The sequence below is a fragment of the Cynocephalus volans genome, chromosome 1, assembly GCF_027409185.1.
Source record: "Cynocephalus volans isolate mCynVol1 chromosome 1, mCynVol1.pri, whole genome shotgun sequence".
In the NCBI taxonomy this organism is placed as follows: domain Eukaryota; kingdom Metazoa; phylum Chordata; class Mammalia; order Dermoptera; family Cynocephalidae; genus Cynocephalus; species Cynocephalus volans.
The window spans coordinates 60,565,127-60,636,764 of record NC_084460.1 but is presented as its reverse complement, the minus strand read 5'-3'; the positions used below and the strand labels follow the sequence as shown (position 1 = coordinate 60,636,764).

Sequence of the window (71,638 nt, the reverse complement as noted above, 5' to 3'; positions counted from 1 at the left end):
CTTGGTCTTGGACTTCTAGCCTCCAGAACTGTGAGAAAATGAATTACTGGGTTTTTTTTCTCCCTTAGGCTGATGGCCAGTATGACGACCCGAACCCTTAGACCTTAGTGTTACAAGGCTATGCTCTAACCTGCTGAGTTAACTAGTCAGCTTGAATTTCTGTTGAGTCACTGACTCTGGTGTTTGTTATGGCAGCTCTAGCAGACTAACACACTAAGAGATGAACTTTAACGTCACCTGTGATAAATCATGTTCATGTGCCATGATGAGATAGGTACTTCATCCCTGTCGTCTTCTTCTCCCAAACTTACCAACCCAGTCTAATCATGAGAAATACATTAGATGAACCCACGTTGAGGAACTCTCTACAAAATACCTGGCTAGTACTCCTCAAAACTGTCAAGATCAGGGCTGGTCAGTTAGTTCAGTTGGTTAGAGCATGGTGCTGATAACATCAAGGTCCCAGGTTTAATCCCTGTGCCTGCCAGCTGCCAAAAATAATAGTTAAAAAATAAAAACCCGTCAAGGTTTTGGATCTCTCTACCAGCCAGCCGCCAAAACAAAAACAAAACAAAACATAAAAATAAAAAGTTGTCATGATCATGATCATGAAAAACAAGTTTGAGAAACTGTCACAGACCAGAGGATATTAAAGAGACATGATGCTTAGATGCAATGTGGTATCCTGAATGGGATCCTGGGACAGAAAAAAGACATTAGTAGAAAAATGGCTAAAACCTAAATAAAGCCTAGAAGGGTTGGCTAGTTAGCTCAGTTGGTTGGCGTGCAGACTTATAACACCAAGGTCACAGGTTTGGATCCCCATAATGGCCAGCCTCCAATAAATAAATAAAGCCTAGAGTTTTGTTGGCTTGATAGTTTTGACAAATGTAATGTAACAATAAATGGTTATGTAAGAAGTTAATATTAGGAAAACTGAATGGGGCACATGTGGAAACTCTCTGTACTTAGAAATTTCTGTAAATCTGTTTCAAAATAAAAAGTGTATTAAAAAACAAAGACTCTATTGGAGCCCCTATTTCCAATTCTTTCAGGTCTATACCTAGGAGAATTGCTGGTTCACGTGGTAATTTCATGTTTAATTTTCTGAGGGACTGCCAAACTATTGTTCTCAGTGGCCATAGCATCATTTTACATTTGTATCAGCAAATGTACAAAGATCTGGTTGCTCCATATCCTCACCAATACTTGTTATTTTCTGTTATTTTTATGATGGCCATTCCAGTTGGTTTAAAGTGGTATCCCATTGGGGTTCTGATCTGCATTTTCCTAGTGACTAATGACACCAAGGAGGAACTTCTAATGTTCTAAATTGGCCATTTGTTTATCTTCTTTGAGAAATGTCTATTCAAGTCTTTGTCCATTTTTTTTTCTACTTTTTTGTCTCCTTTGCCCATTTTTGAATTGGGTCATCTTATTGTTACTGAGTTTTAGGAGTTCTTCATATATTCTAAATATCAAGCCCTTATCAGATATATGATTTGCATAGATGTTCTTCCGTTCTAGTGTTATGGAATGGACTTGACAAAGAAGTGGTTGGCACTCAGAGGGTTGGAGGGTCAGGTATTTTATTATGCCAGAGGGCCCAGATGAGCTAGCACTCCAAGCTCTGAGTCCCAAGTTTAGGTCATACAGGGTTTATTTAGGCAAATTCTTCTGGGTTTTAGGTTTCGCTTTCTCAGCATTCATGTAGACAGTGCAGTAGCTATTGTGATAAGCAAGCACAGTTTACAGAAGTGGGAGTGCAGAGCAGTTGATTATAAGTAAAGCTGATACAATAAGCAGGTTTTATTTTAAAGGCAAAACAAGCTACTGAAAGAATTAATTTTGATTTTTCCTAACACAAGGAGTTGTCTTTTCTCTCTCTTGATAGTGATCTCTTTATTTTGGCAGCTGAGTGGCATGAGTATGGGGATCCATGATAGTGATCCTTTAATGCACACAAGTTTTTTATTTTAATGAAGTCAAATTTATTTGTTTTTTCTTTCATTGCCTATGTTTTTGGTGTCATATTTAAGAAACCATCATAAAATCCAAGGTCATGCAGCTTTGCTCTTGTTTTCTTGTTAGAGTTTTATAGTTTAGCTCTTCAGTTTATGGTATTTGGTAAGGGTTCAACTTCATTCTTTACCATCTGGATATTCAGTTTTCTCAGCACCATTGTTGAAGAGACTATTCTTTCCCACATTTAATGGTCTTGGCACCTTTGTCAAAAATCAGTTGATCATACACGTAAAGGTTTATTTCAGGGCTCTCAATTTTATTCCAACAGCCTATCTGTCTGTTCTTATGCCAATGCCACACTTTTTGATTACTGTAGCTATGTAGTAAATTTTGAAATCAGGAAGTGTGAGTCCTCTCACTTTTTTCTTATTCAAGATTGTTTTGGCTATTCGGGAGCTCCTAGAAATAACATATAAATTCAAGGATAAGTTTTTCCAGTTCTGCAAAAAAAAAAAAAAAAAAAAAGTCATTGGGATTTTGATAGGGATCGCAGGAAATCTGTCGATCACTTTGGGCAATATTGGATAAATATTGGATAAATGGATCACTTCTAATCCATTTATACAGGGTTTCTTTCTATTTATTTATATCTTCTTTCATTTCTTTTAGCAATGTTTTGTCATTTTCAGTGCACAAGTCTTGCACCTCCTTAGTTAAATTTCCGAAGTATTGTATTCTTTTTGATGTTATTGTAAACATAGTTGCTTTTTTCTTTGCTTTCCAGATTGTTCATTACTAGTGTATAGAAATACAACTGATTTTTTTGTGTGTTGATTTTGTATTCTGCAACTCTTGTTCATAGGACCATTACTTATGGTAGGCAAAATGTACAAACTATCCAAATGTCCACTGAGAGATGAATGGATAAACAAAATATGGTATGTGCATACAATGGAATACTATTTAGCCACAGAAAAAGAACGGAGCCTTAATACATGCTATAACATGGAAGAACCTTGAGCATATGCTAAGCGAAATAAGCCAGTCACAATAGGACAAATACTATATGATTCTACTCATATGGAATTCATACTTACAGGAAAATTCATTGAGAAAGAAAGTAGATTAGAGGTTACCAGGGGCTATGAAGATGTAGAAAATCTGAACAGACCAATAACAATAAAGGAGATAGAAGCTGTTATCAGAAAGCTCCCAACAAAGAAAAGCCCAGGACCAGATGGATTCACAGCAGAATTTTACCAAACATTCGAAGAGGAATTGATACCAATTCTTTACAAACTATTCCAAAAGATTGAAACAGACGCAAATCTCCCAAACTCATTCTATGAAGCAAACATCATCCTGATACCAAAACCAGGTAAAGATATAACCAAAAAAGAAAACTATAGGCCGATATCCTTGATGAATATAGATGCAAAAATTCTCACTAAAATACTAGCAAACAGAATACAGCAACACATACGTAAAATTATTCACCACGATCAGGTGGGATTCATCCCAGGGATGCAAGGTTGGTTCAACATATGCAAATCAATAAATGTGATACACCATATTAATAAATTCAAGCACAAGGACCATATGATCATCTCTATAGATGCTGAAAAAGCATTTGATAAAATTCAACACTCATTCATGACAAAGACCCTCTATAAGTTAGTTATAGACGGAAAGTATCTCAACATTATCAAAGCCATATACGATAAACCCACTGCCAATATCATCCTGAATGGGGAAAAGCTGAAAGCTTTTCCTTTAAGAACAGGAACTAGACAAGGATGCCCACTCTCACCACTCCTATTCAACATAGTGTTGGAAGTACTAGCCAAAGCAATCAGAGAAGAGAAGGAAATAAAGGGCATCCAGATTGGAAAAGATGAAGTCAAACTGTCCCTGTTTGCAGATGACATGGTCCTATATATCGAACAGCCTAAAGCGTCTACAAAAAAACTCTTGGAGGTGATAAATGATTTCAGCACAGTAGCAGGATACAAAATCAACACACAAAAATCAGTAGCATTTCTATTGTCCAATAGTGAACATGCAGAAGGAGAAATCAAGAAAGCCTGCCCATTTACAATAGCTACCAAAAAAATAAAATACTTAGGAATTGAGTTAAAAAATCTCTGTAATGAGTATTACAAACCACTGCTGAGAGAAATTAGAGAGGATACAAGAAGATGGAAAGATATCCCATGCTCTTGGATTGGAAGAATCAACATAGTGAAAATGTCCATACTACCCAAAGTGATATACAAATTCAATGCAATCCCCATCAAAATTCCAATGACATTTTTCTCAGAAATGGAAAGAACTATCCAGACATTTATATAGAATAATAAAAGACCATGCATAGCCAAAGCAAAGCTGAGCAAAAAAAAAAAATAAAGCTGGAGGCATAACACTACCTGACTTTAAACTATACTACAAAGCTATAATAACCAAAACAATATGGTACTGGCATAAAAACAAACACACTGATCAATGGAATAGAATAGAGAATCCAGAAATCAACCCACACACCTACAGCCATCTGGTCTTTGACAAAGGCACCAAGCCTATACACTGGGGAGGAGACTGCCTCTTTAGCAAATGGTGCTAGGAGAACTGGATATCCATATGCAGGAGAATGAAACTAGACCCATACCTTTCACCGTACACTAAAGTCAACTCAAAATGGATTAAAGAATTAAATATACACCCTGAAACAATAAAACTTCTTAAAGAAAACATAGGAGAAACACTTCAGGAAATAGGACTGGACACAGACTTCATGAATATGACCCCAAAAGCACGGGCAACCAAAGGAAAAATAAACAAATGGGATTATATCAAACTAAAGAGCTTCTGCACAGCCAAAGAAACAATTAACAGAGTTAAAAGACTACCAACAGAGTGGGAGAAAATATTTGCAAAATATACATCTGACAAAGGATTAATATCCAGAATATACAAGGAACTCAAACAACTTTACAAGAAAAAAACAAGCAACCCAATTAAAAAATGGGCAAAAGAGCTAAGTAGGCATTTCTCTAAGGAAGATATACAAATGGCCAACAGACATATGAAAAAATGCTCAACATCACTCAGCATCCGGGAAATGCAAATCAAAACTACACTGAGATACCATCTCACCCCAGTTAGGATGGCTAAAATCCAAAAGACTCTGAACGATAAATGCTGGCGAGGTTGCGGAGAAAAAGGAACTCTCATACATTGTTGGTGGGACTGCAAAATGGTGCAGCTTCTATGGAAAATGGTATGGAGGTTCCTCAGACAATTGCAGATAGATCTGCCATATGACCCAGCTATCCCACTGTTGGGAATATACCCAGAGGAATGGAAATCATCAAGTCGAAGGTATACCTTTTCCTCAATGTTCATCGCAGCACTCTTTACAATAGCCAAGAGTTGGAACCAGCCCAAATGTCCATCATCGGATGAGTGGATACGGAAAATGTGGTGCATCTACACAATGGAATACTACTCAGCTATAAAAATGAATGAAATACTGCCATTTGCAACAACATGGATGGACCTTGAGAGAATTATATTAAGTGAAACAAGTCAGGCACAGAAAGAGAAATACCACATGTTCTCACTTATTGGTGGGAGCTAAAAATAAATAAATAAATTCACACACACACACACACACAAAAAAAAAGACGGCGGCGGGGGGGAGAAGACACAACAACTACAATTGTTTGAAGTTGATACGACAAGCAAACAGAAAGGACATTGTTGGGTGGGAGGGGATAGAGGGAGGAGGGAGGGTGGTTTCAGTAATGGGCCACAATAATCAACCACATTGTATATTGACAAAATAAAATTAAGGAAAAAAAAAAAAGAGGTTACCAGGGGCTATGGGAAAGGGGAAATGGACAGTTATTACTTAAAGGGTATAGAGTTTCTGTTTATGGTAACAGAAAATTTTGAAAATAGAAAGTGATGATGGTTGCATAACATCGTGGATGTCATTAATACCACTTAATTGAACACTTCAAAATGGTTAAAATGGCACATTGTGTGTTATATGTTTTACTGCAATAAAATAATAGTAGGAAAAAAGGCATGGAGGTCACATGGTTTAACCATGGTTCCAAAGCTGAATCTCTGTATGACGTATATGCAGTCCCTGCTCACACACCTCCAGTGACGTGGAGCTCTCCACAAAACAAAAACTAAACTAAAACAAAACAAAAACAAAAAGAATCCTTTTGTGACTTGAATATAAAATCACCTAGCCACACGTACACAAGTAGGCATAGAAGTGGAGCTTTTAGGGCTGGCCTGTGGCTCACTTGGGAGAGTGTGGTGCTGATAACACGAAGGCCACGGGTTCGGATCCTATATAGGGATGGCCAGTTCGCTCACTGGGTGAGCGTGGTGCTGACAACACCAAGTCAAGGGTTAAGATCCCCTTACTGGTCATCTTTAAAAAAAAAAAAAAAAAAAAGAAGTGGGGCTTTTCTCAGGGGAGGCACACATATCCACAGTTGCTATATAAAGCCCGACCAGAGAAAATAAGACATTGCTGCTTAGATTGTTGGGGCCTGGAGATGTGGCCCCATTGTGGCCAATTGGCCCACATAGCTTTATAACATGAGCAAGTGAAGACTGGCACTTCTGAAGTTTTTAGACTATGGGCTCTAACCTATTATTGGGCTGTGAAGTTAATTTGGTATGACATCACAAAATTAAATAGAATTGACTAGAAGATATTATGTGGGCTTTTTTTTTTTTTCTTTTTTTGTCCGACATCTTAGGTAGGCTGCAGTCGTCACAGGTGCTCTCGGAGCTTCGCGATGACGCCCAAGGACGACAAGAAGAAGAAAGATGCCGGAAAGTCAGCCAAGAAAGACAAAGATCCAGTGAACAAATCTGGGGGCAAGGCCAAAAAGAAGAAGTGGTCCTAAGGCAAAGTTCGGGATAAGCTCAATAACCTAGTCTTGTTTGACAAAGCTACGTATGACAAACTCTGTAAGGAAGTTCCCAACTATAAACTTATAACCCCAGCTGTGGTCTCTGAGAGACTGAAGATTCGTGGTTCCCTGGCCAGGGCAGCCCTTCAGGAGCTCCTTAGTAAAGGACTTATCAAACTGGTTTCAAAGCACAGAGCTCAAGTAATTTACACCAGGAATACCAAGGGTGGAGATGCCCCAGCTGCTGGTGAAGATGCATGAACAGGTCCAACCAACTGTATGTTTGGAAAAATAAAACTTTATTAAGTCAAAAAAAAAAAAAAAAGAAAAAAAGAAAATATTATGTGGGCAAAAGTAAGTAGCACATGTTTTAAAAAAACGTAAAGGCTTCTTCCCACTCTCTTCCCCCGTTCTCCCTTCCCCCAACAGACAATCAGTGTAGTGCTTTATTTCTTATATAGTCTTCAGATTTAAAAGATACAGTCACAAGCAACAACAAATGTATATTATCTCCTATAACTATAATACTGTTCTGTGTTTCACATTTTTTCACTGAATTCGGATTAGAAATCCTTCCATATTCATATATGAGACAGCTTCCTCATTTTTTGTTATAGCTACGTAACATTCCGTTGTATGACTGTGTCACAATTTTGTGATCATTCCTGTTTGGACATTTAGGTTATTTCCAATCCTTTGCTACTATGAATAGTGCCGCAATTAACAATCTTATAGATACATCATTTTGCATGTTTTCAAGTATATTTGTAGGACATATTTTCAGAAATAAAATTGCTGGGCAAAAGGTCATATGCATTTATAATTTTTATAAATATTTCCAAATTGCTTTCTGTAAAGGTCTGTACTAATATATCCCCACGAGCACCTTGTGTGAGGGCCTCGTTCTTCACAGCCTCACCAGTGGAATGCTATCTGATGTCTGCAGTCTGAGAAGTGATGAGTAGTATCTTGATGTGATTTTAATTTGCTTTGCTCTTATTTTAGGTTGAATATCTTTTATGTATTTTAGAGCCATTAATATTTTCTCTTCTGTGAACTGTCATATCTTTTGCCCATTTTTCTGTTGGGTTATTTGTGTTCTTATTGATTTCTGGGGTCTGTACTCATTACTGAGACAAGCCATCAGTATGTAACATGAGTTACGATTTGTTTTTTTAGATTTCCTAATTGTTTATTTTTGACTTTGCTAATGTTGTATTGTTTTTCTATGCATTGGTTTTATTTAAAAATGTTTTTTCTTTTTACATTTTTCAATCGTTTGTTTTATGGCTTTTGGCTTTTGAATCATTGTTGGAAAGTCCTTTCTTCTCCATGTTTATTAAGAGATTCTTGGGTTGCATTTTTGTTTGTTATTTTGGTTGTTCACATAAACAAAATCATACTATTTATAGTGGTCTATGACCCTGGTTTTTTTTTTTTTTTTTTTTTTTTACTTATCAATATATGTATTTTGGACATCCTTCCATGTCAGCAGCTAAAGATCTGCTTCTGTTGTGTTAATGGCTGCAAATTGTGCTATGGTACTGATATTTAGTAATTCACTAGTCACTATCAGTGGGCTTTCAAGTGGGTCACAGTTTTCTGGATTACAAACAATCTTGATAGGACAAACCTTCCGTGTGTTCTCCTGAGCTGTGAGGCTAGGACTTGTGAGAACATGCACACAGCCAGGACAGCAGTCTTAGTATGCACTCGTTTCTTTTGTTTCTTTCCTGGCAGGGCCCCCTAGCGGTTCAAGCACAAGAAGCAGGGTCACAGGTGGCTTCTCTGACAGAATAATGAAGCTGAGGGGACTTGAAATCTTCTGTCTCAACCCCCTCATTTGACCCATGGGGAAACTGAGACTCATAGAAGGCTGGGAGCTTGTCCCAGCTCACCAAGCACAATAAGCCCAGAGCTAGGCTTGAACCTAGTCTGCAGCTCTGTCAGTGCCAGGCTATTTCTTACATTGCGTGGCCTTTCCCTGATATGTTCTTCAGGTCACAGTGTCTCAAGAGGCTGGCCAAATAAACCTGATATTCATTTAGGGAACTCAGTGTCTCTGGGTTATCAGTTAAGAGAGAAAGAGTTCTAGACTGCTGTGAGCTTGCCTCTCCATTCTTCTCTGTCCCTAATATCCTTAGTGGGGAAAACAGCCTCTTTTTCAGGTACCTCGCTAACGCTACCATGGGCCAAGAGTGCTGGGGTGAAGTGGTGGGGTGTGAGGTGGGGAGACAACAGTCCTCAAAATGCAAGACAGCTAAGACTCAGAAAGGCACATCTATGCTGCTCTAGAATTTCTCTACCAGGGGCCCCGAGGGACAGCCAAGAGATAGAAAGGAGCTCTGGGGAACGCTCCTGAAGTGTGTTTACATTGACAACCACACTGGTTTAACTAAGCTCTATGTTTATTTGAAAGCTGTTTCCTGTCTCTAACTAAATTGTTGGCTTCCTACGTGTAAAAACTAAGATCTGATGCTTCTTTGCAGCCTTCTAGAGCTAAACACATAATTGTGTGTGCAGTCTGCTTCTATCTCTCCATTATCCAAAACACCAGGACAGTTAGTTTTTATGTTAAAATTCACTAATTATCCTCATGCAATTGCATTGTTTATAATACAGTCACTTTCACGGCCGTTGCTCGTATATCTCTGGTGAAACTAAAACGTCTTAACAGGTGGTTTTTGTGCTGGATTTCTTTCCATTGAACGTCTTCCTAGACTTCTGCCCTTTTCATCCTGCCATATTTACAGAGGTACAATCTCACCCACTCTTTCAGAGCTTAGATCCTGGGTCTCTTCTATCAAATGAAGTAAACAAATATCTTATTTTTGTACCTTTGGTTACAGGCACTGTTAAGTCTTTGCTCTTTTGATTTTCATGACAGCCTGAGAAGATGTCACTCCCACAGCTGAAGGGGCAGAACTTGGATTTCAAAGCTCCACTACACTGGGGAATTAATAACTACGAACTCTCTTGTAAGAAAACAGAAAATTCAATTTCCAGAGAGAAACCACTCCTCCCTCTTTCTTCCCTTCCCCTGTCTTTTTCAGAAGCCTAGTACTGAGGTCTGTCAACATATACTGACTGGCTAACAAAAGGGTCACTTATGTGTAGTAGTAACAATAGGCCCTATTTCTACAAGTCTGTACCTCCTGGGGTATTTTTGCTTACATCTCCACTTGCCCTACTCCAATCAGAAGGCAATGATGTTCTCCTCCTCTTCTAAGACAAAAACAAATAAGTAAGAAAATGGGTTTTATTCAGGCTATTGCAATAGGGAGAGCACCCCAGATATGATCAGTGTCTTGGCAAGATGGCTATGCTTTAGACCTTTGTAAGGGTGGAAGGTGGGATAATTGATAGTTGGGATTGTTCTGCAACCAGTAGAAGTTTCAGCTGGTCAGGCGAACAGAAAATGTTTATCCCTGTGTCTAGCTAGTTTCAGGGGGGGAAGGAGTTCTAATCTCAAATAATCACTCTTGAGCCCATGAATGGGAATTTGGAGGGTCTGTGTTCTGCCTTACTAACAGGTTCAGATGGAAGGATAAAAGTCTTTGTCTGGCTTTGTCACAGGTAAACAAGACGATCTTCTGCACACGTTTTACCTAAGCCATATGGAAAAAGGTGGTTCTCTACAGTGAGCACTTCCAAGAACCCAAGTGGATGAGGAGGTTTCTTAACCACTGCTGTTTTCCTGGGACACAAGGCTCAGGTGAAGTTCAACATCATCCTCTGCAAGGTTTCATCAGGGAAGCTTTCTGGGAGCAAAGATCTGTACTTCTTATTGTTTACCAAATGTCTTCTTAAGATGGAAATTAAGACTTACTTTAAAAAGAAAGGAAAAAAGTAAAATGCCTTGAAAGGAGGTGCTTTCGATCACTCCAGTTAGTGACCCTACATAGTTCCCTAGGCTTGCAACTACAAGTCCCAAAGAGCAACGCGCCACTTCCTCCACGTACTGAGGGCGGGAACCGAGCGCAGCGCTGCATGACGGGAACGGTGGTTATTTGGCGGAAAGATGGAAAATGTAATTTTAGCGGGAAGAGTAACTCAAAAACTCCTCAAACAAAGCGCACACACAGAACCAATTTAACATCATCACTTCCATGGAGCTGTGATAATGCGAGCCTCCCGAAGAAAGCATTTAATTGAAGCCGGAGCTCCCGCTTTCCCAGTAGTCTCCTTTCCGGCCATGCCTTGCGTCATTACCGTTGCGCCTTTTCATTGGCCAGTTGACGGTCGAAGGCGCCTGCGCGCTGCATTCCTTTGAGGGTCGTGGGCAGACGCCATTTTGGCCCCCGAGATGCTTCTAGGAAGTAGAACGGTGGCTCGCACTCCTGTATGACTGCTGCACTGTTGGGTGCAACGTTTTCTGTCCTGATTTCCAGGTCCGAGTGTTGGCCTCTGCGCTGCTGCTTTTTTAATCTCCGGCGGGAACCTCTGAGCACCGGGCTGCGCCGTCGGGGGTCACACCGCTAAGAAGGAGGTGACGGGGGCAGCGCGGGGCGCGGACCCTCCCCGCTGAGAGTCCGCCTGCCATGGACTCGGAATATTACAGCGGCGACCAGTCAGGTGGGGCAGGGGCCTGGGGGTCCGGGCTTGGGGGCGGAGTGGTTACTGGTGGGGCTTGGCCTCGCACCCTCCTCGGGGCAGGGAGGGAGGCCCCGGAGACGTTCTCTCCTCTCACCGGGCCAGACTCGGACAGCGAGGCAGAGCTGGAAGAGCCCGCCTGCTAGCTGCGGGCTCTGAAGTTCGAACCTTGGAGAGGGGATTCTCGAGGAAGAGCCTTCTTCTGAATCGGCGGAGAATTTTACTGAAATTGGGAAGCCACTTCTATAAATTAAGACCCTTACTGTGTCCGAAGTGCCAGGGAGGGAGAGGTCTCCCCTGTTAAGTGATTTTTCAGGATTTGAGAGTCCAAGGGAGAGTTCTGTGAGGGTGGAGGATTCTTCCTAGACTTTTCACTTCTGCAACACAGGACATGAGACAATGCAGGACCCTTGTTTGAGTTGCATGTGTATTTGAGAGTGAGGGTGCGTCTTTGGCACTAGTGATTTTTGTGCCATTACTTCACGTTGAGATCTTTTTCTCCTCACCGAAGTTTGATCTCCCGTCTTTCCTGTTTATTCAATAAACACTTATACTGGGTTCACTCTGCCAGCACTGTGCTAGGCACCCGAGATACAAAGATTTACATAAGGCAGAACCTAGTGGGGGAAAACACGTTGCGTTTGTTATCCCTTTGTGTTCTACTTCCATTCAGGCATCTTGTATCAAAAGTGCTTAAATACTTGTGTAAACGTTTAGTTGTTCCCTGTTTTGAGTTCACTTTGATTCCTTGTATATGAGAGCGAATAGTAGTGATCCAACCAGGCTCTGCTGTTTTGCTTAAAACGTTTTCCTCATGTTTTCAAAAGTTTTTTTTCATTTTATTTGTGTTTTTAAGTTACTTTCTTAAGAAGCAATTATACTTGTACATAGGTTAAATGCTAAGAGTTTTTTTTTTAATGGTAGTGCCCTGATTTACCCCCTCCACTGACTTTCCATTCTTTTAGCTGTTTTTTGGTATTTACCGCTGTGTTCCTAATTTGTGCTGTCTCTGGTTGCATAATTTTTAGACATTCTGTAATGATTTCTTATTATGCTAGGACAGTGTTTTAGCTTCTTATGTGCCCTGTTCTCCCCTGTCCTCCCACTGTTGTAGCATAATTGTTTGTTAAACTTCAAAACTACAATTTTTATTGTGACTATGTAAATATTCTTGACTCTTTAGCTGAGTAGAATAGCTCATTAGTATGACAGTGATTGCATTCTTATTCAACTTTTTGGTTTTCCTGTAGTTGACTGCTTCGTTTTTTAAAGTTTATTTTTATTTTACTTCTACTATGTCTTCCACTATTCATAAACAGCCCTAAATTCCTTTCAATACAATTTTACTTTATGTTTTTAAAATATTGGTTAAAGTTAGGTAGCAATTCATATTTACCAATCATTTTGTAATATATAGTATGTGTTTTACTTTAATGACTTTTCATTTTTTCTGGACTGGAGTTCCTTGTGCTCTTCATTCATAAATACTTACTGTACTTTATGTGCTGGGCAGTGTTCTGGGCTCCAGGGATTTAGCAGTGAACCAAAGTCCCTTCTCTTGTGGCATTTTCATTCAAGAGAATGTGGGAGAAAGACCCACATTAAACAAAATAACTTCGTAAATCATGTGATACGTTAGAAGGTGGTAATAATGTGGAGAGAAAGACTCAATATTTAATATAAGGTTGAAATGGTTAAACAGCACATTGCAGGTTGAGCATCCCTAATCCAAAAATTTGAAATGCTTCAAAATCCAAAATTTTTGAGCGCCAACTTGACGCTCAAAGGAAATGCTCATTGGAGCATTTTTATATAAGAGACGCTCAGTCAGTTTGTAACTTGCAAATAATCCAAAATCTGAAAAAAATTCAGAATCTGAAACAAGCATTTTGGATAAGGGGTACTCAACCTATATTTAGAAGTTGTTGCTTGGTCATTAATGATGTTTCTTAAGCTTCACAGTCCTTTTATGATGTATTTTTGCTGCCATATATGTCACAGTACATGTCATGATTGTTGGTATTTGTATGAGTATTATTGTTTTGTTCCAAATATTAGCATCATTAGTCATGCTTCCTCAGTGGTAATTTTTGGTCTTTTGTGTTCATTTCAGCAGTAGATGTCATCCATCTTACACCATAAGTGGGTGTTTTGTTTTATTTTTAAGCAGATGATGGTGGCGCTACCCCAGTACAGGATGAACGGGATTCAGGGTCAGACGGTGAGGATGATGTAAATGAGCAGCACTCTGGATCAGACACTGGAAGTGTAGAACGTCATTCAGAGGTATCGGCTAAACATCTGTGGGGAGGCTTTTCCCTCGTGTTCTATAAGACCTGTTTTATTTAAGAGTTGTAGAGAACTTGTCACAGGTTTTAGGCTTTAATCTCTGAGAATAAAGGAGTATAAATTAATAGGATATTGCTTTAAAATAAATAAATAGGGATGGTCTGGTTACAGATGAAATCATAGGAAAATAAGTTCTGATTGGGTCACATTTCAGATTGTAGGCAGTTTTCAACTGCGCATGTCGATTCAGAAAATGGGCCAAGCCTTTGATATCTGACATGGCTTCCCCATTTCCCAGATAGTGTTTTATGGGTTGATGAACATTTTCAGTGTGAAGAAATACCAGTTGAAATAGAAAGTTTTGGGGGTTATCATCTATAAAAATTTACGTCAGGATTTGTCCTCATTTTGAACTGTTAAGATGTATATAATCTGTGTAATAACAATGCAAATGTAATTTTAAAAGCTGTTTTTCTTTAATAATACAGAATAGTATTAGTTGTTGTGTACGTTTTAACATATTTGGCCTAATACATGAATATTTTATCTTTTTTTTTTTTTCTTTATTAGCCAGACCTTTGGCTGAAAGATATATGAATATTTTAAAAACTACTTAATTTGCCTCCCTGGTTATACTATACAATGTTAACAGCATAAAATTGGGACATTTTTCAGTAAGTCAGCATAGTCTTTGGTAGACACAAACAGGAAATGTAAAGATAGATTTTCTTTTAAGAACTTCATATGCCATATATTTTACTTTATTACCCATGCAGAGAAAATTGTCAAATTATAAGGAGTAGATATAATTCTTAGAAATTGTATTATTGACTGTCCTTTGACATGTCATTAGTATATTCATACATTCAACAAATATTTATTTATTTACTTATTTATTTAAGATGATAGGTAAGGGGATCGGGGATCTTAACCCTCAACTTGGTCAGCACCATGCTCTCCCAAGTGAGCTAACTAGCCATACCTATTTAGGGATCTGAACCCTTGGCCTTCAGGCTGGCCCTAACAAATATTTATTGAGCATCTATTTGTCAGGCTCTTTTTTAGGTACTTTGGACATATCAGTGACTAAAAGTCAAAGTTCTTCTCTTCTGAAATTTCCAGAGGGAAAATATAACACTACACATATTTTTTAAATTGTATAGTTTGTTGGAAGGTGCCAACTGCTGTGGAGAAAGAAGAAAATTAGAACAGAGTGAAGGGTGCCAGGATGAAGGGTGGGTTCAGTGATAAATAGGGAGGTCCACGTAGGTCTTATTAAGAAAGTGATATTTGAGCCAAGGTGTGAAGGGAGGCAAGAGAATAACTATGTGGATATGTTTATGTAAAAGATCATTCCTTGCAAAAACTCCAAGGTGGGAATGTATTTGATGTCTTCAAGGAGCAACAAGAGCCAGTGTGGCTGAAGTGGAGTCAACAAGGGGAAGGGGAGGTCAGAGAGCTACATGCAGGTGCAGGGAGAGCTCATCTTTTAGTTATTTTGATGTCACTCAGTTTTTTTGTATGCTCTTAAAGATTTAGACTGAATTCTAATATATTAATTATAGGTGGGAATTTCTTGATAATGTAAACATTGTTATAGTACATTTAATGTGTAACATTTTAAGTTTCCACTTGGAAAAAGCATTAGGAGATTGACCAGTGTCGGCCTAGAACCCATTAGTGTGGTCATCTCATGGCCTTGTGCTTCAGTTATAAATGTAATATAGGCTCACTGTTAAGCATCTTCAACAACTTTTTTAATGATATGGCTTATAAATAAATAAATGCGTGTTGTTGAAAATTTGGAAGTTATTTAAAGGTTCTCAAGAAAGTCAAAGTCAGCATAATCCTATCACAGAAATGTTATGTATGTTACTTGAGATTTTAATATATATAGTATCTGTGTTACTTGAGATTTTATTATATATTTTGTATGTATATATTATTATCTCTTCACTTAAGATTATACTATATTTTTTCATGTCATTAAAGATCCTCACTAAGCATAATTTTTAATGGTTTTATAATGTGGATGCAACATTACTTATTCAACAGTTCCCTAATTATTCACATTTAGACTGTTTAGCTGTTTTAAATGAAGCTGCCCTGAACATTTTTGTACATAAACATTTCTCATCATTTTTTATTATTTCCTTTGAAATCTACCAGGGGAATTAACCAGATTAAAGAGACTAAAGCAGTTTAAGGCTTTTCATAGGTATTCCCCTCCAGCAAGGTGATCCTAATTTGCTAAACCATTAGTAGTTTGAGAGTACCAAATGTACCCTTGGTTTTTGAGTGTATCTGTTCTTTTGCCTGTTTAAAATGGTTTCTAAGAAGAAATTTCAGATTATTTTTCTGTCGAAAATTTTTTTTAGAAGTTAATGGGATGTTAAAAGAGTACAGCTGTATTAAATGGAACAGCACACACTGTAAATTACATAATGATATACTGGTAAATTAAAAACAATACAGCAAGATCTGTCTAGCTTATTAAAGATGAAATTGAATAGTAAATATATATATATATATATATATATAAGATATAAGATATATATGGAGCAGTGGTGGAAATTACAGGCCCAAAGCAGAGCCTAAAAGATATTTATTAGTTCCTATTGCTGCTGTAACAACTTGACACAAACTTAGTGGCTTAAAACAACATTAATTTATTATCTTAAAATTCTGAAGGTCAAATCCAAAATGAGTCTCACTGGGCTGAAATCAAGGTGTCACCAGGGCTCTTCTTTCTCTGGGGGAGAGTCCATTTCCTTGCCTGCATTCTAGATGTCACCTGCATTCCTTGGCTAAGGCCTCTTCCTATACTTCAAAGCCAGCAACATAATATCTTCAAAACTCTCTGTTTGACTTCTTGTTTCAGTCATCACATCTGTAATTATATTGGGCCTACCTGGATAATCCAGGATAATTTCCCTATCTCAAAATTCTTACCTTAATTACATCTGCACAGTCGCTTTTGCATGTAAAGTAACATATTCACAGGTTCTGGGGGTTAGGACATGGACGTCTTTTGCGGGGCTGTTATTCTACCTAACAGAAGATGGTGCACACAATGTGATTTTCCAAGTAATGACACTTTGAAAAGTTTTTCTGATTTGCATTTTAGAATTTAGGCTAGTATTTTTTTGATTCATTTTATCTACAGTATTCATTCTCTATACATTTCTTTAGGTCTCTAAGGAATATACACACAATGTGCATGCATGCAATCTTTAAGATAGTGGTCAGTATAGGGAATGTTGATAATGTTTTGAAGACCGGTAATTTTTGCACATTTCTTAACCTCTACCTCTATCTGTCTGTCTGTCTGTCTGTCTGTCTGTCTTGGCAGTTGGCCAGTATAGGGATTTAAACCATTGACCTTGCTGTTACCAACACCACACTCTAACCAAGTGAGCTAACTGGCCAGCCCTAACCATTTTATTAAAAGGCTACTTTATCAGTTGGTTAGAGCTGATAACACCAAGTTCCAGGGTTCGATCCCTGTACTCACCAACCACCAAAAAAAAAAAGGGCTACTTTAGTTATTAAAAAATAACTATTAACTTCTCTTTTTTTCTTAAAATAATTATACATGTCTATAAGTAATTTCTGACATGTGACAGAGCAAGCCTTATGTCAGACACCTTAAAGTCAGGATCAGTAACAGTGTTGTGCTGGTCTATATTGGAACCTTGGGCAAAAGGAAAAACCAGTGTTTACATTTTTACATTTTTAATATTTTCTGTTTATCTTTTTAATATTTTGTTCATCATGGACTCTTTGCATCAACCTTGATCTTTAAAAATACCGTGTCTTTTTAAAAAAACAACTTTATTGAGATCAGCTTACATACCATATAATTTACTCACTTAAAGTATGCAATTTGGTGGTCTGTCACCACTGAATTACGATGTAAATACGAATAGTATCTTCACATTAACCCAGCTGTTGTCACAGTCAATTTTAAAATGTTTTTGTCACCTAAGAAAGAAACCCTTTAGCTGTTAACCTTTCTTTTTTTTTTTTTCTTAGTTGTTAATCTTTCTACCCTCCCCTTTCCCTCTGCCTACTCCTCTCTTCTCCATCCCCAAGTCCTAAGCAACCATTAATTTACTTTCTGTCTCTATAGATTCCCTGTTCTGGACATTTCATGGAATTGTATAATGTGGTTGTTTACTGGCTTATACTTAGCATAATATTTTTAAGGTGTGTGCATGTTGTAGCATGTATCAGTACTTCATTCCTTTTTGTGGCTAATAATATTCCATTATATTGATATATTATATTTTGTTTATCCATTTGTCAGTTGATGGACAATTTGGGTTGTTTTCTACCTTTAGGCTCTTATGAATAATGCTGCTTTAAACATTTGTGTACAAGTTTTTCACGGACATATTTTTTTCATTGGTATTGTTGTGTATGTTTTGAGGAGTGGAATTGCTGGGTCGTAGGGTAACTCCGTGTAATTGAGGAACTGCCAGACTCTTTTTCCACAGTGGTTGTACTAATTTACATTCCCACCAGCTGTGTATACGGGTTCTGATTTCTCTATATTCTTGCCAGCATTTGTTATTACCTGACTTTTTGATTGTAGACATTTTAGAGGGTGTGAAGTGGTATCTCATTGTGGTTTTGGTTTGCATTTCCCTGATGAGTAATGATGTTGAGTATCTTTTTATGAGCTTATTGGCCATTTGTATATCTTCCTTGGAGAAATGTCCATTCAGAACCTTTGACCATTTTTAAATTGGGCCCTTTGTCTTTTTTATTATTGAGTTGTAAGAGTTCTTTAAATAGTCTGGATACGGGTTCCTTATTAGATAACTGATTTGTAAATATTTTCTCCCATTCTGTGATTTGTCTTTTCACTTCTTATGGTGTCCTTTGAAGCATACAAAATTTTTCACTTCTTATGGTGTCCTTTGAAGCATAAATTTTTTTTCATGAACTTTTAAAATTATTGTTAGCATATTCATTATTACAAATCATGGTTTTTCTTTATGCCCTTTACCTGACCTATCCCTCCCCAAACCCCCTGCCTCCCTCCCCGCCATCTCTAGTAACCTTAGGTTTATTCTCTCCTTCTGAGAAAGTTCAATGAATTGTTGTAGTGTTTTCTCTCTCTCTCTCTCTCTCTCTCTCTCTCTCTCTCTCTCTCTTTCTCTTTCATTCCTTCCTCCATCCCTTTCTCCCTCTCTCCCTCCCTCCCAGTTATAAGTGAGAACATGTGGTATTTCTCTTTCCTTGTCTGGCTTATTTCACTTAACATGATTTTCTCCAGACTCACCCATTTTGCTCCAAATGACAGGATTTCATTCTTTTTTATGGCTGAATATTATTCCACTGTGAAAAGTGTTTATTTTTATGTATTTTTTTTGTCAGCTGGCCAGTACTGGGATCCAGCGCTGGACCTTGGTGTCATCTGCACCATGCTCTAACCAACTGAGCTAGGTGGCCAGCCAAGAAGTTTTTTTGTTTTGTTTTGTTTCACCACCCACCCCCTGGCCCTGCGCCCTGGCCCCTTGTGGGGTAGGTGCTCACAGGCCAGCAGTGAGTGGAGTCCAAAAATTTTTAATTTTGATGCAATGTAATTTATCTACTTTTTTCCCCCTTGTTTCTGATGCTTTTAGTGTCATATCTAAGAATTTTTTGCCAAATCCAAGGTCATGAAGATTTAACCTTGTGTTTTACTCTAAGAGTTTGATAGTTTTAGCTCTTACATTTAGGTCTTTGATCCATTTTGAGTTAATTGTTGTATATGGTGTGAGATAAGGGCCCAGTTGCATTCTTTTGCATTAGCTGTTTAGTTGTCACAGTGCCATTTGTTGAAATGACTGTTATTTCTTTATTGGATGGTCTTGATACCCTTGCTGAAAATCAGTTGACCATAGAATGTGTAGGTTTATTTCTGGACTCTTAATTCTAATCCATTCTATCCTTGTGCCAATACTACCATTGTATCTTAATTTTTGTTGGTTTTTAGTAAGATTTTATTTTTTGGCAGCTAGCCTCTATGGGTGTAGTAAGTTTTGATATGGGGAATTGTGAGTCCTACTCTCTTTTTTAGATTGTTTTGGTTCTCTGGGTCCCTTGCATTTACCCATGTATTTTAGAACCGGCTTGTCACTTTCTGCAAAGAAATTAGTTGGGTTTGCACTGAATGTGTAGTTCTGTTTCAGCAGTGTTGCCATCTTAATAGTATTATGAACATGAACATTAGATTATTTATTTACTTAAATCTTTAATTTCTTTCAGTAGTGATTTGTAGTTTTTGGTGTACAAATATTGCATTTCTTTGTTAAATTTATTACCAAGTGCTGTGGTTTGAATGCTCCCCCTGAAACTCATGCCAGAGCTCAGTCCCTACTCTACCAGTGTTACGAGAGTGGGAAACCTGACTATGGTATTTGAAAGGTGGGGTTGTTGGGAAGTGATTGGGTCATGAAGGCTTAGCCCTCATGAATGGATTAATCCATTTGTGGATTAATGGATGAGTGGGTTATCACAGGAATGGTACTGGTGGCTACATAAGGACAGCAAGTGAGCATGTTAAGACAGTCAGCCCTCTTGCCATGGGATACCATGCATTGCCTTGGGAATCTGCAGAGAGTGTCCACCAAGAAGATCCTCACCAAATGTGCCGCCTCAACCTTGGACTTCCCAGTCTCCAGAACTGGAAGAATAAATTTCTGAAAAATAATTTTTTTTCCCTGAGCATGGCCCATCAGCAATAAATTCCTTTTCTTTATAAATTACCCAGTTTCAGGTATTCTGTTATAAGCAACAGAAAACCTACTAAGGGAGCTGACCAGCTTGCTCAGTTGGTTAGAGTATGGTGTTATAACACTAAGGTCAAGGGTTTGGATCCCTGTACTGGCCAGCCACAAAAAGAAAAAAAAGAAAACTGACTAAGAAACCAAATATGTTACTCTCTTTGATGCGTAGTAAATGGAATTGTTTTATTAATTTCATATTCAGAATGTCCCCAAACATTTTTCATGCTGTTAATTTCTAAATATATTTCATTGTGGTCTGAGAACAAACTTTGTATTATTGCTATTCTTTTTAATTTCTTGAGGTTTTTTTAAATGACCAGGGACATGGTTCGTCTTGGAGAATGTTCCATGTGCACCTGAGAAGAATGTATATTTTGCTGTTGAGTAGTGTTCTTTAGATATCTAAAGATTTAAAGTATTGTTCAAGTCTTCTGTTTCTTTATTAAGCTTATGTCTAGTAGTTCTTTCAAGCTGTTTTGCCATTATCAAAAGTGGGTATTGAAGCCTCCAACTATTACTATTGGTTCTCCGTTTATCCTTTTATTTCTCTCTGTTTTTGCTTTGTGTATTTTGGTGGTCTGTTATTAGTTGCATATATATTTATACCTGTTACATCTTCCTGATGGATTGACTCTTATTGTTATAAAATTTCCTCCTTTATCTCTAGTGACTTTTTTTCGCAAATAAAATCAATTTATTTTAAAGTTGTTAAGCAGTGCATATAGATGTAGAACTCAGTGTTTGAGGACAAATGATATGAAGGCAATTCCTAAACAATGTTATAATTAGCCCCGTAATGGCCTCTACTTGACCAGCTCTGTAAACCTCTAGGCAGAATCTGAGATTAGAAGATGCCAGGGTATTCCATCCAAACATACTTTCTGAGCACATTCTGCAAACCGGCTAGTCTCACTACTTAATCTCAGTTGTGGCACATGTAATGCTGTCTTAAATTGATCTCTTTCTTGTGGGGGTATGTGTGACCTCTTCTTTCCCCCTTAATAGTTGTGTGATCTTTCTGAGCATCATTTGTCTCAACAGTTTTGGGGGCTGGGAAGTCCAAAGTCCAGCGAACACATCTTGTGAAGGCCTTGGTGGTGGTGACAGTGATGCAGGGGTCTTCACATGGCAGAATGGCAGAGCAGAGAGAGAGTGAGCACACAGTTTTTGTTTTAAAGTCTATTTTGTCTGATATCACTATAGCCACTCCAGCTTTCCTGTGGTTGCTGTTTGCATGGTACATCTTTTTCCATCCTTTTGCTTTCAGTCTGTTTGTGTCTTTGAATCTAAAGTGCGTCCACCGTTGTCAGTACATAGTTGGATCATGTTTCCTTAATCCAGTCTGCCTTTTGATTGGATTACCTAATCTATTCACATCTAATATTGTTAAGGGTTGGAGTCTGCTGTTTTATTTTGTGTTTTTTGTGCTTCATGTCTTTTTGTTAATATATTTTCCTGTATTGCTTCTGTTTCTTTGCATGCCATTTAAGTTTTATGTTGAAAACTGGGAATTTTAGAGAACATATCCTAGCCACTCTAGATATTGGTTCCTGCTCTGGGGGGAGGAGGAGGTTGTTTTCTTATTTGTTTAGTGACTAGCTGGGTTATTTTAGTGAAGTCTATTTACTTACAGAGGTAGGAGAGGTAGTCCTGTGTTTTTGGCTGCAGCAGTCCGAAGTGATGGAGTCTCTGCTTTTCTAAGCTTTGAGTTTAGAAGGAGGGAGTGATCTTGTTTCAAATACTGGAGACTCTAGCCACTCTTGCCAAATTTTTATAGATGTTTCTTCATTTGTTGTTTGCTCTTAAAACAATTTCCATAGGCTTTAAATGTTTGTCTTTAAATACTTTCACCAGTTTCACTGGGGAGCGGGTCAGCAGAATTTATCATGTTGTGATGCCATAGTTGTAGCATTTTTGTCTGTTTTGCTGATTAATCAAACCTTTGCACATTCCCCAGGTCAAATCCCACAAGGACCCATTATGCTTGGTATTTTGTTACCAGTCCCTTTAGGGCCTTTTGAGCTCTTTTCATTGGGTCACCTGTCTGTGAGTGGATTGATCAGGTCTCCAGGTCCTGTCTGTGGCCACCCCTTCACAGAGAGCAGCCTTGTGTTGCTTTCCTGAACAGGAGATTCTGGGCAAGCCAGCTGTGGGCATTTGGCTGCATGCTTCTGTGTTAAGGACATTTAATGTCTTGGTCCCTGGGCATTAAATGAAACGTTAGTAACACATCCTTCCCAGTCATTGACAACCAAAAATGGCCCCTCACATTCCCAAATGCTCCCTTGGGTGAGGAACGAGAACCACCCTTGGGTTGAGAACACTGAAGCAGACAAATGAGGCATGGTAAACATGAGAAAGGAAACAGTAAATATTCAACAACATAGAAAATGAGTGATTAAAATATAAATAAAACATTTGTAAGAATGACAATGCAGCCATCAAAACTGCTTTCAAAAAATACTTAATGACATGGGAGAATTCAACATGTTACTTGAAAGATACAGGCTATTAAATTGTTGTGATTCTAGATTGTAGTTTAATTTTTTAAGGTAAATTCACACAGAGAAGAGATTGAAAGGAGATTCTTTGTACCAAAATGTAAATGATGGTGATCTTTGGATAGTGTGAGTAGCATTTGTCTTATTTCTGCAGTGCACATGAATCTTTAAAATCAAAGGGAAAATAATTAAGTAGAATAACTGTGCCATCATTTTACATGGTAATCCATTTTTATGAGCATGCATTAAATAATTAAACATGTACTGAACAATTCAAAATAAAGAACCTTGTGTAGAATCTTTTTGTGTAAAGATAAACCTTTTTTTCTCTACTAGCTGTTTTTTTATATTTTTAATTTGTCTTTAGTATATATCACTTACTAAAAAATTATAACTTTTAGGCATCAAATCTTGTTTTCTTAATAGATTAGATGGGAGGACATATTGGAAAGATAGTTTCTTAAATTGAGAGGATGGGCATTAAAGTTTAGACTTTAGTATTTTCTTTGAAGACTTTGTATTCCCAACTGCCCCTGTACCTCCTGTGCAAAAGGAAATAGTTGACATTTATTTCTCTGTCCCCAAATTTTTCATATGGTTTTCAAATTTCTTTTTTTTTAATTGAATCATAATTGATTATATATATTTTTGGGATTCAGTGTTGACATATGTTGATCAAATCAATTTATTAGTATGTATATTGTTACAAATTGTACTTATTCTTTATGCCCCTTGTCCAATCTCTCCCCATCCCGCTCTCACTCCCCTCTCCCACAGTGATAACCCTAGATTTCTTCTCTCCTTCTGAAAGAGTAATGTTTACTCTGTTGATTTGTTGGCTAGATAATCATTAGATTAGAATGCATTTCCCTAAATTTTGGCACTATTACTTAAGTTTATACAGTGTGTGGTAATTTGTTATCCATGTCTTTTTTCTTTCCTTTCCCTGCCCCTGGCGCGCCAGGCTCAGTGAGGCAGAAGTGGTGGTCAGCCCCCTATCCACGTCTTTCAATAGACATATCCTGAATGTTTACTGTTTACTAGGTGTATCAGTCCATTTCTATTGCTTATAACAAAATACCTGAAACTGGGTGATTTACAAAGAAAACAAAATTTATTGCTTACAGTTTCTGAGGCTGGGAAGTCCAGAGTTCATCTGGTGGTGGCAACTGTGACCCAGGGGTCTCACATTGCAAGATAGTGGAAGCAGAGAGAGCAGATAGAGACAAAGACAGAATCTCCTCTTCTTTTAAAGCCCTCAGAACCATGTCTCTGACCTCCATTTTTAATCCATTCACTACAGCATGGTCCTACAACCCAATCACCTCAAGGCTCCACCTTTCAATTACCGTAATAGGATTCCCCACCCTGTTAATAGTCACAGTGGTGGCTGTTTTTAATATATAATACTTGGGGGACACAATTCAAGCTTCATTGAGTTTTGTGGGGGACATAATTCAATCCACTACACTAGGTATAGCCATGCATACCTAAAACTTTAAGGTCTTTATAGCCCAGATGGGTGTGGCAGACTGGCAAACAGGTGACTACTGTACAGTGCATCATTACATATAGGACATATATAGTACTGTGGGAGGAAGGGAGGGTGGGCTTAGTAGATTTGATATTTCAGCTGACTGAGTGAATGCGATGTTGCCAGTTGGAGAAACAGTTTAGGGGTGGTGGTGGTAATTTTAGCTAGAGATGCAGCAGGTACAAGGCCTAGAATTGGGAAGGACTTGGTGTATTTCAAGAGTGATTGTTGTGTCTGGAAAAGGGAATAGCTTAATGGAAAGTGATGCTAAAAAAATTAAGTTTGGGCTAGATGGTGTAATAGCAAATCTCTGTTGAGCAATGATACTATTTTGTATTTGTGTAACTTTTAAATGAAAGGAAATAATGGCATGATGGCCAGAGTTTAGTTTCAAATCCTAGCTTTGCCACTTAAAACTACTCTCCCTGGAAAAATTATTTCATCTTTCTGAGCCTCAGCTTCACCATCTTGACAGTGGACCAAAAAGATTATTATAAGGGTGAAATAAAAATGTAACAGCCTTGAGAACTATAATGCCCTTTATATTACCTTACAGTTATCCTGTATGGGTAACCAGGGCAGATATTACTTCTTAGGGAAGTAGGTCATAATTAATATTTATTAGGTCGAGACCACACTACTTTAAAAGCAAAAAAGACTTGCCATATGAAATAAAATTTAAAAGTAATGTTCTTGAGGTGGCTTGCTTTGGTTTTAAAAAAAATCTGTATATAAATAGTTGCAGTAGTAATAGGCTGATTATATATTTTGTTTTTAGGTTACTAACGTCTTTTTTCCCTTGGTAATAAAAGATGTAAACAACAGTGGGATTTTCAAGTATATTTGTTCACTATAGAGCACTTTGAGAACTCAGAATCTTCATACTTTTTGTGGTAGGGAAGATGGGGAAAGACTTTGTAAAAAATCTTTTTGAGTAGTTAGTCATCACTGGAAATGCAACTTTTTAAGTGCAAGGATGGCCTAGCTAGTTGCCAGTTCTAATTTTTGTTGTTTTGCTCTTGTATTCTCTTGGACAGCATAAAATTAGCTGTGTAGTTTTTGGTCAGCTGGTTTCCGTTTCATGGAAAACATATTAGAGGAAATGCATATTTTAAAATCTAGAAGCCTGTAGACTTTATGTACATGGAAAAGTAGAGTGTTCTCTTCCTCAGGGTCCCACAGGAAAAAAAAACAGAGTGTGGGACTATTGAGGAAGAGGTGTTTGGAAATGGAACCTAGCTTCTTATAGTTGTAACTGTGGGCAAAGCACAGTGGACCTAACCATCCATCTACTGATAAAGTTGGTGACAGCCCCCTATAGGTCCAGCCTAACTTTGAATTGAGTAAATGGCAGCCTGCTCTTGTTTAGATCTTTCCACGAAGAGTTTATGTTAGTGTAAGTAAAGCATTCTTATGGGGAGGACATGAAAACAGCTAGAAGATTCCCCTTGGCCATTACTGTCCTTGTTTACCCTTGTTCTTCCTAGTTCTTTTGATTCTATCTACACTTTCCTTTCTTTGTGTTAGGTTTCAGTCTTTGTTGTTGCTTCTACCAAATTAAAGAGAAAAACATTATTTCACATTAAATAATGTTTAGTGCAAACATTATTTCCCATTTGTTTTCTTTTATACATTGCTTGTGAGTCCCCCCCCCCCCATTTCAGTGATTATACTTTGGGAGTCTTTATGCTGTAGGTAAAAGATACATTTCTTTAAAATGGTCTCAGATCTTAAGGTTAGTGTACGATAAAGATTAATGTGTAAACAATCACTTTTTAGTGAAGTAGAGGTATGAGATACTGTGAGGATATGAAGGAGGGAATGGCTGACAAGCTCAGCTGTCTTCACAGAAGATGTATTTGAGCTGAGTCTTGAAGGGTGAGTGTTTTGTAATTAATAATTTAAAAGATTTTGTTAATAATCGTTAATAACATTTATTGAATGCTCACAAGCACCATGCTAACTGCTTTACATGCATTTAATCCTCAGAATAGTCCTCTAAGATATAGATACTATTCCCGACTCTATCAGATTGAGGACATTGGGGTTTGAAGAGTTAAGAAAATTTCCCTAGATCACACAGTAGAAAGTAGCAGAGCTAGAGTTTGGATCCTAGGTCTCTCTGACTCTAAAGTCCATGTTTTAACTGTCACATTATGTTACACAAAGTTCATTGTACCTAGAGAGAAAGATGGAAGAGGCTTCAGGAGGTGTGTATTTTTGCCAAGTTTTGAGGTATGGAAAGGGCAGGGTAGGGAAGGATATTCTAGGCAAAGGGAACAGCATTTGTAAAGTAATAGTGCAGTTAGTAGTTCCACACTATTAAATCTGGAGTAGAATTCCTTAACTGTGGTTGGAATTAAATGGATCACATGTCAAAATGCAAATCTTTGACACTTTCCCCCAAATTAATGAATTTAATATCTGGAGGCAAGAAACATGAAAGTTTGTATGGTTTTCACCAAAGCTCTCCAAGTGATTCTTATGCACACTAAAGTTTGGGAATTGCTGGTGTAGCTTATAGGATTATGTTGGTGAGAGGGCAGAAATGAATCTAGAGGGATAGGCAGGAATTTATTATCCTTAAATCTTAAGCTTTGTGTAGAATTTTTTTTCCCCCAGTACTTGTCAGGAGTGTTTTTGTTTTTGGCTCTCTTATTCTAGGATCAACCAGCTTTTGACAGACCAGGGACACTCTGGTATACAGTTTCATTTTTTTATTTGTATGTATGCTTTGTTGTGTTATTTTATTGCTGGATTTCTCATATTATTTTATGAGCTAATAAACTGATATGCATCGGCAAAATCCAATGTGATAGTTTCAAATAGATCTTCTGTAATTAGGATCCAGGTTTCTGAAATGCTGTTTTTGAAAATGCTCTGGTAGAAGTTTCCTCATGGAATTTACTGTGTGACTTAGTATCGAGTGTTTCACCAATTTATAATGATAGGGTTGAATGCAGATTTAATGTTTTGCGTTTACCACTTTTGGTGGATAAAGAAGAAGCAAGTGTTCTGAGTTGTTTGGTTGTCTACTAGGGTTTCTATTTAACAAAATACTACTTTGAAATTTACAATTTAATATTTGCTTACTGCAATTTTATTATGATTTACTTTGTAGTTTAGAATGTCAGGGGTGTGTGTGTATGTATTGTGATCCTGGTCCATAAGGAATGTGATTGCTGTTTGCATGCTGAGATAAACAAGATTGTTCATTATGGTGGATAACCAGTAGCTATTTTTACCTGCAGTGTGAATGATTTCTAAGAGGGAGAGGTGAGGCATTATAGACATTTCTAAAGCCACTAAAGACCCTCACAGTCCTCAATTTCTCTGACAGTCATAACTAGGGAATTTCTTATATTATTAAGAAGATGACATTTATATGGCAATTTGTACTGTTAATTTGTTGTATTCATATTGACTTTTTATAAACTGTATTTTGGATTTATTTAAGTTTGCAGTTTAATTGCTGAAATCAGTCTAAAATTTTTGAATATTGTTTTGATAACTTTTAAGCCTAACTGTATAATTTCAGTATATTCCTTCCAAATTCTGTGATATCATTGCCTAAGTGCATCCTCTAACTTGAGTCTGTCGACTAGCACTTTCTTACTGCAGTGAAATAATTTCTTCCCCCTTTTTTCCCATCATGCCACACATAATGGATGGATACCCAGGGTTTTATGAAACTCCTCAACATTGATGGAAATTTTTAAGTTTCACAATCATTATCATATGTAATGTCCTTGTAGTGGTTGCTTGTTTTGGAGTACATACACCATGTGTCAGGAACCCAGGGTAGAGTATAGCATATAAGTTCCAGAATGGCTGCTCAGTTCATGGTGTCTCTCCCTTCTTTGGGAGTTGCTCCCAATGTGCCCCTGCTCTGGTTATAACTGATTGAGTCACAACATCTGATATTGCCTTGGCCGATTAGGTCATGTCTCCTGGGGACTTAAAATTTAGGTTCTAGTTGCTGATGATTAGAGCTGAGTCATGTTATTGATGGTGCTATAGTGAAAAGATCCTTGAATTCTCTTTTCTAAGCTCTCTGAGCTGCTTTGGTTCTTACTCTTTCTGTCTTTAATCATTAATCTCATTTTGATTCTTGGAAGATTGTTCTTTGGACCTAGCCAGAGATAGTCTCTGTTGTTTGCAACTAAAATAGAGTTACACATAAACATGGTGTTAGAGTTACATGATAGGTATGTCGTGGGAAGCATTCCAAAAGCCAGTTACAGTTTTCCCTTTTGCCTCCTGCTATAGCTGCCTCTGCTGGTACCTGTACACCTCTCTCCCATCCCCCAATACAGTTAACTTCTTAACTCAAAGTCATCACAAACTAAGTGCAAAAATACCTATTGTCTCCAAACCTTTTGCAGCTCAGTTTCATAGACATGCACCTCCTGTAGGCTTTCAAAATACGAGGATACTTCAAAAAGTTCATGGAAAGGTAGAATTAAAAGATAGTATAAATGTGTTCATAAACTTTTTGAGGACACCTCATATTACATGCACACCTTCATAATAGTGCATATCCCTATATTATTAGGATATGTTTGGCTAGCTCCTGGAGGCCAGGCAGTGACACATATTCAGTGTTGATTCCTAGTACCTGGCACATAGTAACGATTAAATAAATGCTTGCTGAATTAATTATTCTTTATATTATCCCCACTTACTCATTTGACAAATACTTTGTGTATGTACTGGAGACTATTCAGTGCTCCTGGGATACCTTAAGAGAAGAAAACAAACCAAAAAATGCCTGCCGTCTTAGAGATTACATTCCAGATAGTTAAATTTTCCATCTACATTCTTTTAAATTATGAAATATGGCTAAAGTAAACTTTAAGCCTATATGGAGTATTGTACTGTGATTGCAAGAGTCTGTGTTATCCCTGCAGTCCTAATAATCACATTTAATGGATAAGTACCAGTTGCAGTGGGATAATGGAGTGGTATGATTGATAAGGAATCTAGTACTGTGCTGAGTGCCCACCAAGAACCTAAGAAAAATGTCTTTGGGAATTTTGAAAAGTTTATGATTTAAGAAAGTATCCTGAATATGTTATATTTCAGTGAATGTGTATAGCCATTACTGTTTCTTTGGAATGCTGTGCTGCTATGGTAGTAATAAAATGTGAAAAGAAACTCCTCAAACTTTTGCTTTGTAGGCTAGTTCATTTTATGATTTTTTGTACTCTGTTTGAAGTTGTAGACACAGCAAAGTTAGTCTTCCTTATCAGCACTGCACTCTCCCGAGTGAGCCACGGGCCGGCCCAAAGTTAGTCTTCCTTAAATGAGTATAGAGTAAGTTAAAGCATGGGTTTTGTGAAAACATTTTCATGCCATTTTTCTTGTTACTGAATTCTCTTGTCACTTAACTATTTCATAGCATGATGGTGGGCATACACATCATTAAAGACTCTTTGGTCCTTGAAAATTGACCAGTGGTAAGTTCATATAGTTTCAGTCACATATTTTAAAGAGAAGTATTTGGCTCAGTAAATTTTTAAGGGGGAACATTCAGACACAGAAATACTTTCACTTTTTTTTTTTTTTTTTTTTTTTTGTCGTTTTTTCGTGACCGGCACTCAGCCAGTGAGTGCACTGGTCAGTCCTATATAGGATCCGAACCCGCGGCGGGAGTGTCGCCGCGCTGCCAGCGCAGCACTCTACCAAGTGCGCCACGGGCTCGGCCCAATACTTTCACTTTTTAAACCGGAATATTATCACTGTATTATTGAATGTTGAGATATTGGAGGAGGAAAAATTCTCCAGATCCTAAAACATTTGTTATTGGTATTTTGGTATGTTTAATTTTGTATATTCTTCCCCCCAAATATAAGCTTTTGTTCTAGGGTTACTAGATGTGTGACCATGGCTACTCTAAGCCTCAGTTTTCATATCATGACAAGTTTACTTGTTGTGAGGAGTAAACAGACTTATAGGAGGGAGCCTAACATGGTATTAGATCTTAATAGGTGCTTAGCAGATGTTAACTCCTCTCCTTATTTGTTTAGATTCTCTTGGGAGAATGTCCCTTGTATGTTATTTGACTCTTTAAATAAAATAAAGCTTGATAGTTCTTTTCCCTAAAATAATTTTAAACATGTAAAACCCAAGAACATTCCTTTGTCAAAAAATTTGTTTACTTGCTAGCTTATATTTCTTTGAAAAATATCGTTAGATTTTTGGGAACTAGAATTATGTGAAAACATTAGGCTTTTTTTTTTTTTTTTTTAAATCTAGCTCTTCAAAATTAGTCTCCTAAATAAATAATCTGGGGTATGCTTTACAAATTTGTTTGAGTGGAAAGGCTGGTTATCTTTCCCTATTTTGGAATCCAAATCATGTTAGCTATTTCATAGATTGGCCTTTTTTAAAGAGACATGTTTCTGTGTAGGTATAGGACAAGAATTCTACATTTAAGTGCACATATTCCTACATTTAAAGTCATTGAAAAGTTTTAGCATTTTATTACCTAACCTTTTTGTTTTTGCACTTTCCTAATTTTTTCTCACTTTATTTTTCAGAATGAACCTAGTGATCAAGAAGATGGCCTTACCAAAAGACATGTGACAGACTCTGAGAATGATGAACCCTCAAATCCTAATGCCAGTGACTCCGAAAGTGAGGAGCTTCACAGGCAAAAGGACAGTGACTCTGAATCTGAGGAGCGTGCAGAGCCTCCTGCAAGTGACTCTGAAAATGAGGATGTCAATCAACACGGGAGTGACTCTGAGAGTGAGACCAGGAAATTACCTGGAAGTGACTCTGAAAATGAGGAGCTTCTTAATGGGCATGCAAGTGACTCAGAAAACGAAGATGTTAGAAAGCACCCTGCCAGTGATTCTGAGATCGAAGAGCTCCAAAAGAGTCCTGCCAGTGACTCTGAAACAGAGAGTGCTCTAAAACCCCAAATCAGTGACTCTGAGAGCGAGGAGCCGCCAAGGCACCAAGCCAGTGACTCAGAAAATGAGGAGCCTCCCAAACCTCGAATGAGTGATTCTGAAAGTGAGGAGCTTCCTAAACCTCGGATCAGTGACTCGGAAAGTGAGGAACCCCCAAGGCACCAGGCCAGTGACTCAGAAAATGAAGAGCTTCCCAAACCCCGAATTAGTGATTCAGAAAGTGAGGACCCTCCAAGGAACCAGGCCAGTGACTCAGAAAATGAGGAGCTTCCCAAACCCCGAATAAGTGACTCAGAAAGTGAGGACCCTCCAAGGCACCAGGCCAGTGATTCTGAAAATGAGGAGCTTCCCAAACCCCGAGTCAGTGACTCTGAGAGTGAGGAGCCTCAGAAGGGACATGCCAGTGATTCAGAGACGGAGGGCGCCTCCAGACACAAACAGAAACTGGAGTCGGATGATGACAGCGATGGCGAGAATAAGGGAGAGGATACGGAAGTGCAGAATGACTCTTTTCATTCAGATAGCCATATAGACAGAAAAAGCTTTCACAGTTCTGACAGTGAGGACGAAGAACACAAAAGGCAAAAAATTGACAGTGATGAAGATGAAGAAAAAGAGGGTGAGGAGGAGAAGGTAGCAAAGCGAAAAGCCGCTGTGCTTTCTGACAGTGAAGATGAAGAGAAAGCATGTAAGGAATTACTTTGTGCCTTTTATCAGTAGATTTACTTATTGTCTAAGCTTATAGCTGAAACATCGTCCTTGCTCTTATTTATGTTGGATCTGTGGTCTGTCATTCAACTTGATATTCTGAAATATCACGAGGAAACTTGTTTCCCTTGATTATCATTGGCTGAGCTTAATATTAAATTTCTTTTGAATTCTAAATTAATAGCATCACCTATTAGTTTCTGGCTGCGTCAGAGTGATAAGCTAGACAAAGTGTTATGGGAATATAAAAGACTTAGTTTTTTCGACCAGAAAGGGTAATGTTTCAAAGAAATATGTTTATGTGAAAACCCCTGACTGTATCCAGAGTTAGTTGTGGGTTCTCTTTGACAGCTGATTTGCTAGATCCCATCCAAACAGTACTTGAGCTCCCATAGAGCTATGTCTCTTCATTTGTTAAACATTGTTGATCCCCAACTACAGAGAAGCTTTGGGGGGAGATTCTATTTAGAGACTCCATGTCTCTGCTGAATATTCCAGTCTTTGCTACCTAGGACCCCATTTTCATGGAAAATGATTTTTGCTTATTTCCTTTTTTTGAAACATTATTTAATTGGAAAAGACATATTCCCTTATAACCTGACAGTTATTGTAGGAGAAGGAAAATTACCATACATGTTGCTAATTCGTTAAGGAAGAAGAGAAATTTCAAACTGGCCATTAACAATTGAGGAACATGGGGAATATTCCTAAAAAGGGATATCCAGTCTTTTTTAGTTCTGCTAATACTAGGCATCATATAAAGGATGTCAGTTCTGCCCATCAGTCTAACCTTGATTTTTCTCTATTCCCCAAAAGGAGAGGTAGCTATCAATGCCTTCTTTTATATTGATGGTTTCTTTCTTCATCTTTTGGCCACTCTTTCCTAAGCAAAATAACATAATTTGTAAGATGACTCTGAATGACCCTTTTAGGTATTTTTTAAAAAATTCTAGACCGTGTGTCAGGAGGCCCTTTGTTTTTGTTTGTTTGTTTGTTTGTTTTTGGCCACATACTGCCATTTTAAAACACCTGTTATGCTTAGTAATAAAGTGACCACGACAAAATAAGATTACTGATGATCTTCTTTTTCAGTAGCAGCAAAGAAGAGTCGAGTTGTCTCTGATGCAGATGACTCTGACAGTGATGTTGTATCAGACAAATCAGGTAAAAGAGAGAAGACTGTAGCATCTGACAGTGAAGAAGAAGCAGGGAAAGAAGATTTGTCTGATAAGAAAAATGAAGAAAAGGATCTTTTTGGGAGTGATAGTGAGTCGGTCAATGAAGAAGAGTAAGTGACAGTATAATGTGAGTTTTCAAGGGTTCTTATTAGGTGGTAGAGAGGGGATGTCTTTCAGATTTTTTAAACTTGTTTTAAAATTTTGTCTTCAGATGTAATACAATATATCCTGCCTAATTGCGTGACTTTGGGGATTTAGGATTTTAGTTTCTGAACTATTGCTACACACTATAACATGTATGAATCTCAGAAATACTGCATTAAGTGAAAGAAGGAAAGAGGACATGTGTAATTCCATTTACATGAAGTTCAAGAACAGGCAAAACTAATCTATGGTGATGGAAATCAGAGTGGTGGTTGCCTCTAGGATGTTGATGTTGGGAAACCGACTAGAAGGAGTTGAGAACTTTCTGGGGAGATGGGGTTGTTCTGTATCTTAATTAGGGTGCTGGTTACAGGAATGTATACATCTGTTAAAACCCATTGAACTGGACATTTAAGATCTGCACATTTTACTATATGTAAATTATACCCTATTTTAAAAAGGGGTTCCTATGTAAATGGGAAGAAAGCAAATGAATGTTTTTAAATTGTTTCTTTTCTAGAAATCTTATTGCAGACATATTTGGAGAATCTGGTGACGAAGAGGAAGAAGAATTTACAGTAAGTATAAGGTGGAAATACAGTAAATCCCCCACGCCCCCACCCATGGGGAATATTCTTAAAGACCTCCTGTGGATGCCTGAAACTGCAGGTAGTACCAAACCCTACGTAGACTATATTTTTTCTCATACATACCTATGATAAAGTTTAATTTATAAATTAGGCACAGTAGGGAATTAACAATGATAACTGATAATAAAATAGAACAATTATAGCAATATGCCAAAATCTCTACTCTTGTACTTTCGGATCATTAAGTAAAGTAAGGGTTACTTGAACACAAGCACTACGATACCTTGACAGTCAGTCTGATAACCAAGACAGCTACTAAGTAACTAACAGCTTGGATATGTGGACAAAGACATGATTCATGTCCAGTGCAGTATAGAATGGGATTTTATCACCCTAATTTAAAATTTTAAAAATTTTAATTTAAAATTTATGAATTGCTTATTTCTGGAATTTTCCATTTAATATTTTTGGACCACATGCCTACAGGTAAAACTGCATAAAACCAAACCGCAGATAAGAGTGACTTCTATATTTCCTCTTTGACTATGCTTTTTGTTTATTTTTATGGCAGTGGTTCTTTAATAGGTGATTCCGGTAAGTAGGAATAAACAACTATGATGTATTCAAGAGAAAAAATCTAGAAGAAAGGGGTACAGAAAGTGAAATAAAAGTGTACAAAGACATAAAAGGAAAATTACAGGCAAAATTGAATTAAGGGGGGAAGCAACACATTGAGACAACAAAAGGCACTTTATAATACTAAAGAGTAAGATTCCCAGTAATTTTGGAACTTCTGACTCTGGCAGTGGCAGTCTGGGTAATTTGGACTAACCTTTCTGCCAATAGAAAGCTGGACAAAATATTTAAAAATCTGCTCATCATCTGAGGATCAAGGCAGCAAAGGATTACAAAGCCAAAAGATAGAAAGCTAGAGAGGTAACTCAGCATTTAGAACTAATTTTCTGGGGGAATGTTTGCCTGATAGGCTGAGAGGATGCTCATTTTTTTTGAAAGGCTCAAGGCTTGTGGTCAAAATTTGGAGTTCAGGGCCTACTGAGGTTAGGGGGCCCTATAAACCACGAGCCCTATAAACCACATGCCCTGGATGAGAACTCCAAAGAGCAGCACTGTAGGATTAAGGATGAACTGGAAATAAAATAGACTTTGCTCAGATTTTAGGCCAGCTTTGAATCATCTAGCAGACTCAAGAACTTCAGTTTTAAAAGTTTGATTACAGTGATTCAAGTTTTTCATATAATATACAGTATGATATCCAAAGATAACAAAAGGAAACACTAGTAACAACAGACAGTAGAAATAGACCTAGGAGCTCTAGATATAGGAATTTTGGATATTGTCTTTAAAAATTATGTTTAGGGAGATAAAAGATTAAAAATTTTGTCTGAATAATTAAAAGGACAAGGCAGATTTGGAAAAGAACCAAATAGAAATTACAGAACTGTAAAAATATAGGAACTGAAATTAAAAAGTCAGTGGATGAATTTAACAACAGATGAGGCACATTGGAAAAGAAAATTAGTGAACTGAAAAGATAGGTTAGAAGGAAATATATAGAATGAAGCATTGAGATACATTATTATGGAGAAAAAGATACATTATACATGAAAAGGTTTAATGAATTGGAGAGAAAATACATAGGTAGCAGAAGCAGTGCTTAAAGAAACAGTACATAAAGCCATAGATGCTAGAAGTCCTATGAATTGCAAGCAGGATAAATAAAAAGATCTATACCTAAATACAGTGTAACAAAACCACAAGAAGCCAAAGAAAATAGCATAGTTTCAAAAGCCACAGGAAAAAAATTAATTTAGAAAAGCAACAGACTAATAGCTGACTTCCCAGCAGAAACAATATGTTGCAGTGACTGCAAACTTAGAATTCTGTTACATTCAGCAAAAATACTTATTAGGAATTAGGGTGAAGTAAGGAGGGAATTAGTTAACAATGTACCAACTGAAGGAAATATAGAAAGAAATGAAGAAAGAAAATGGTCTTAGGTGGAAGGTTAGGGATACAAGAAGGAAAAAAGAGCAGTTAAGTGTGGATAAGTCTAAATGAGTAATGACTACATGAGTACAAAATAGAACACCATTCCCTACCAGCCAGCCACCTCAAAAAAAAGCCATGTCTGATGTGATTTAAAATACATATAAAATTAAAGCACATGGCAGCAAAAACAGATTGAGAGTATGCATGAAATTGAAGTGTTCACAAATCTTAGCAAATGTTTGTAAATATACGTTAGTAGACTATGATAAGTTAGGATGCATGTTATCATCTCTGTAGTGCCATCTTTTTCATAAATCAAGTATCTGTATATATTTTCGAGTTTCTACACTGTCTTTTCTATTTTATTGGTCTCTTTATCCTTGCACCAGTAATGTATAACTCTTGATAGGTGGTTGTTTATGTCCTCCAAGCTTATTCTTCAGAATTGCCTTGGGTTCTTTTGGTTCTTTGCATTTTCATATGTGAGGGGACTTCAAAACATTCATGGAAAAATGGAATTAAAAGCAAAAAAAGAGGCTTTGCAGGTGTTGCCACTGCCCCAAGCTTCCTGCTGCCAGCCATGGCCAACTGCACCATGGTTGATCCCTTGGGCTGCGTCTCCTTTAAGCTGTTTGCAGACAAAGTTCCAAAGACAGCAGAAAACTTTTTTGCTCTGAGCACTGGAGAGAAAGGATTTGAGTCCAGATTTCACAATTATTCCGGGATTTATGTGCTGAGGTGGTGACTTCACACTCCATAATGGCACTAGCGGCAAGTCCATCTACAGGGAGGAATTTGATGATGAGAACTTCATCCTGAAGCATACAGGTCCTGGCATCTTGTCCATAGCAAATGCTGGACACAACACAGACGGTTCCCAGGTTTTCATCTGCACTGCCAAGGCTGAGTGGTTGGATGGCAAGCATGTGATCTTTGGCAAGGTGAAAGAAGGCATGAATATTGTGGAAGCCATGGAGTGCTTTGGGTCCAGGAATGGCAAGAGCAGCAAGAAGCTCACCTTTCCCCACTGTAGACAGCTCTAATATATTTGGCTTGTTTTAACTTAACCACCAGACCATTTCTCCTGTAGCTCCTGAGAAAGAGTACACTTCTACCCCATCTGCTTGCAATATCCTGTAATCTTTGTTCTCTTGCTACAGTTCATTGGGTTCCACTTTTTTTATTCCCCTGCAAGTCTGGCTGGATTACAGTTAAGTCTATGATTATGAAATAAAAGCTAAGTAACAACAACAAAAAAGATAATAGAGAAAAAAAAAATACAGAATTTATTTCTCAGCATAAGCTCCATCAAGTTCAAAACACTTTTTGTAAGTGATAACAGCCATTAAGACCATCCCTAAAGCAACTGAGGGTCCTGAGAATTTAATCGTGTCAATAAAGTCTTTTTAACATTATTAATTGTAGAAAAATGGGTGCTCTTTAAAGACTTCGTAAGGTTAGGAAATAAAAAGAAGTCAGAGGAGCCAAATCAGGACGCCTAATGATTTCTCATTGAAACTCTCACAAAATTGCCCTTGTTTGATGAGGGGAATGAGCAGGAGCATTGTGGTGGTGGAGAAGGAGTCTGGTGAAGCTTTCCCAGGCTTTTTTTGTTCTAGAATTTTTGCTAACTTTCTCCAGACATTCTCGTAATAAACAATTGTTATCATCTTTGGCCCTCCAGAAAGTCAACAAGCAAAATGCCCTGAGCATTCCAAAAAACTGTTGCCTTGACCTTTGCTCTTGACTGGTGTGCTTTTGCTTTGACTGGACCACTTTGACCTCTTGGTAGCCATTTTGATCCTGCTTTGTCGTCAGGATTGTATTGGGAAAGCCAAGTTTAAGCCCATGCAAGCTTCATCTTCAACATCATTTTGCCTTAAAACGAATTATTCATTTGTAAACTGCTAATTTGTTTGGAGCATTGACCCCATAAATTTGATGTTCTTGCTTCAGTTTTAGCAGAAGTCATGATGCTCTGATAGGGGCTCTTTTCATACAGATGTCTTATCCTTCTTAGTGCCTCAAACTACATCCTGTTCAGACATGTTTTAACACATTAGTAGTTAGAGTTTATTTTGGTGCCAAAAAATTTTGCTATTCGGTTTTTTCATAATACAAATTTCCATAGAAGAATTTTGCTATCCATGCAGTTTTTCCATAGTGAGTTTCCATGAACTTTTTTCCTTATAAATTTTAAAGCAAATTTTTCCAAAAGTACAAAGTGTAGATAATACTTTCCTAATACAGTGCAGTAAAACTAAAAATTAATAACAAGATGAGCAAATAAAATCCCCTTTCCTCTCAGAAATTCACAGCCTGTTAAACAGTTCTTGGATCAAAAAAGAAATAAATACTTTTTAAAAATTAAAACAAATGAGTGAAAGTAGATGAATTTAGAATCTAATTCAAGCTGGTAGAAAAATAGCAAACCTTAGGAAAATAGAAAGGAAGAATTCATTCAACAAATATTTGAGAGACTTTGTGCCAGAGACTGGATACTCCCTCATGGAGCTCATGCTCAGTTAAGTACCGTATTACAAGGATAGGATGTACATACCTAGATAGGAGAGTTAACATCAGCTTGGTTATTGTTTTAGTTCAGTGAGAAAAACAACTAGGTAAACCATTGGGAAGGCCTCTGTAAGTATGACACAAAAATTAGAAGCTATAAAGAAAAGAATGGTCATTTCATTTACATAAAAGTGAAAAATTATGCCTGGCAAACATTAACTAGCATAAACAAAATAAAACTGTACAAATGTAGGTATTATACAGTTCATATCACTCACTAAGAGCTAATTTCCCTAATTTTGAAGACATTTTACACACTGATGAGAAAAAGATGAAGGGCCCAACCAAAAATGGGCATAAGGATATTGCGAGCTCACAGAGAAAGAATTACAAATGACTTTTTAAACATGAAAAAATTGCCCAACCTTGCTTATAATAAGAGAATGCAAGTGAAGCTACACTGAGATGCCTTTTGTGTTCTGGTTAGTATTGGCAGATACCAGTGTCTGTTGTAGTCATGACAAGTTGAGACAAGTGCACTCATACATTGCTGGAAGGAGTGATAATTGTTATATCCTCTATGGAAGACAATTCAGCAAATATCTTAAAATTTCAAATACACATAACTAAATGTCAGTGGACAAATGTGTAAACAAATTATGGTTACAGCCATATGGTGAAATAGTCCAAAGCATAGCTGATATGTACTGGTTTCCAGATTCTGTTGTTAAATTTCCAAAGTGAAGAGCAGTATTATGTACCCACTGAATAGTATGCTGCTGTTTGCATGATAAAGGATATTAAATATGTGTAGACTTATTTAATATCCTTTATCTTATATAAATATAGACTGTTTATGAAAGGAAACAGGAAAACTAGTAACACCAGTGGCTAGGGAGGGAGTTTTTACTGCATACTTTTTGATACCTGTTTAATATTTGTTCTTTATGAATGTATTACTTTAAAAATGCAAAAATTAAGAGCTGTTATACAGAAGAAAATCTGTAAGGAGGTTTTGATAACTTTGGCTAACTCACTCTGCCTTTAGGGTTTTAACCAAGAGGATTTGGAAGAAGAAAAAGTTGAAACACAGGTAAAAGAAGCAGAAGATTCAGATTCTGATGATAACATAAAGAGAGGAAAACAGTAAGTTGTTTTTTTTTTAAAGGGACTTGTTAAAGAGAACTTTAAAAATGAAGGTAGAGGAGACTATTAAACTTTCTTTTGTTTTGCATTTTTGATTCCTGATTAAGTTTAGGAGAGAGTTTGTTCCCACTTTTCTTTCTTCTGTTTCTTTATAGACAGTGTTGTCAGTGAATTACTTGCTATGGTTATTTTTCTTTCATTTGCCCCATGCTTGGATATCTTAATATTTGGAGTCATATGACACCAGACTCTTAAGTAATGGCTCACCAAGTAAACTCTTCTGAAAAATACCTAATTTAAAAAAAATCTCTCTCTTTCTCTCTCTCTCTCTCTCTATCTATCTATCTATCTATCTATCTATCTATCTATCTATCTATCTATATGTGTATATATATATATTTTTTTTTTTTTTTTGAGAGAAAAGCTGATTTTAGGGGCTGGGAGAATAAGTCTAAAGTCTTAATTACAAAATATTACTTGATTGCATTATACTTACTTTTGTAGTTGGAATCTGTGCTCAGAAATATTTAATATCTTCAGAGATGCCATACAACCATAGAATGATTAGTTAGTTACTATTTACAGTGGTAAAGATAATGCTTTAAAAAAAAAGTTTTCTTTTTAATTCCTAATGGTGTGCAAGAATTAGGTTGAATCAGTTTGGCAGTACCATTGGAAACTGAATGTGTATGATGGTAGTAGAGAGTGAGTTAACTCCCTCCTTTAAGTGTAATGATTTAGATAAAAGCTATAAAGGGTTGAGGCTCTTAGCAAGCACATGCATTTCCATCTTTATTTCAATCACATTATGTTTTGAGAGTTGTGCTCCTTAGCACTGAAAAGCAGCAGTTTATTTTTTATTTTTCTACTCATGCAATATAAGACAAAACATTCAAATAATTGAACACTATCCCGTTCCATAAAAAAGGGAGTACAGCTAAAGCTGAACAAGTTCCCTGAATGAGAGCTCGAAATGTTCCTTCTCAAGCTGATAGGTGCAATGTGTAAAAGTTAAAGGCTATTAGTGATTTATGTATAACAATTGAGGTAGTACAGGAGTTGAACATAAAGTCTAGGATTTAATAAAAAGTTGTAAGTACTTGCACTTTTCAAAGAAGGTAGCACTTCTTTGAGAAATTTAATGTTCTCAATTGTGATAAAAGTAAATGTGTATTTAAAAGATAACTTGTATTTCACTTGATTTTGTGTTACTGCTAAGTATGGACTTTCTGTCGGATTTTGAGATGATGTTGCAGCGGAAAAAAAGCATGAGCGGCAAGCGCAGACGTAATCGTGATGGTGGCACCTTTATCAGTGATGCGGACGACGTTGTGAGTGCCATGATCGTCAAGATGAACGAAGCTGCCGAGGTGAAGGGGTCGCTTCTGGTTTCACCTTTTCTTTCCCCCACTGAATTGGTTTGGTGCCCTTTTTTAAAAAGCGCTGGCCCTTAACTTAAACTACATTTAAGAAAGATGCTTTTGTGATAAAAAGCATTTCCTGTTCTAAATTTTAAGCATGGAAATAATTTTAACTTTTTAGTCATATGAAAAAAGTGAAAAGACTTAAGTATTAAGTAAAATGAACCTTTCTAGATGAATGGCTTTGCTACTTTTATGGGGGAATGATTTTGTTCTTACATTTGGCTAGTTCACCACAAGTTTGATCTTTCTTCATATATAAAAAATGTGTTATAACCTCATGTGTCATTCTCTTGCCCCTGATCAAGAGACTGCATCTGAGTCATTCCATTTTTTAAATCTGCCGAAATTGTAAAAATTGGCCGTATTTTGTTTAAAAGCAAGTTCTGACTTTAGAGACATTAGCTGAAGTATTAATGGATTCAATGATCTGTGTCTAGGATTTGTTTCAAAACAATTTGAGGGTGAAGGGAAAAGTAGCTAGAGATCTAGCTAAAATAAGACTGGCCGTGTGTGTTTAATTGTTGAAATGTACATGACATGTGTATTATACTATCTATATATTTGTAGAATTCGAAATTTTTTATAATTAAAAAGTAGAAAAAAATACCCAAGTAAGTACAGAATCTCTTCTTTGATAGTGTATTTCATTGTCATACAAGCCTTATATCTGGTAAGTTATTCCTGGTAATACACCAAAATTTCACGAATAGAATTTGTAGCTTGAATGAACTCTGAGAACTTGACGGTTGTGCCAGTATTTTAAAATAAAATTGTTTCTCTCAATTTGTGATTGTTAAAGGTAATTATTCTAATAGTTTTGTGGGTTTGGCTGACACTGACAGATACAGAATTCTGTGCTCTGCAAAAAATATATTCTTTATTTAGTTTTCCTTCCTTGTAGGAAAAATTGTAGTATCTTTGAGAGACTGCTGCTTTATTTTCTTTTAAGTTTCAGAATTACAGGACTTATAATTCACTATTAACAATTAGTACTGCTTTTTTTTGTTTTTTATTTTTTTAATCTTTTTAAAAATCTTTTTTCTGGATAGGAAGACAGACAATTGAACAATCAAAAAAAGCCAGCACTGAAAAAATTAACTTTATTACCTACTGTGGTTATGCACCTTAAGAAGTAAGTATTTGTTTTCTCGAAAAAGTTTTTTCCTTTTAATGGATTAATGTTCAAATGGATGTTCAAATGATGTTCAGTGGAATGATGTACTGGTATTCTAGGGATATTAAATAATGATAGCATTCTATCAGTTCATACAAACATAATAATGATTTAAATTTCCTAAATTCTATTTCTTCATAAATTTTTCTTAAAGCTTGATGCCTGATGCAAACAGAACAAATAGAAATCTGATATTAATGCTGGTGTGTTGATAGTATAGTGGTTAGCATAGCTGCCTTCCAGAAAACTAATATTAATGAAAGAAAAATTTGGAAAACTATTAATTTTGTTCCTTTAGACAGTTTTGGATCTGGTAAAATTACATCTGTTTTCCCAGTGTGGTTGAAAACAGCAAATCTTGGGAGACTACTTGGAGCATGTAGTGTACAAGCTTTATATGGCCCTGTTACATCATGATCATTGATCCTTCTGAGATAAGGATGCCCTTTCTTAATAGACCTTTGATACCAAGTTTTTTCATTGGTTTGTTCATGTTCCTGAGCAACTTTGCTTTCTGTTTGATCCAAGCCATAGCTTATTTCTGATGGTTGAAGAAGTGCATTAGTGAGCCACCAGCATGGTTCAGGAAATCTATAACTGAAAGTTACTGCCTCTATCCTAGGAGGCAATCTTATCTATGGCAGGTTTCATGTATATCATAGTGTCATGTTTTCTATTAACATAACTAATTCTAGTGCATAAAATGGAATTAAAATATGTTTCATTAAGATTTTTATCTGCCAGAAAATAATATTCTCTTTGGTGTCCTGCAAAGAGTAGCACAATTCCGGGCTTTTCACCACTTGAAACTGTTGGAGTATCACTATTCTGATAGATTGAACTTTTTTTTAGTTGGAATAATTGGAGTTCATTGTTCTTACTGTCTGTATCATTCATATAGGCATTAATCTATCTTGTTTAATTTGAGTTTTCTTGTTTTGTATTTAGCAAATCATCTTTGCCTGTCAAGTATGTATGCTTCTAGAAAACAGTAACTAAATTTCATACTGCTTTTGAAACAGGATAGATGCTCAGTAAATATTGAATGGTTATAAGTAACTTTTAAAACAATTTTGGGAAATATTACTAAATATGTAAGAAAAGTCAAGAAGAAGATATAGTAGAACCAAGGTTCACAGACTTGACTTTTTTTTTTTTTTTTTTTTTCCCTTTCTCAATTATTATTATTGCAGGCAGGACCTAAAAGAAACATTTATTGACAGTGGTGTGATGTCTGCCATCAAAGAATGGCTCTCACCTCTACCAGATAGGAGTTTGCCAGCACTAAAAATTCGGGAGGAGCTGTTGAAGATTTTGCAAGAGGTTAGAGGCAGATAATCTGACTGCTCTTCATTAATTATCTAATGTGGTTTGTATTGTCATAACCTCTATATTTTACGATATACTTATATATTCTGCTATATCACCTGCCAGAAGAGGGACTGGAAAACAGGAACATACCTAGTAAAATGAACATAAAAGGAAAGACCTTATAAAACTTCATGTAACTTTATTATTAAAGGAAAAAGATCTTGGAGTAGCTAAGGTGTATTTGAGAAGAGTAGTATAGTAGTGGACGTGTTCTGGGGAGACACTTGAACTAGACAGCACCAAATTCAGGGTCATATGAACTTTCATGTGAATCTTGAGCTGGACCACCTTTATGTGGCTGTGACACCTTGGACAAGCTACTTAACTTCTGAAGGAATTCCCGAGGAACCTCCTGTGTGCCAAGCACTGTGCTAGGTGCTTTATGTATTTATTGGTTCATCTGTTCCTCCCAATAAACCTGCAAGGTAGGTGTATTGTCTCCATTTTACAGATGAGTGAATTAAGACTCAGAGAAGTTAAATGACTTGTCCAGTGTCACATTGCTAGCAAGTGGCTGTGCTTGGGTTCATTCTTAGGTTTGTTGGATTCTGAAGCCTGTGTCAACTCCAGTATTAAATTGCTAACTTCTGAGTATGCTTATTTCACACTTTCTCACATTATTAGGTTTTACTTCAACTTAGTGGTAATACTGAACTCTCAACTTTTGATGTGAACACTAAGTATCTTTGTGTTCAATGTCTGTAGATCCCCAAAATGGAATTTTTTTTTTTTTAAGGAATATGTTATTTTATTGATATTATTTTTTACATTCTAGGATGTTGTTGCAGAGCAGTTGGGAGGGAGTAGGGAGGGGAAAGGGGAAGGAAATGAGATGGAAGAAAGAGGAAGGAGGAGGAGTGGGATTGAAGCCTTTGACGCCCCCTTCATTCCCACAGGGGAGACTGGGGGGCTTCCAGTGGTAGCTTGGTTATTGCCGGTCTGGGTGCAGATGTCAGTGTGGCTAAAGCCCTTGCCCCACACTGTCCCAGCTCAGGAACCCAGGACCCTTCTTGCTGCAGCTTGGTGGTCATTACTGGGCTGGTTGCAAGTGTCAGGGGGGCATGGCCGAGGCCCGAGGCCCCCCTCCACCCTGGCTCAGGAGAGCCCCGGGTGCTTTCTGTGGAGGCTCTGTGGTCGCTGCTGGGCTGGCTGTGCATGTTGGGGGGCGTGGCTGAGGCCCTTGTCCCCCGCCCTTGGGATTGGTTGCAGGTGGCAGGGGGAATTGCTGAGGCCCCCAGCCCTCCCCACTTTCTGGCTTGGTAGCCCAGGGGACTTCTGGTCCTTCTAGTTGTTATAGGTATTCTTTGGTGAAATGAGACCTTTACTAGTTAATATCAAATTTTGTCTCTGGTTATGGGTACTTTGTTTTTTCTTTCATTTCTGTGTTGGATTATTTGCTGTTCCCACCATTTAAACTCTGCACCAGAAGTAATTTTTATCCTTTGCTTACCTCTAAAATGGGGGAACTTCTTGTGGGGACCAGTACTTGAGCTCTGTGGTTGAGCTAAATTGCTGCTTTGCTGTTGGTTCCCTAGGGAAGGCTTTTTGTGTAGCTCAGGTTTTAATGGTTGACTTTATAGTTCCTTCCAGCTCTCAAGAGATCTGGTGCACCTGGGTTGTGTAGAAACTCTGGTTTGGGCCTGAGTCTTCATCAAACTGCACCCCATGCAATTCTGTATTCCTGACCAGTCTTCTTTGAGTGGTCCTGTGCTGATTGCAGGGCAGATCAACTGTCCTTGCTGTGCCCCAGTGTTACCCTGGTGGGCCCGTCTCCCCCACTGCCCATGCTCCAAACACTTCCCATGGGATGGGCAGTGCTCCAGTCCCTTGCAATGACTCACCAGCCTCTGAGTGGCTCCTTTTTTTTTCAGTTGTTGTGGCTTCTCACTCCTGTGTGGGTCCACAGGAACCGTATTAGTGGTCTTGCCGGCCTGGGGGCCACCATGGCCCTCTTCTCTCCTGCCGCCTCCAAGCAACTTCATCCAAAGGGCACAGCTGCAGCTTCTGCTGGCTCCTGCTCCGCATGCTCAGCAGCTCCAGCCTGGACGTAGCTGGGGCTCGAAACGGTTGGAGGGGTTTTTTCTTTCTCTCATCATGGCTTCTCCTGCCTTCATATACTCCATAGGTCTCTCCTTCTCTTCCCCTGAGCTCTAGCAGCCCCAGGTTGGCTGTCGTTGCTTTTTTATAGTTGTAAATTGGTTGATTTGTGGGAGAGAGTGATGCTGGGGACCGTCTATTCTGCCATCTTGACCAGAACTCAGTGTAATTTTTTATTTGTTCTGTTGTGAACCAGGTCTTGAAGGTCTTCTAGAATAGATTAGCAAGACTCCCTCCCAGCTTCCAAGTGATTAATATGTGTGTATGTGTTTATGTTCCCCAGCTACCTAGTGTGAGCCAGGAGACCCTGAAGCATAGTGGGATTGGACGAGCAGTGATGTATCTCTATAAACACCCCAAGGAATCAAGGTCCAACAAGGATATGGCAGGGAAATTAATCAGTATGTAAATTTTGCTTTTTGCTTGTTGTGTTTATGTCTGTATTTAGAGGGACATGTATGTATAAGAGTTAAACTATATTTTTACCAATATTCATTTAAAATGAGTCAGTAAATTGAAACAAAATTTAATAACTTCTTTTAGGTGTCACCTTTTTTCTATTAGACTTAAAATGCTTTTCAGCATATTTAAGTATGCTATCCAATATTAAATATAGCAAATAAAAACCTGCATATTCTAGTCGTGGATTAAAAGCCTGGAGACAGCAGGGTTGGAATTCAACCTCTAGAGTTAGTCATACCTGGGTTGAAGTCATGAACCCACCACCTGCTGTACATCATATCCTTAGATAGTGATGTAATCTCTAAACCTTGGTCTCCTCCTCTGTAAAACTGAGATATTATGTGTTTCCTTTGGGCTATTTATAAAGATTAAATGAGAAGATGTGTGTAAATCACAGTGCCTAGCACATAGTAAGTTTTCAAGAAATGTTAGCCACTGCCACTATTGTTACTTGCACAGTGGTCTCCAAAACCTTTCGCATGTTCTTATTTAATGATGCCAGAGAAATCCAGAGGAGTGTAATTGAGATTCATCGAGTCAAGTACCATATTGTTTATGAAATCCTTCAGTTTTTGGAATGAAATCCATGTTCGTTTTTGTTATCCTCCTTAACTCTTCCAGTGCTCTGTGTTGGAAAGGAATTTTTAAAACTTAAGGCTAGGTTGAAAAAGTAATTGCTTCTACATTTGAATGCAGTGATTATATTTTTCTGTTGAATTTTTAAGATTATCAAAAGCTTTTAGAGAAGTGTACATTTTTTTTTATAAACCAGAGACATTATCACCTTTGATCATGTTAGTAATCTGCAATTTACTGCCTATTAAATGATAAACTTTTGATATGATTTGAAAGAATGGTAGAAGAAATGCTATTTTGTGGACTAAATATTCGATATTTTTCATGTTACAGATGAGTGGTCTCGCCCTATATTTGGTCTTACCTCAAACTACAAAGGAATGACAAGAGAAGAAAGGGAGCAAAGAGATCTAGAACAAATGCCTCAACGACGAAGAATGAACAGGTATGAGGGAACAGGTATGAGTAAGTGGAATAAATGTTGTTCGAGTAATTCATTTTTTTTTTGGTTAATAAGATCATTAAGAAACATGGAAGATGACAGGATTTTGTCTTCTCAGCTTGCTATGTCTGTGTAGTTCATAATATCCTTTTAGTTTAAATGTAATAATGTACGGTGAAGGTAGGTGTTCTTTCCCTACCAAACCCTTCTGGGTCACTTTGGTGGAATGTGGCCTCTCCCACAGTACTGGAGATTGCTTGTGTTGTTCAAGCCACTTGCAGAAAATGACTTGCTGTTTTTCAGTCTCATTTCCAAATTCCTAGGAGAAAAAAAATGTTACTGGTTCATTTTTGTATTGATATACTGGGTACGGTTGCATCCAGGAAGAGAGGGTCAGTAGTTACAAATATGACAGTTATGGCTAACCCATAATGAAACCTGTTATGCAAACGAATGCTAAAATGAGTAGTACTTTTAAGATTGGAAGTTAAGTTATTTTCCCTGACTTATACGAAGGATCCTAATTATGGTCTAAGTTTGCTATTTTAGTTTGCTCTTTTACTCAGTTATAAGGTTTTAACATTCCATATTATCTTTTTTCCCAGCACTGGTGGTCAGACACCCCGAAGAGACCTGGAAAAGGTGCTGACAGGAGAGGAGAAGTAAGGATTTTGTATTAATTTTTCTTAGACTATACAGCGAATTTCTGTTTGCTTTAAGAAAAATAGCAAATGAAATGATGTTATGTTCACATTGGTGGGGAGTGGTTTTCATAACATTTATTGACTATTTACAAAGCATTGTATTGGGTGCTCTGGATATATAAGAAAAATTGAGGAAATAGTTCATTCAGTAAAGATTTCATTGCTGCTTGCTAAATGCTAGACTCCTTGTTAAACTCTGAGAATACAAAAGCAAATTAAAAATAGCCCATGCCCTCAGAAAGTGTAAGTCTGTAGAGGGATGATAAGCAAAGGGAGAACTTAGGCAGAGATGTTGAGTAAGTGTACAAGGCCTGTTTTCAGAATGGCAAATGAACTGAAGTGGTTGGGCGGTTGTGTGGTGCTTGAGGTGATGGAATATAAGGTTGGAAGTGGAGATGTGGACCAGTGAAGGGCTTTAAGTCAACATGAAGAATGTTGACTTTTCTTTGTGAATCCATAGAAAGTTTTGGAGCCTGGATGGAAGTCATCAGATTTGTTTTGGAATGCTTGTACTGATTTGAAATAGCATGATGTAGGATGAGTTGGAGGGCAATGGAACTGAAGGCAGTGATAGTTAAGCTGAGATAATTAAGGGGGTACAGAAGGATGAGAAGACATTGCAGGGGCCAAGTTGCCAGGGATTGGTGACTTAGTGGGGGAGAAGTTGACTAGAGTTGAAGACCTCAACCAAAATTTTAACATAAGTATTGAGACAATAGTCTTACCATTCACTAAAATGGAGAGGAGTAGATTTGAAGGAATAGGCTAGTTCTGTTTTGAGTATGTTAGATGTAGATGTCTACTGAGATATCATGAGTATCATGAGCCTAGCACTTGGAATTTAAAGAGATAATTTAGGCTGGAAACAGATTTGATGGTTGTCTCCATAGAAAAGATTGTTGGATCGAGAGACTATAGAGTAAGAAATGAACTAAGCAACACTGAAGAGGGATGTAGCCAGCCAGAGTAGCCAGTGAAAATGAATGGATGTGATCATATGCATTGGAGCAGAACATAGAGGGGAGTGAGGCTGCACCAGAGGTGGGCAGTGGCAAAGGCATGGGACAGTGGCAGGTGCTGCAGAAGGATTTGTGCCAGTGAGTGCTGGCAGTCAGACAGCATTCAGATTGCAGGAGAATAGGAGATGAGCTGGAGGAAGCAAGTGTAATTTGTTTATAGATAAGTTTGATGAGATAGTGGCTTCGGGGGGAAAATAAGAATTATGGAGAATTTTCTTTGGCTAGCCAATTAATCTGTTCATACATGTGTGAAGGTTATAGAAGCTTAATGTTAAAAATAGGGTACATTGTAAGAGGGAATAGAAACAATTTAGAAGGTTTTGCCTTTCTCCTTTCCCCACCCCCAACAGATACACATACACCACACCTATACCACTAGAGGTAGTTATGTAAAGGTCGAGTAGGTTGGATGTCCAGATATCTAGCAGATAGGCTTTACTTTTGAAGGATGCTAATCTTATTTCAGTCTAGCTTGGTTGCTCTCAAATTTACATAGAATATATACACTCAAATGAGTACAAGTAAAACTGGGGAAATGTAGATTAGTTCAGTGGATTGAATCAACATTAATATCCTGGTTATGATATTATACTATAATTTTGCAAGTTGTTACCATTGGGAGAGATGCTGAATATCTCTCTGTATTATTTCTTACAACTTCATGTAAATCTGTAAATATCACCAAAAGTTTTTTAATAAAAAGTAACAGACAAAAGTTACTGTATGTATTGCATAGGCAAAACCATATAAACTATGTTATGGGCATACTTAGAGAGTTTTGGGGTGTCAGCTTGACTATCTGATTGATGACCTCTCAAGTGAACTTGTGAGTGTTCACTAGGTCAGAGAAATTAGCATTCAGAGTCCTGCTGGAGGGCCAGCCTGGGATAGGAGAGGGCCATGATTGTATCTGAAGCTGAGGACAGGTGAGAAGGATTCATGCAAATGCAAAGAAAGTTGACTTTGGGAGTGAAGTGAGGAATTCACACAGTATTGTATGTGGTGACGAGGCTAGCTAAGGGAGATGGCAGGGGGATTGGGTGACCTTGGGAGGATAGAGGAGGTTTGAAATATTGCAGCTAAGTGGGGTGGACCCAGGAACAAGAGTGTGAAATTGCCTGTGGACCCGCTGTGGCTGACTACATAACCAGCATGCTCCTCTTCTTTTTTCAGAGCTCTTAGACCTGGAGATCCTGGATTCTGTGCCCGTGCAAGAGTCCCAATGCCCTCAAACAAGGACTATGTTGTCAGGCCCAAGTGGAATGTGGAAATGGAGTCATCCAGGGTAAGCAGTCAGAGGAACAGCAAGGTGGTTCTCAGATGCAGAGTACTATTTTATTTTTTACTTCATGTTTAATAACCCTGTAGTTCTTGAGGTTTATCTCATTCAAAGAGATATATTTTCTGGTCTCTTATCTAGCCAAATCACAAAGTGAACAATCAGAGAAAGAAAAAGTGCTACCCAAGATTAAAGTTTATTGCTGATGAACTTTTCTTTAGATTTGCAACATTATCAAGTAGGGAAGTTTCTTCTTCTTAATCCTTTTATTTCAAGTGAGTCTTGAAGCCTGGAGTATTCTGATAACAGTGAACTTTTTTTTTTTTGAGCCATGAGAAACAGAATTTACCTGTTTCCACAGATCTACCGCTCCCTTTCTCTAAAACTGTTGAAGCAATTCTGTTGTGAAATATGGTAGCCACTTCCTCTGTTATCATTGTAGACACTACTCTGTGATCTTCAGTTTTTCTCAGTAATCTTTTTTTATTCTCCAATCAAACTATTCTTTCTAGCCTGGTATTCTTAAAAAGGGCCTAAGCCGCTTGGAAAAGCATAAGAGGCGATTTGCAGAACAGAAACGTCTCAGCAAAATGCACCGTGCTGTCAAGTTCAGCATTGAAGGCAACAGGATGCCTCTGTAGGCCTGGCCTTACCAGAGTGTATATGAGAGGTATCCCGAAGGAGCATGTGCTGTGTGTGGGCTTAACTTGTCATCAAAGTGGAAATGTGTGTGCTTGTGTTTTCTTAACCAGAAAAGTCCAGGTCCACTTTAAGTTTCTGAAATAATGACCCTAACAGGCACCTTGGGACATTGAAGACTTGAATATTTAGATACTGTCATTGAAGTCCTTTCCTTTATCAGTATCCTAGCGACTACTAGATAATTACTTCCCTGATAAGCATTTTGGTCTTCCTGACTGGTACCTGTTTTTATGAAAAAGCCCTTTGTTAGGGTCCAGAATCATAAGTGGTCTGCATTACAGGCACATAAACTGGTTAGTGGCTTCTTGGTGGAAGGGAGGTGGCTTGTTTTCCTTTATTCAGTGGCTCAGCACCATGCATCTGAGGACTCATTACATACAGCCTTATACTAAATATTTAGGAGATAAATTTCGTTGATACATATTCAATACATGGTCAGAAATGAAAAAGACTTCAGAACATTCAGAAGCCAGATTCACTGACCCTCTGTGCCCCCGATTAATAGTGACACCTTTGCTGCAATGTACACAGAGAGCCTATTGTGTCTTACCTGCCTTTTGTGCTTCTCTGTGACCCTTGCTTTGGCAACTGTTTCCACGGACTCCACTCACCTTCCTGCCAGCTCACTTTGCTATTAAGTAACTGTCAAGACTAAGCACACTTTCTTATTTATTGAGAATAAAGGGTAGAGGAGGACTAGTTCCATGCTAAGAACTTCCTCTTCTATCTGTACTTCCTTCCTTTCACTTACTTGTATCTATATCCATGCTCCTTAGCTACCTGTCCTTGGTGTGCCTCTCCTCACCCCCATTTCTTTTTTACTTTCTTCTCCTTTTTTTTTATTTTTAACTGTCTCTTCCCTTTTTAGCCTTTTCTTTCATATCTTTTTCTTCCCCGACATTTTTGTTTTCGAGAATTGGGAACTACAGTGCTCAAGGAGAGGTCCTTTTCTGCATCCCCAAGACTCCACATTATCATAATGTGCTGATGTTTATCAAGGTCTCAGTCTGGCCTATAGAACTGTGTCAAATAATCAGTCATGTTTTGGGGGCTGAGGATCCTGTGTTGTTCTCCTACTTACTAATAAACTGCCTGGCACTGTTTCCCTGTTCCAGAAGTTTTCTTGCATAGTCATTCAGGGCTTCCACATTGCAGACACTAATGAATATTATTAGAAAACATATTGTCCAAGAAGAAAATTGGAGTGAGTTTTGGCTTTCAAATGAAATTCTTTCTGTTTTAAATATTATTTTTATTTTTGAAGTTATGTAAGTGAATATAAAACACTATCGAGCAACCCCATTCCCAAAGTCCTACTCTACCACTTAGCACTGTTAACAATTTGATGTTATAAATGTATTTCCAGTTATGCCTCAAACTTAGTTTTTATAATTGTATAGAAATTGGAAGTTATAAAAAGAAAAATCATTCATGGTCCCACCATTAAAAGCAGTTTGATATAACTTGTCTTTTTTTCTGTCGATACTTTAATATAATTAAAATAATTCTATATATATCATTTTGGTCATTTCCCCTCATTAAACCACCTTGTAGATTTATTATTTTTAATAGCTACATAATGGCTTATTGTGTGTATATCATAATTTGTTTATTCATTCCTTTATGGTTTCTGATTCTTCACTACTAAATAATGCAGTAACCTGCACTACATTGTATTTTTTATTATTTTTTATTCCATGGAATACTTTTAAAATAATGTTAAAATGACAAAAGCAATGCATGTTTTTGTATAAACTTTAAAAAATAAATGAAGCACAAATAAAATTAATTTCACCTATAATCCCAACACAACTTAATATTAACATTTTAGATAATTTCCTTTTGGTCCTTTTCATATGCATGCATAAATATTATGACTTTTTTAAAAAATTTTTTCAAGCAACATTGTGATCATATTCTTTTGGGTTTATTTGTTTTTTACTTAACATGATAAAAATCCATTTGAGTGAACATTCTTCAGTGATTTAATATTGTGTGTTCATACAGTTATACCATAATTTTTCTAAAGCAAACCCATCTTGCTAGTTTTTTAAGTTGCTTTTGTTTTTGCTCTGGTAAAGCACTGCAGCATATACTTCTAATGTCCTAGGGAAGTTTGGTATAGATTTGATGAATCAGGATGGAGATCGTTGAATTTGCATGTTCTGTGTGTTTTCAGGCTTAGGGTAACTGCATCTGCCAGCTATGAGTCATATATGTTGTAACTAGGAATAGGTTGGCACTGGCCTATCTGTCTCTGCTGCCAAGGTTAGATCAATCAGGGCTCAACCTATTAGAGAAGGTCCTGGGAGGGGGCAAAGAGAAGTCCAGACTAGTGTACAAAGCTGCTGGAAGTTGTGTAGTTGGTAGAGATCTGAGCAGGAGAGGCTTCCAGTGTGGACTGACTGCACGTACTAAAAATCAGGGTACATCATCTGAAAAGAAATCAGATATTTGGGACTGTCCAGGGAATCTGGGGGATAGCATGATGGTGGCATAGCTCTTTCTCATCTGACAATTTTTATGCTAACAGAGAATTGAGATTGATAGTAATATTTGGAAAATCTAGGCTATATGGGCAATATCGCTGTTGTCAAGAATGATGTAGAGTTCCTTGCCTAGTGTTCACCTGACTTCATATTGGGGGTGAGTCTTATCCCACCTCCAAATCCAGGAGGAAGGCTTCCAGACTCAAAAGAACTTTTACCACGCTGGGTACTGACCCCTGAGTATCTCCTAGGCACTCCTAATTTTAGCATTCTTTTGCTTCAGAGATGATTCAGTAGTAAACATTTGGGGAGAGGAGTTAGAAAAAAAATCCATCATTTTAATCACTAACCATTCTTAAACATATGAATTGTTAGCAACACAGTCAGCAAGAAGAGTTCACTCTGATCTTGGACATCAGTGGCAGACCTTTTCAAGCATTTCTGAAAGGTGTCAATTTCTTGGAGAACACATCTTTGCAAGACATACTAGTCTTTACAAAATATAAAAGAAGTAACCGCAAAACCTTTAAACATAAAGTGCAAGCAGGAAGAGACTTACTTTTCTTTTAGTGTCAAGTATAAATTTACTCTTGTGTCAAATAAATAATGATGTCAAATACAAACACAGAGGCTAACATACAGTCGGTGCTCAAAATATATAGGAGCTATTACTGTTATTACTATTTCAATACAGTTACAATATTGTGAAGTAATAGTAATAACTCCTATTTATTTTGAGCATCAACTGTGTGTTAGCCTTTGTGTTTGTTATTTGACATCATTATTTTATTTACTTCTGGAATGAGTACCGGCCAGGGGTGTGCTTTGCCCTTGGCTATAGAATCTGCTGAGGCAGAGCAGGGATTCACTCTCCAGGTCTGAAGCTCTAGTGCTCCAGCACTTAACGGGTTTGCTTCACTAATCCTCTAACCTCATTTATTATGCTTGAAGGCTTTCTCTCAGATGACTTCGCTTTAGAAGACCATTCTTTTTTATGCCAGCACTGTTTGAAAGTGTATGCCAAGTGCTTTTCCCTATGTTGGGTCTTTGAAAAGGAAAAGCATACAAAGTGTCATGTAAATGATGAAAGTGGGAGGAACATAGGCTGAACTCCCCTCTTTTATTTCACCTAGATTTTCATGGACTGCAGCAAAGTTAAAAATAAGGCACAGACAGTAACAAAATTATTTTTCACTGAGAGAGCTTAATGTGTGTTTCCTTTTTTTTTTTTTTTTTTTTTTTTTGTCGTTTTTTCGTGACCGGCACTCAGCCAGTGAGTGCACTGGTCAGTCCTATATGGGATCCGAACCCGCGGTGAGAGCGTCGCCGCGCTCCCAGCGCAGCACTCTACCGAGTGCGCCACGGGCTCAGCCCTTAATGTGTGTTTGTAACACTGTTGTATACACTTGCTTTGTTGTTCCTGAGGTCACCAAAACATATTCTGGTTATTCTACAGCTAGAAGCTCTTCTGACTGCTAATTTTCAGATGTAAGAAGATGAAAGGCAAAACTATTTGGGGGCTGGCCAGTTTGCTCAGTTGCTTAGAGCACGATATTATAATACCAAGGTCAAGGGTTTGGGTCCCTGTACCAGCCAGCTGCCAGAAAACAAACTAGATTTATGTATTTTAATAATTTGCTCTTTAATTTTTCCCCCACTCTTAGTTTCAGGCAACCTCCAAGAAAGGTATCAGTCGACTGGATAAACAGATGAGAAAGTTCACAGATATAAGGAAAAAAAGCAGATCTGCACACGCAGTGAAAATCAGCATCGAGGGCAATAAAATGCCATTGTGACCTTGCCTGGGATGTGTGCCCATCTCTACTCTAAGAAATGCGCAATGGACTCTTTGGAGAAAGAAGATAATATTTTAAGAAATTTTTAGTGTGTCTGTAAATGGTTCAGCTTGTTATCAGATGTTGCCATAGGACCCACATTTTTCTCAGTTGTATTTAAAACTGTTTGTTGTGTACTTTGTACAGAGGAATACTAGTCATACTTCTATAGACTTTACACAATAAAATTTCATTCTGGTTTTGGGGGGCTGTCTCTTCATTGTCTTAGAGGATGCATTCTCAGTGGGGGCAAATATTGGTTTTTGGTGAGTGGGAGAAATCTTAAGATATCATAGTAATTTGTGACCCTTAAAAGTGCTATCCTGACTGGTATAATGAGGAATTTGACTGTTCTTTGTCCCTGGTTCTCCAAAAGGAAGGTCTAAAACACCTGGGGTTTTCTGAGCAATAGGAGTATCTTTGTTATGCTAAGGAGGTGACTTGTAGTAGGCACCTAGATAGCTTTAGGATGGAGGCTAGTCACCAGAAAGACCTACCATGTAATTAGAGGTTTAGCACTTGAGGCCAGCTAGACTGGGGAGTTTGAGATTCAGTCAGGTGGCCTGTTTGCCTACATAATGAAACCCTAATTTAGAGCGCTGGACACAGAAGCTCAGTGGAGCCTCCTAATTGGGGAACACATTGATGTGTGTGACAAGCCCTGGACTTCATGAGGAGAAGGGCACAAAGATCTGCACTCTCTTCCAGACTTCTCCCTAGGTGGCTCTTCATTTGACCAATTTGCCTAACTTGTTTCCTTTGTAATAAAACTAACTGTAAGTAGAGCTTTATAGTAAAATGTAGTGCTTTCCTGAGTTCTGAGTCATTTTAACAAATTCTTGAACCTGGAAGTGTTGTGAGAACACAGAATTTGTAGCCAGTCAGAAGGGGCCATGGCCTGGGGACCTTGCTTGCAGCTGGCCCCTGAAGTGGGGGCAGTCTTATGGAGCACTGAACTCTTAAAGCTGTGGAGTCTGACACTAACTTGGTATTAGTATTAGAGTTGAATCACAGTATCCCAGTTGGGGTTGAGATGGAATAGCAACAAAATCTTATTTCTTAGTGTTTCTCTTGTTAAGGGATAGTTATTTTATCTTAATAAATTTAAATTTTTCTCCAGGGGTGGGGAGCTGTAATGGGTGAAAGATCAAGAAATACTGTCTTAGAGGGAATATGGATGTAATTAAAAATCACCATAGCAGTTGCTAATAGCAGTTGAGCAACTGGGGGAGAAATAATTATAGCTTACCATTGTGTTTCTTGTTGCTCTATTTTTGTGATAATCACTATTTTAATAGTCTCTACAGAGTTAATTATGAGAGATCTCTTATAGATCAAGAAGATGACTAAGCCCAAGAAAATTTTATCAGTAAGTCATTTTAATTATAGAAATCCTACTATGATACAAATTGGGACCTTGATTTTCAAAAACACATGAGAATATTATTGGCCATAAAGGCCTTTGAACAGCCAAAATAATATGAAGTTTATGCACTAAAAACATTTTTCATAAGATCCTCTCAGAACCTATTCACATTTACTTTCAACAAATTCAAGCACAAATGGAATATTGCATGTTGTAAAAAGCAGGTACATAAAGGCATTTGAAGTTAATAATCTAACCACTAGATGGAGACAAAAATCTTAAATGTTTTATATAAATATTCTCAAAAGCACTTGAGAACCAAAAAGCACAACCATCAGGCTTTATGATGTTGATCATTAAGAAAAAAGAAATCTGAAGAAAAAAAAAAAATCTGAACAAGAAAGGCAAGGAAGTAGTTTTTAAGATTTATAACGTAATTAATATAGCATTTTGGCATCTAATGGGGTAAGCTCCAAGTATCGGAAAATTTCACGTATGCAGGATAAAACGATGCTGCCAGGTAATGAAGTGATAGCCATACCTGGGGAGTTCAAAATAAGAGGAACTCTTTTATGCTGTGTTTAAAAGAAAAAAATTTCTAGTTTCTGTTTAAATAGTCCTTGGTTCATGGTTTATTATAGGGCACCTGAAACCTGGCCAGCCAGAATAACTTTTTTAATTTTGAAAAGGCTTCCAATTTACAATAGTCACAAGAATAGTAAAATAAACCCCCATATACCCTTCTCCAATACTTACCAAATGTTAACATTTTGCTACATTTACTTTATCTTATGTCTATATACTGTTGCTTTTACAGACCTATACGAGAATAAGGCTGACAGCTTGCCTCTTGAGCCTTAAGTGCTTAAGCATGCATCTGCCGAGAACATGGACTGTAATTTGTCCCAGAATTGGTGATGTTAACTTTGACTACCTGTATATAGGAAGATACAGAATCACTTCAGTTTTTTGTAAAATATTTTAAAATTATTTGTAGTAAAAAATACACAACAATTTACCATGTTAGCCATTTCTAAGTGTGCTGGGTATAGTTCAGTAGCACTGAGTGCATTACGTGGTTGGGCAGCCATCACTACCATCCATCTCTGGAAATCTTTTCATCTTGCAAAACTGTTAACTCTGTACCCGTTAAACAGCAAGCCCCAGTCTCCCTCCTGCCAGCTTTTGACAACCACCATTCTACTTTCTGTCCTATGATTTTGACTATTCTAGGTCCTTCATATAAGGGGAACCATACAGTATTTGGCCTTTTGTGACTGGCTTATTTCACTTATTACAGTGTCCTCAAGGTTCATCCATGTTGTAGCATGTGTCAGAATTTTGTTCCTTTTTAAGGCTGAATAATATTCCATTGTATGTATACACCATGTTTTGGTTATCTGTTCATCTGTCAATGGACATTTGAGTTGCCTCCACCTCTTGGCTATTGTGAATAATGCTACTATGAACATGGGTGTACAAATATCTGTTCAAAACCCTTTTTTCAATTCTTTTGAGTATATACCCAGAAGTGGAATTGCTGGATCGTATGGTAATTCTATTAATTTTTTGAGGAAGCACCATATTTACATACACTTTTCATAGGGACAGCACAATTTTATATTCCCACTAACGGTACACAAGGGTTCCAGTTTTTTCATATTCTTTGCCAAAACTTGTTTTCTGTTTGTGTTTTTTTAATAGTAACCATCCTAATGGATGTGAAGTGGTATCTTGTGGTTTTGATTTGCATTTTCCTAATGATAAGTGATGTTGAGCACGTTTTAGTGTGTCTATTGACCATTTGTAAATCTTTTTTGGAGAAATGTCCATTCAAGTCCTGTGCCCATTTTTTAGTTGTGTTGTTTGGTTTTTTGTTGTTGTCATAAGAGTTATTTATATAGTTGGGTGTTAATGCCTTATCAGATATATGTCACAAATACTTTCTTGCATTCTGTAGGTTGCCTTTTCACTCTGTTGATTGTGTTCTTTGATATATGGATAATTTTAATATTGATGTGGTCTTATTTATCTGGACTTAATTTTATTGTCTGTGCTTTGGTGTTATATCCCAAAATGATTGCCCAGTGTTATGAACCAGTTATGAACCTTTTGGCCTGTTTTCTTCTAAGAATTTTGTAATTTTTGCTCTTATTAGATCTTTGATCCATTTTGAGTTAATTTTTGTTCTTGTGAAAGATAAGGGTCCAACTTAATTCTTTTGCATGTGGATATCCAGTTTTCCAGCACCATTTGTTGAAAAGTCTTGGCACACTTGTAGAAAATCATTTGACTATATATGCAAGGGTTTATTTTTGGACTCTGTCCTATTCCATTGGTCTGTATGTCTGTGCTCACTATGACACTGTTTTGTTGACTGTAGTGTTGTAGTAAATTCTCAAGTCAGGAAGTGCAAGTCCTCTAACTTTGTTCTTTTTCAAGATTGTTTTGACTATTTAGCATTTCTTGAGATTTTATATGAATTTTAGGATGGATTTTTCTATTTCTACAATAAACATGGGGATTTTGATAGGGATTGCATTGAAGCTGTAGATGTACTTTGGGTAGTATTGACATATTAACAATATTAAGTCTTCCAATCTGTAAACACAGAATGGCTTTCCATTTATTGGTGTCTAATTTCTTTCAGCCAGGTTTTGTCATTTTCAGTGCACAACTCTTTTGCCTTCTTGGTTAAGTTTATCCCTAAGTATTTATTCTTCTTGATGTTCTTGTAAATTGAGTTGTTTTTATTAATTTCCTTTTAGGATTGTTCATTGTTAGCATGTATAAATGCAACTGGTTTTTGTGTGTTCATTTTGTTTCCTGCAGCTATGTTGAATTTATTGGTTTTCAGAGTTTTGTGTGGGGTTTTTTTGTAGTTTTTTCTTGTGAAATCTTTAGGCATTTTTACACTTAACATCATGTCATATACAAACATAATTTTACTTATTCCTTTCTGGTTTGGATGTTTGTTTGTTTGTTTTCTTTGCCTAATTGTTCTGGCTAGGATTTCCAGTACTATGTTGAATAGAAGTAGTGAAAGTGGGCTTCCTTGTCTTGTTTCTGATGTCAGAGGAAAAGCTTTCAGTGTTTCACCATTGAGTGTGTTAGCTGTGGGCCTTTCATATATGATCTTTATTATGTTCAGTTTTCTTTTATTCCTAGTTCGTTGTGAGGTTTTAATCATGAAAGCTTGTTGAATTTTGTCAGATGCCTTTTCTGCATCAATTGAGATGACCATGGTTTTTTTCCCTTCATTTTGTTAATGTCATGTATTACATTGATTTTTGTTATGTCGAATCAGCCTTACATTCTGGAATAGTGTATATTCTAGGTCATGGTATGTACTTATGGTACTGAATTCTATTTGCTAGTATTTTCTTGAGGATTTTTGCAACAATATTCATCAGGGATATTGGCCTGTAGTTTTCTTGTAGTGTTTTTGTCTTGTTTTGGTACCAGGATAATGCTGGCCTCCTAGTTTGGAGTTTGGAAGTATTCCCTCCTCTTCAGTTTTTTAGAATATTTTGAAACTGATTGGTGTTAATTCTTTAAATGTTTGGTAGAATTCACCAGTAAAGCCATCTGGTCCTGGATGTTTCTTTGTTGGGAAGGTTTTGGTTACTGATTCAGTCTCCTAACTAATTATATATCTGTTCAGATTTCTATTCATGATTCAGAGTTGATAGTTTGTGTGTGTCTAGGAATTTGTCCATTTCATCTGTTATCCAATTTTCTGGCATACAGTTGTTCCTAGTGCTCTCTTCTAATTCTTTATTTCTGAAAATTGGTCATAATGTCTAGTCTTTCATTTCTGATTTTAGTTATTTCAATCTTCTCTTTCCTTTTTCAGTCTAGTGGAAGGTTGTCAATTTTGTTGATCTTTTTAAGAACCAACTCTTGGTTTTTTTTATTTTTTCTTTTGTTTTTCTCTGTTTTGTTTATCTCTGCTCTAGTTTTTATTACTTCTCTTCTTCTCCTTGCTTTGTGTTTAGTTCTTTTTTATATATGTACACTTTTCCACTTAAGGTATAAAGTTAGTTTGTTGATTTGAGATCTTCTTTTTAAATGTAAGCATTTATAGGTATAAATTTCTCTCTTAGCATTGCTTTTGCTGTATACCATAAGTTTTGGTATTCTGTGTTTTCATTTTCATTTGTCTCAAGATATTTTCTAATTTCCCTTGTGATTTCTTCTTTGATCCACAGATTGTTTAAGAATGTACTGTTTAATTTCCACATATTTGTGGATATTCTAGTTTTCCTCCTGTTTTTCTAGTTTCATTCTATTGTGATTAGAAAGATACTTTGTATAATTTCGTTCTTTTAAAATTTACTAAGACTTGTTTTATGGCCCAACCTATGGTCTATCCCAGAGAATGTTCCATGTACACCTGAGAAAAATGTGTATTCTGCTTATTGGTGGATGGTCTGTTCTGTATATGTCTGTTAGGTCTAAATTGTCTATAGTGTTGTTCAAGTCTTGTATTTCCTTGATGGTCTTTTGTTTTGCTATTCTACCTGCTGTTGAAAGTGGGGTGTTGAAGCCTCCTACTATTATACAGCTATCTGTTTCTTCCTTCAATTCTGTCAGTGTTTGCTTCATATCTTTAGGAACTCTGATGTTAGTGCATATATATTTATTGTGATATCTATTTGGTGAATTAACCCTTTTTTCATTATATAATGTTATTCTTTGCATCTTCTAATAGTTTTTGACTTAAAGTCTATTTTGCCTGATATCAGTAAAGCCGCCATTGCTCTATTACTTGCTATTTGCATAGAATTTTTTTCCATCATTTCTACAACCTATGTGTAGTTAGATCTCTTGAAGACAGCACATATTTGGATCCTGTTTTTTTAAATCCATTCTGCCAGTCTGTTTGATTTGGGAGTTAAATCCATTTACATTTAAAGTAGTTATTGATAGGGAAGGACTTATTATTGCCACTTTGTTGTTTTCTGCATGTCGCATAGCTATTTATTTATTTTCTTTTAGGTTTTTATGTCCCTCATTTTCTTTCTTAACTGCCTTCCTTCGTGTTTAGTTGATTTTTTGTGGTGGCATGTTTGATTCCCTTTTCATCTCCTTTTATGTATACTCTATAGATATTTTCATTGTGGTTACCATGGAGCTTACATAAAACATCCTAAATTTACAACAATCTGTTTTAAATGGATAACTTCAATTGCATATAAAACCTCTACAACTCCATCTCCCCTTTAAGTTATTAATGTCATAAATTACATCTTTACATATCGTGTACCCACAAACATAGATTTATAGTTTTTTATGCCTTCTATTTTAAATCCTGTAAAAGAATAAAAAGTGGAGTTATGAACCAAAGTTACAATAACTGGTTTTTACATTTGTCTATATATTTACCTTTATAAGAAAAAATTATATTTTCTTATGGCTTTGAGTTGCTGTTTTATGTCCTTTCCCTTACAACTTGAAGAACTCCCTTTAACATTTCTTGTAAGGCAGGTCTAGTGTTAATGAATTTCCTCACTTTTGTTTATTTAGGAATGTCTTAATTTCTCCCTCTTTTTTGAAGGAAAATTTTGCCAGGTATAGAATTTTTGGTCACAGGGTTTTTTTCTTTCTTTCATCACTTTAAATATATCATTTATTGCCTTCTGGCCTGCAAGGTTTCTGCTGAGATTGTGTCCTGCAAGGCAGAGGGAGACCCCTTTACTAGTAAAGTACTGTACACTTATTTAGAAGGCATTGGATTAACCATTGTTTGCAAACCAACTTTCCCTCACTCACTGTATACTGTTTCTCTCAGGCAGAAATTGTTGCCTCAAGTTCCATACTGCTTCTCTTCCTGTGCTCTTCTATTGCAGTAGCAGAAGTCCTCCAGCATCAGATTCACTTGGAACAGGCAATGTAGTGTGGAGTTATGCGAATGTTTGTTACCTGTACTCGTATATGAAAGAATTGCAGAGATGTTAGAGAAGTCCTAAGAGGTAGGATTACCTAGTGTAGTCATGGGCTAGAAATGCTGCAAAAACACATGGGTTTCTGTAGGGTCAAGTCTCAAATTGGCTGACTTTGGTACAAACCTACAGATGTGCACTTCATATGTTCATCAGTTTTTGAAGAAAATGGTAGAGTACGTCACAGGATTACCTATATGTATTGTTTTAAGCAAAATCAATACATAAAAATAAAGGTTTCAACAAAACTTGCAGGTGATAGTCTGTAAAAGGAGTCACCAGAAGATTTTTAAAAAGAGTTCTTGCTGCTTGAAAAAAGGATGTGAATTGCAAAGTTTGAAGGAGCAACTAGTAAAAACACCACTCACTTTAGGAGAAGAGGGTTTGGGTCTGTGTTCCCAAAGACTAGTTCTCACAAGCCTGGGGTCCTAGGCCTGAAGATTATTTCTGTGGTATAACTGTAGTTTAAGAATGCAAGGAGGGAAGTTCAAGGTGTGTCATTGGGCCCAAGGACAGCTAGATATCCCTTGGGTCTATGTGGCTAGAGAATAATGGGTGAGGCTTTAACAGAAACCTATGAATGTTTTATTTTGATGATATGACTGGCTTGGCAGCAAAGAGACTTGGAGTTTGGTCTCCAGCATGTGAGGACTTCTTGTGGGTAAAGGAAATTAGTGCTCATGGTTTGAGGATCAGGAGACAGGAGGAGAGGGATGTTTCCCTGCCCTTTGAGTTTGCAGGAGGAGTGATTTCCTTGTAATTCTTTTCTTTGTTGTATACTTTTTTAGTAAGAAGTTAAGAAGTGCTTTGGCTAGAGATGACACGGAAATAGGGTGAGTTTCTGAGACCAGCAGAGAAGGTTAGGAAGTCAGTAAGCATTGGTCTTTTGAAGGGCTCTCCTGGAAGTCGATCAGTGTAGTCACGTGTAGATATTCCAAGCTGGCCTCTTCTGAAAGCCAGGTCAGGGAGGAAGCAGGGCTGAGGCAAAGGCTGTGACAAAAGCAGAGACCAGGTCCATCTGATTGTCTCTATTCAGTTTGTTGAGCTGGGCTAACATAGCATGTCACATTTGATATCGATCATAATTCTGTGAAATGATATTATCTCATTTTATAGATAGAGAAAATGACACAGAGAGACCAGAGTGTGCCACTCATCTGGTGAGTGGCAGAGCCAGAATTCAAGCTTAGGACTCCTGATTCCAGAGCCTGTGTGCTTTCCTGGACACCTTAAGCTGGATCTTTTCTGCATGGAATATGCAATAGCTTTTATTGTTTAGATTTTTCATTCCTTGGCTTTTATTTTCTGGCCTTTCCTAATTATTGCAATTTTGTTTTTATTGAGGAAGTCAGAGAGGAAACCATGAGATGGATAAAACCAGTTAAGAGTTTCTTGAGACTATAATGATGAATATAAATACGAAAATGAAACTTATATTTCATATAAATATGAAATGAAGAGGAATCAAATATAATGGAGTTTCAGAATAATCATATTAACCTTAGAGTAGAATTCAGAATGAAATTGATCTTGTGTCAACCAATTTTCTTTTTTAAAACCTTTTGAAGCAAAATCTTACCAGTTAATCCCATGGCATGGATGGCATTATAAGGAGTATCCTATGTATTTCTTTACCAAAAGGAAGAAGAAGTAGAACTGGCCTTGTACCAATTAGGTGTTACATCCTATGATTTAGGTCCTACTATGATCTTTACACATATTGCCCTATTTATGTTTTATAAGAAGCAGTTGTCATCAACTTTTTTAAAATTTTTATTTTTTCTTAAAAGATGACCAGTAAGGGGATCTTAACCCTTGACTTGGTGTTGTCAGCACCATGCTCACCGAGTGAGCTAACTGGCCATCCCTTTATAGGGATCTGAACCCATGGCCTTGGTGTTGTCAGCACCACACTCTCCCAAGTGAGCCATGGGCTGGCCCCAGTCATCAACTTTTTATAAGTGAGAAAAATGGATTCAAAGTGAATGGTTACCCAAAGCCACACAGTAAGTAGCAAGCAATCCATGGACCTGAAGTCAATTCTTTCTGCTTCCAGAGCTCTCAGTTATGCTGTGGTGTTCTCTGGGTAAAATACTAGGATTTAAATATATGCTTAGAATTTTTGTGTTGCACCTCAAGTTGCTCTTGGACCTTGTTAAACTTGTTCCATCTGTAATGAACACTTGTGCTCATTCTTTTGCAGGTTTTGCTGTTATTCCTCAATGTAATCACATCTTGAATAATAAATGGAAGACCTTAGGATGCTGATAAAGCTAATATTGTGATGAAGTGCCCCGGTGGCTCACAGCTGCATAGCAGATGGGATTTGGCCATACTGGTGCTTAGGTGATAATCTTCTTCAGGTATCATATTCATTAATATTTGTTGGGGCTGAGAATCTTAGGGAAACACCTTGAACTTTGTTCACTGTTGGGATTGATTATTGACAGGTCTAATGGGTTGGAGTGGCCCAGGCAGAGGCCTACTTGCAGAGACTACGGGAGCCCTAACAGAAAATTTACCATAAGCGAAGGTTCAGTCTGACAGAAACCCGGCTTCCCAAGAAGATACAATGTTAGAGGCAAGCTCTAGTTCCAGGTATATCCTGACCCAACCAAAGGTAAGTTTGTTCCCTGGGGAGAGAAGGGCTGTGGGTGTGAACTAAAAACTGTGTCAAGACACCGTAACACTGATGTTCAAAAAGTTCTGCTGTGGTACAGGCCCCTTCATCTGAATCCAGCCTTCTGGATCACCGAGTGAGGCCCTGTGGAATCCCAGAATTGCAGATCCCCTGGACAACTTAGTGGTAGTGACAGGAGTGGAGTTCCCACTGTGATACATCTGTAGAACCATCAGGGCCTGAAGCTGCAAAAGTTTGCCTAACCAGCCACAGCAACTGATTTAGGATCATGCACAAACCCTTAGGTGCCCTAGAAATACTTGGTGAAGGAGTATTTTCCTTGGGGCGGGACTTCCTACATTTGCACAGGTGAGAATTCAAAGCCATTGAGATTTAGATATTAATGTGAAACAACTTCATTTTTACTCATTAAGGCTGATTAAGGCTGGGAAAGCTTCCTTTCTGCTGCATTTTTAAATAGGTAAATGGACAGGATTTTCCAGATGCCTAAGAAACTAATCAATTAGTTTGCATCTTCATTAAGGAATGGTTGAGCCCCACGTGGCCCATGATCTGTACCCTGCAATACCCACCACCCCCACTGCTCCTCTGACCTCATTTCATACCACGCTAGCTCCAGCACCCACTGGTCAGCTTCCTGTTCTTCATATGAACCCAACACATTCTCACCTTTGCACTTGGCTGTTCCCTTGATCTGAGTCATGCCTCCTCACTCCTCAAATATTCATGCACCTTGCTGTCTTTCTTCCTTCAGGTCTCTGTTCAGATATCACCTTATCTGTGAGGCCTTCTCTGACCTTCTTACGTAAAAGAAGAACAACTGCCCCTTGCTTTGTTACCCCTTAGTCTATTTTATTTTTTCCCAAAGCACTTTGCACCATCTAACATACTATGGATTTACTCGTTTGTATATTGTGTGTATCTTTTCATTAGAATGGGAGCTCCATGAGGTCAGGAACTCCATCTATTTATTCACTGAAATACCTGCAGCAACCAGAACATGTCACACCATACACACTCAATAAATTTGGTTAATGAATGACCCTACTTCCTCCCTTTTTCATTCATTCATTCATTTATTCATTCGACAAACACTGAGCCTACTAGGTATTGGATATTACTGAATAGCAGAGAACCAAATATGGAGGTTAGCCTCTGCCCTTAATAAGGTCACATTGTGAAGAGGGAGGCAGGTAAGCAAACCTAAGTATAACTGCAGTGTGGTGGGTGTCATTGGGGGCACAACTGGAAGAGATCAGGGAAAGCTTTATGGAAGAGGTGTTGAATTGACTCATGAAGGGTGAGGATAATTATGACTTCTTAACATTTATTGAGTGCTTATTGTGTACTCTCTGCTAAGCAACTTAAATATAGCATCATTTATTGCTGTTTAACAGTTTTATGACATAAATGTTAATATTACCTTTATCTTAGGGATGAGGAGTCAGGCCTAGAAAGGACGGTGGTCATAGAGCTACTACTTGGTGGTGCTGAGTTCAAACCTGGTTCTTTCTGGTTTCAGATCTCATGCTTTGAAGATATGCACGTGCTGGGCAAACAAGAAGGAAAGACATTGTGAGCAGAAGAAACAATATATTCCAAGGACTGAAATTCCATGGTGTATATTTAGGGAACTGCAAAATTTCCAGGAAATTTAGAAAGTAATGAGATAAGAGGGTACCTCTCACAGAAAGTGGCCTGATAGGCCACAGTTTTTTCATACCTGTGCCTCCTGATTTCTTTCTCCTTCCTCCTTCCAGAGTAGCTTGCTTTTGTTACTGAATTGGGCTTCTCAATATACTTTTACCCGAAGAAAGAGTTTTATGATTGAAGCAGAGGACTGACCATGTGTTTGTAGTAGCCCAGACGGGAGAGGGAGTCCTTGAGTAGGATAGTAACTGAGAATGAAGGAGACACAACAGATGGGAAAGATCTTTAGAGGCAGGACTGCTAGGATATGGTCACCATTTGGCTGTTAGAGTTGGAGAGGCAAGAGGCTAGGCCTGGGTGAGAGGGAGGACAGTGGTGCCATGAAATAGAACAGCGTGCAGGAGAAAGCCCAATGGGAGCGGAGGTGAAGAGTGAGGTCACGCTGTGAAGTCCCTGTGGCTTGGAGTGAGGGACATGCCCAGCCCTGATGTGGATGTGTAGGGTCGGAGATTCCAGTGGAGTCACCAAGCTGATGAACGTCAGTTTTTCAGTATTTAAGTTATTGCCCAGGAAGAAAGTCCAGAGAAAGTGAGCACTGGACTCAGGGTGGAACCCCTGGGACCACCAGTGCATGAGAGCAGTGACACCACCAGCTGTGGATGATGGGAATCTTCTTGACAGTAACAGCTGTGGACCAATATTATTTTGTTTTCAGATGATTTGTTAGGAAATCATTATTGGACAAATATACTATCTAAATAATTCAGGGAATTTTTAAAATTTTTCTTAGTTAAAAAAAACTATCTGGGCAAATGAGATCTCCTTGAGGCATTTTCTTCTATCAGTATCTGAGCAAAATGGCAGGGTTAGAACCCCTTTCAGTCAAGCAGGCTTCTCTATAACTTTTGACCCAGTTAGTTTTCATTTCCTAGTGGCTTCTACATCCTGTCTGGAGCACTGCCTAGTGGTCTTGCTTATGTATGAAATGTTACTGGAAACTCAAGTATAGGCCCCTTTCAGCTTCGCCTTCTCCTGAGCACACAATACCCACCAGGAACCAAGTGTCCAGGTGAAATCCAGCTGGAAACTCCCACTGTTGTTCTGCTGGAGTCCTTCACTTCAGAATAGCCAGCACAGGGCTTGCTGTCGGTGAAGATCTTGGTTGTTGACCTTTGCCAAGAGTTCATGTCTACAAGGGGCAAATCTACACACAGGAGAAACCAGGAAACAGGGCTAAGGCAAGGTAGAGCCCCAGCCCCTCACTCTCCTTGTCCTCCCTTCCTTGGTCAGCAGAGTCCCAAGTTCTGGTTGGGAAGCAGAGAGGAAGGATATGTTTGTCCCAGATGATATCCCAGCTTGGCAGAGCAGGGCTACAGCATTATCCTAATGGGGAAGGGAGTGAACACTCCTCATGGTGGTTGGCTTTTCATCTATGCTCTCAGGAACTTGTCAGGATCACTTAGAGCAGAGGAGCAGAAACAAGAATAAAAGTGGCAAGAGAGGGTGCTTTGGGGTTATGTGACCCCGAGTCTTATTCCCCTTTCTACTGCCTATGGGCTCTGTGGCCTAGGGCAAAAGTCATTTCATCTCCCTGAGTCTTGGTTTCCTCCTCCCTGAGAAAGACATCAATGACCGCTGCACAGAGGGGTCGTGGGGATGAAGGTGCCCAACAGGATGTCTGGCACACAATAGGTGCTTAATAGGTGGAGCTACATCATTGTGATTATTCTCCAAATGCTTATGTTGTTTTCAATCTATCCCCTTAACTTAGCTCTGGATTTGGTGATGTTTGTGTGACTTTGTATTACCTTTACCATAGTTAGCAGTAGTATAAGGATTATGTGCTTAGGCTTGGAAGTTCAGCCAGACCTAGCCTCAAATCCTGACTCCACCAGCTTACTAACTTTTTGGCTTTGCATAAATAACTTTCCTAATTGGTCCCTGTGGAAATAACAATGGGACCCACCTTACAGAGGTGTGGCATTAGAAGAAACTAAGATATCATGCAGGGTAACTGCTTGGCCTATGGTAAACACTCAAATATTGTGGCATCCATCTTGGTGAACATTGCCATCGTGAAAGGGTGTTCACTTACCCCAAACTGTGCACTTAACATTGCCCAAAATATATTTAACAGTTCTTTTTCTTTTCAAAAGATGACCGGTAAGGGGATCTTCCCCCGTTGACTTGGTGTTGTCAGCACCACACTCTCCCAAGTGAGCCACAGGCCAGCCCTTTTAACAATTCTTAACACTGTCTTAAGAGTCCTTTGAATGTCTGCAATGGTATAAAACAACGACAACCATAACTTTGTTCTTTCAAGAAAGAAAAGCTTTGGGGGAATAGCTGTTATTCAGAGCCAAATCTGCTGATTTGGGTAGCTGATGAGTCAAGATAATTACTTTTGGGGTCAAGAACAGTGCGTTTCTTGTAACCCATGAAGATGCACCCAGGAGAGGCCTTCCGGCAGAGTGTGGGCAGCAGCCATGCCGCGGGAGTGAGCACTCACCCCAGTGGGCTTTTTACGTTCTTACGACTTTTTAGTGGGAAAGTGAAACCTGCCTGTGGTTAACAAAGAAATAGTACAAAAGGTAAGAGTGAAAAATCTCCCTACCACACAGGAAATCACGGATTCCACTCTCTTGTATAATTATTTGTAGGTATATATGGTCCCCCTTTTTAAAAGAAAAAAAAATGGTCCCTTTTAAAAAAAGCAAATAGCGGTCCCACCTGCATACTGTTCTGCCCTGTTCTCTACCCAGTCACCACACTACTAATGAAAGTCTCCTGAGGGGACAGCTTTGAAGGACTGCCCCCCACAGAGAGGCACAGGATACCAGGAAATGCCCATGGAAGACCTTTGGAACTGATTCCCCAGTTCTCAAACACCACTGTAGCATATGATTACCCCATCTCGTTACTCTAAAACTTCTATTTTCTGGCTGTCTGACTTTTAAACCGCTTTCTGTTCACATCTACTGCCAGCTGTAGTAGTTGGACTTCTTTTAGAGGGAGGGAGGTGGGCCCTGGGGAGGAAGGAAGAGGGAGAAAAAAAAAAAAAGAAAAGAACAAACTTTTCATATTACAAGGGTAACTGCAAAAATGACAGCTATGTCAAAACAACAAAGTCAAGTTGAGACTGCATCGATGCCTGTGGTCAGATGGGTTTGCTCAGTAGCTCTGGCACGTATGCCCTGGCCTTAGCCTCAGAGCTCAGGCACTCAAATCTGGACACACAGGAGAGCATAAACAAAAATGGCAAATCTGACGAGGCCCAGGGCTCTGCTGGATTGCATTCTGGAGGATTTGAAAAATTTAGCCTTACTTTTTAAAAAGCCATAGCTCCTACTGCTCATGAGTTCCTGGGATGCAAATATGCCTGTTCCTATATGCCAACATCAAGTGATCTCCATCATTAAAATATTATACAGGATTTTCCCTAAAACCCCAAGTATTATGACACACAGGATTTCAGCATCTAAACTATGTTATACCAAGGGAGATCACAACAATTTTCTGTTGGACAATTTGCCTGACGTTTGCTGTAGAAAATGCATTCAGTGTTTGCTGAGCACCCACTTTCACCAAACCTGTGCTAGGCACTAGGATGCAGAGTGAGACAGCTTTGTCTAGAAGCTTACAGAGCTCTCTGGCCAGAAAACTGGGGATACTACGGTGGGGCATTTTAATAACAGCTGACCATAGACAGCTTTTCTATGACCTGGAATTCAAGGAACCAAGGGACACTCCATGTTCAAAGGTAAAATCTCCAGGGCAGCTACCAATTGGATTTGAAAGCATATGACAAGAAGGAAAGGGTGCTTATTCATTAGTTAAACATTTGTGGTGTTCACACTTTTTTTGGCTGTTATGATTAATGCTGCTATGAACATTTATGTATAAGTTTTTGTGTGGACATATATTTTCAGTTCTCTTGGGTTTATAACTATGAGTGTAATTGCCAGATCATATGGTGACTGTATGTTTAATCTTTTGCCGAATTGCCAAACTATTTTCCAAAGTGGCTGTACCATTTTATATTCCCACCAGCAAATGGATGAGAATTCCAGCTTCCCCACATCCTCATCAATTATTTTCTCGGTTTTTAAAAAATTATTTATTGAATCAAAATTGATTATACATATTTTGGGGGTTCAGCATTGAGATATGTTGATCAAATCAATATTACTAGCATATGTATTGTTACAAATTGTAATTATTCTTTATGCCCCTTGTCCAATCTCTCCCCTTCCCCCACTCTCTCCCCCTTCTGTTTACCCTAGATTTCTTCTCTCCTTCTGAAAGAATAATGGTTACTCTGTTGATTTGTTGCCTAGATGATCTGTCTAATACTGACAGGTGTGACCAGGTCCCCCAATTTTATCATAGAGCAGATGCTTCTTCGGTCACTCTAAAATGGGCTTCGTGGAGAGAGACAACCTCTTCTTTATCTCTGCTGGTGACTCTCCTTGTGTGAATGTATTCCAGTGGTTGGCAGACCATCTGCATGGTGGTTGTGGTGTCTGGCTGCTTTCGCGGCAGCCATGGTTATTGTGGTGCGCCACTCACATGGAGGTGATGTTTTTGGCATGCTCCTTGGCGCTGGTGGTATGCCTGGTTGTGGGGTGTGTCTGGTCCCCTTCTCCATGCC

The 71,638-nt window shown here is 37.9% G+C and overlaps 1 protein-coding gene and 2 pseudogenes across 4 annotated transcripts; all 3 read left to right on the top strand.

The window, feature by feature from the left end:
* The first annotated feature begins 6,740 nt into the window (after nucleotides 1-6,740).
* On the top strand, nucleotides 6,741-7,222 carry LOC134361298 (small ribosomal subunit protein eS25-like; annotated as a pseudogene).
* A 3,992-nt stretch (nucleotides 7,223-11,214) lies between these two features.
* Nucleotides 11,215-55,587, top strand: IWS1 (interacts with SUPT6H, CTD assembly factor 1). Of its 4 annotated transcripts, none has more exons than XM_063092779.1 (15): nucleotides 11,215-11,480; nucleotides 13,669-13,784; nucleotides 31,144-32,209; nucleotides 33,325-33,517; nucleotides 34,072-34,129; nucleotides 39,714-39,811; nucleotides 41,031-41,181; nucleotides 42,285-42,367; nucleotides 43,603-43,732; nucleotides 46,161-46,278; nucleotides 47,249-47,360; nucleotides 47,963-48,019; nucleotides 50,254-50,365; nucleotides 50,872-51,029; nucleotides 55,215-55,302. In XM_063092779.1, exons 1-14 carry the CDS (start codon nucleotides 11,447-11,449, stop codon nucleotides 50,998-51,000), a joined length of 2,457 nt encoding a protein of 818 aa, XP_062948849.1. In that variant the 5' UTR covers nucleotides 11,215-11,446; the 3' UTR covers nucleotides 51,001-51,029; nucleotides 55,215-55,302. The 4 variants fall into 4 exon arrangements, with proteins under 4 accessions (XP_062948849.1, XP_062948839.1, XP_062948830.1 ...); XM_063092769.1 differs by having other exon boundaries at nucleotides 33,322-33,517; XM_063092760.1 differs by lacking the exon at nucleotides 50,872-51,029 and having other exon boundaries at nucleotides 55,215-55,587.
* LOC134385232 (peptidyl-prolyl cis-trans isomerase A-like) lies at nucleotides 36,732-37,194 on the top strand (annotated as a pseudogene).
* Nucleotides 55,588-71,638: the final 16,051 nt, after the last annotated feature.

Bases quoted from the DNA above. Each gene is read 5' to 3' on its own strand.
- IWS1 (XM_063092750.1), top strand. From the start codon at position 11,447: ATGGACTCGGAATATTACAGCGGCGACCAGTCAG. The intron at 32,210-33,321 runs GTAAGGAATTAC...CTTCTTTTTCAG, and splicing joins TGAAGATGAAGAGAAAGCAT to TAGCAGCAAAGAAGAGTCGA. The intron at 42,368-43,602 runs GTAAGTATTTGT...TTATTATTGCAG, and splicing joins GTGGTTATGCACCTTAAGAA to GCAGGACCTAAAAGAAACAT.